Source organism: Nothobranchius furzeri, chromosome 11, assembly GCF_043380555.1.
Source record: "Nothobranchius furzeri strain GRZ-AD chromosome 11, NfurGRZ-RIMD1, whole genome shotgun sequence".
In the NCBI taxonomy this organism is placed as follows: domain Eukaryota; kingdom Metazoa; phylum Chordata; class Actinopteri; order Cyprinodontiformes; family Nothobranchiidae; genus Nothobranchius; species Nothobranchius furzeri.
Window position 1 is genome coordinate 69,284,449 of NC_091751.1, and position 61,785 is coordinate 69,346,233.

The 61,785-nt window shown below is 41.0% G+C and overlaps 4 protein-coding genes across 5 annotated transcripts in view; 3 read left to right on the top strand and 1 right to left on the bottom strand.

The window, feature by feature from the left end:
* The window catches only part of LOC107395247 (complement factor H-related protein 2), an 18,603-nt gene extending 13,200 nt beyond the window's left edge, over positions 1-5,403 (top strand). Inside the window, exons 6-7 of the mRNA XM_054736850.1 lie at positions 5,086-5,111; positions 5,213-5,403. Coding sequence (XP_054592825.1) covers positions 5,086-5,111; positions 5,213-5,239 — 53 coding nt within the window. The 3' untranslated portion in view covers positions 5,240-5,403. The remainder of the gene's footprint in view (positions 1-5,085; positions 5,112-5,212) is intronic.
* Positions 5,404-17,994: 12,591 nt separating this feature from the next.
* On the top strand, positions 17,995-27,346 carry LOC107372578 (complement factor H-related protein 1-like). 2 transcript variants are annotated; one of them, XM_054736846.1, is made up of 9 exons: positions 17,995-18,150; positions 18,231-18,422; positions 18,593-18,772; positions 18,847-19,035; positions 19,377-19,433; positions 21,808-21,966; positions 22,048-22,212; positions 22,356-22,381; positions 27,145-27,346. In XM_054736846.1, exons 1-9 carry the CDS (start codon positions 18,093-18,095, stop codon positions 27,202-27,204), a joined length of 1,086 nt encoding a protein of 361 aa, XP_054592821.1. In that variant the 5' UTR covers positions 17,995-18,092; the 3' UTR covers positions 27,205-27,346. The 2 variants fall into 2 exon arrangements, with proteins under 2 accessions (XP_054592821.1, XP_054592822.1); XM_054736847.2 differs by lacking the exon at positions 21,808-21,966.
* A 370-nt stretch (positions 27,347-27,716) lies between these two features.
* On the bottom strand, positions 27,717-52,793 carry LOC139061941 (uncharacterized). The gene is made up of 4 exons (XM_070541891.1): positions 52,754-52,793; positions 52,604-52,707; positions 51,837-52,134; positions 27,717-28,060 (listed from the first exon to the last, which is right to left on the bottom strand). The coding sequence occupies exons 1-4, from the start codon at positions 52,791-52,793 to the stop codon at positions 27,846-27,848; spliced, it is 657 nt and encodes a 218-aa protein (XP_070397992.1). The 3' UTR covers positions 27,717-27,845.
* Positions 42,181-51,336, top strand: LOC107373951 (complement factor H-related protein 1). The gene is made up of 9 exons (XM_054736845.2): positions 42,181-42,338; positions 42,419-42,610; positions 42,782-42,961; positions 43,036-43,224; positions 47,960-48,016; positions 48,292-48,450; positions 48,532-48,696; positions 48,840-48,865; positions 51,135-51,336. Exons 1-9 carry the CDS (start codon positions 42,281-42,283, stop codon positions 51,192-51,194), a joined length of 1,086 nt encoding a protein of 361 aa, XP_054592820.2. The 5' UTR covers positions 42,181-42,280; the 3' UTR covers positions 51,195-51,336.
* Positions 52,794-61,785: the final 8,992 nt, after the last annotated feature.

The following is a 61,785-nucleotide window of genomic DNA, read 5'->3' on the forward strand; positions in this document are numbered from 1 at the left end:
CGTTGTAGCATGTGAACAGATCCAGAAGAGGTGCTGAACAGTCTCAGGGTGGCTTCCACAAAAACAGCAATTCACATCAATGTCCCTCTTAAACTTTGTCATATAGTGATTAGCTGGGTAACACTTATGAAGTATTTTGAATGAAACTTCTTTGACCTTATTTGTCACAAAATACTTATTAGGAATGGTCCATACTCTTTCCCAACTGATGTCAGTGACAAAGGAATTCCAATAAAAAATCACATAAGGAACAGATAAGGATTCTCTCTGAAATAAAGCACGAATATTCCTATTACTATTTTTATGCTCAATAAGACAAACTTTTCCTACGTATGTGTTCACAGGGTCGGGAGGAGAAATAGGCGGTACAACTGGTAGAACATCTTTAAAAAGCATTCTGACACCCATAGGTATTGCAGCAAACAGTATGGCATATTCTTTGGGAGTTGCCGGAAATTTATATGTGTTTAGGAGTTCTGTGTAAGACATAAGCTGTCCATTAGTATTATACAACTGATTCACAAAAATGATCTGTTTCTCAACCCAATTAGAGAAAAACAATGACTTATTTTTATACACTATGTTCCTGTTATTCCAGATCAAGTATGTATGGGGAGTAAAATTATGTTTATAAATCAGTGACCAGGCTAAAAGAACTTGTTTGTGAAACATTGAAAGTTTTTCTGGAAGCTTTCCTACATTGTAGTCACAACCCAGGATAAAAGTTAGACCACCAAATTTAGAGAAGATATAGTGAGGAATAAAATTCCAAATGGAGACAGGATTTTTAAGAAAATGTTTTGCCCAGTTAATTTTAAATGTGTTGTTTAAGGTAGTGAAGTCCAAGATATTGAGTCCTCCATGTTGATAGTCGTTCATTATTACACTCTTTCTAATGTAATGTGTTTTGTTTTTCCACAAGAAGTTGAAGAGCATTCGGTCAATCTCCCCACAAGTTCTGTTGTCCACATGCAGAGATATGGCAGCATAAGTCAGGCGAGACAAACCTTCTGCTTTGGAGAGCAACACTCGTCCTCTTAAACTTAAATCTCTTTGTAACCACTGATTTAACTTAGATTGGTTTTTTTTAATTATTGGAGAGAAATTAGAGGTAATTCTGGTTTTTTGATCTTTACAGATAATCAAGCCTAAATATGTTACTTCGTGTTGAATAGCTATATTACAAATACTATGATCATTACAATTGTTGATAGGTAATAACTGACATTTGTTTAAATTTAATATGAATCCAGAAGCTTTTGAGAAGTCATCTAAAATTTTCAGGGCAATTGACACCTGATTAGCATTTTTAAGAAAATTTGTGGTATCATCTGCCAGTTGGCTGATGACAACCTCTCTGTTTGCTATGTTTATACCTTTCATAGGACTATTAGCAATATAAGAGGCGAGAATTTGGGTACAAAGTAAAAAAAGATAAGGGCTGATGGGGCACCCTTGGCGTACACCTCGATTCAGGCAAAAACGAGATGTGGTGCCATTTTTCATTCTGATAGAGCTATTTGCGCCAGAGTATAAAGTTTTGATGGCGTTGCAGAAGAAATCACCTAAGCCAAATTTCCTGAGTGAGAGAAATATAAATTCATGCTCAATAGAGTCAAAAGCTTTGTAGAAGTCAAGGAAAAGGATAAATGAATCATCAAGGATTAGGTCAGAGTAGTCCAGGATATCTAAGACGAGTCTAATATTATTGGAGATGTGCCTTTTTGTCATAAATCCCGATTGTGTCTCATCTATAACATCATCCAAAACATCTTTAATTCTCCTGGCCAGCAATAGAGCTAGAATTTTATAATCATTATTTAGGAGGCTTACTGGCCTCCAATTATCTATGGAAAGTAAGTCCTTCTTAGGTTTAGGAATTAGAGTAATGAGTCCTTGTGTGAGGGTGGGTGGAAGAGTGCCCTTTTCAATGCTTTCGTTATAAACCTGTAACAGAAATGGTGCTAACTGGGAAGAGAACATTTTATAAAATTCTGCTACCAAGCCATCTGTGCCTGGAGACTTGTTGTTCTTAAGAAGATTAATGGAGTCCAGTATCTCTTTTTCAGTGAACGAACTGTCACAATAAAGCCTATCTGCAGTTTTAATTACTCTTATATTATTTACAGAGTCGATGAACTGAGTAGCAACATTTGCCTTATATTTTGATTCATACAACTTTGAGTAAAATTTACAGCAAAATTGAGAGAGGGTTTTGGCATCATTAGTGATCGTACCATTAATGTTCAACTGATGGATGGTATTGGATTTAGATCTAGATTTTTCTAAACGGAAAAAATAAGCAGAGTTCTGTTCTCCTTCCTCTATCCATTTTTTTCTTGAACGAACAAAAGCACCTTCAGCTTTCTGGCGATAAAGCTCGTCAAGTTTAGAATGAAGGGTCCTAAGTTGCAATTTATCCTCCTCTGAGACTTCATCTGGTGGCAGTTGATATATTGATGAAATTTGAACAATTAATTTGTCTTCCTCTTCTGATCTTGCCTTAGCCATTTTTGCCCCATACTGTCTCAAAAATTTACCCGTTTCAAATTTAAAAAGTTCCCAGTTTATACTGTAAGACTTCTCAATATTACCCTTGTTGAAAAAGTGTTTTAACAATCGTGGAACTTCAGCTTTTATAAATGTATGGTTCAAAAGTGAACTATTCAACTTCCAATATGAAGATCTATTAATATATTCAGTAGGAAGAAATTGTAAATTGATGTATATTGCTCTATGGTCAGTGAGTGGCGTTGTGAGGATATTGACCGTAATGCTATCTTTGGACAGATTTTTAGAAATTAACCAAAAATCAATACGTGATTTCCTTGAACCAGAGTGGTTACTCCATGTAAATGACATATCATCAGGAAATTTCTCTCTCCAAATATCAGTTACATTAAATTTATCCATAAATGCTTCCATCCTCAAGTTACTTTTAAAACGTTGTGCTGGGGGCCATCTATCTATAGTATCATTGAGCGATACATTAAAATCTCCGCCTATTAACAAAAGTGAGCTAGGATATTTAGAAAGCCAAAAAGTAATTCTCGTATCTAATGAGTCAATTAATTTATCATTTTCGGACTTGATATTATAACCATATACATTAACAATTATGAAAATGTAGTGATTGTATTCGACTACCAAACAAATATAATGACCTAAGGAATCACAGTCTGATTGTAGAACAGTACCACCGAAAGAACCTTTGAGAGTTGTGACCCCAGCTGACCTCTCTGAGCCATGCGAATACCAGATATCGTTACCCCACTGGGATTACCAGAAGTTCACGTCAGTGGAAACAGAATGGCTTTCTTGGAAAAAACAGAAATCACTATGACATTTTTTTAGCAAACAAAAATAGAGCTTTACGTTTACAAGATTGTTTTAACCCCCTGGCATTAAGAGAAACAATAGAAAATTACAGTATAGAAAACAGAAACTGAACAATTAGAAATGTGAATAGAACTAATAGATAGTGTTTAATAGAAAAGTAAGTATCAAAAAGGGACCGAGCACTGCATTTATAAAAAAAATTTGGTAAAAGTGTTATAACATTAACTTCTCAATAACCAAAATATCAAATGCATAAAAATAAACAGCAAACATAAGCAGTTGTACTTCCTGGCAGTTTTAACCTTCTTTCTTATTTATCCATTATTCTCCATTTTCATTCTGAGGACGGAAAAACTTCTGTCCCATTCACAAAACCTCGACATCCGACGTAGTAGGCCTTTTTGTTCTCCTTGCGAGCTTGCTTAATAATGGGCCACAGTTTGCTCTGACGATCTCTATCTTCCTTTGAGAGGTCCTCTGCAAACTTCAGGTCACGGTTCTCCTTCAGGTATGGGGCTGTCTTCGCGGCATTCCACAGATCATCTCTGATCCTGCAGGAGACGAACTGGATAATGATAGCTCTGGGCCTGGTGCTGTTTGGGCGTTTAGGGCTGACGCAGTGCACAGTGTCGATAGCTTCCCGTAGACAATTTTTACTTTCAGGCAGCACTGCCTGACAGATCTTAACAGCACCCTTCCATACATCTTCCCGCTCAGCTTCTTTAACACCAAACAGCCTGAGGTTCTGCCGTCTGGAGTTTCGTTCCAGGTCTGTGATTCTCTGCTGGTTGGTATCCACGCGACCTTCCTCTTTAGCGATTTTCTGCTCCAAAGAGCCAACTCTGCCTTTCACATTTCGTATTTCCTCACATGCAAAGTCAGCAGTCTTTCTAATACCAGCAATCTGTAGTGCAAGGTCATCCATCCTTTTATTTATTAGTTTTGACAATGCTTCAACGACATCCACGTTACCTTCCTTGGAGTGCATCGCTTTCTTTGGCGCTGGAGATTGGCTGGGTGTGATGGGTAGAGGTGGAAACTCATCCATCAATTCGTCCGTTATTGTAAGAGGAAGTGAGGCAGCCGCATAATTATGACAGTTGTCAACCAATGAATTCACCAGCGCAGCTGCCTGGTTATCATCTGCCTTGTTAGCATCAGCCATTAGCATTAGTTTTGTTCTGGAACTGCTCGACGGTCTCTTGTTATCCCGGTTAGACATTTTGCCGCTTACTTCTCAAAAACTTGTTCTTTTTTGGTTGAGAAACAAAAGAGCTCAAAAACTCTTGATTTGACGTGATGTTTTTACCTTATTGTAGAGTTACATTTGCAGAGCTCGGCAGTAAGCGTCTACTTACTCAGCCATCTTGGCACCCCCTCTCCGAACACAAAATTACTACTTGCTTGCAGTGATTTAGGTATGTGCTGCCCCCTATTGCCAGGACAAATACACACCAGCACTTTAAGACGCATTACTGCATTAGAGCCCAAGCTGATACCATCTGTTAAGAGGGAAAAGCTTCCATCACATTGGTATTGGGTCCTATTAGAGTACTTTTATGAGTATGAGTACACGCGTATGGCTCCAAAGCTCTAGTCGACACCACAGTATGTGGTCTTGTCCCAAAACCTGATGCTGGTACTGAAATCAGTACATCTCTAGTCTTTATCTAAACTGGTTGTCCTAAAAACCTTAATGTGCTATTAATGCTATTTATTTATGTTTTTTCTATTTTTTTTTTTTAGGTTGCCACCAAACAGACTATCAACGTGTAAGTGTTGTTCTTGGGTTTAACTTTTCCAAAAATCATTATTATTACATTTTATTTATTAGTAAGTAACACATTCTTTTGATATTGTGTTTTCTCATCAGGGTGTTTGCAGCTTTTTCCCACTTTAATTAACAACTTCTGCCTTTGGTTCCCTCACCATCGACGAGTGATTAAAGACATCTGGTGCTCTAACAGAAACAGAAACCAGAGTTGACTTTGCTTTCTTCACACTATGTCAGATAGTATGGGTTAACATGACCTTAAACAATTAAAGTGAAATGCTCGAACTTTATCAATGTCCTTTGCTTTTAAACTAATGTCCTCCCACTGAAAATGTGTGAAGTTTTCTGTAAACACAAAGAAAAAGACAGATTAGAAACAATCTAAGTGGCTCACGCAGAAGAACTAACCCAAAGGTCACGTTCAGCAGAAACAACACCATACAGACACACAGACTTAACCCAAAAACCAACGGGGGACCACATTAGTGAAATATTATTGTATGGTTATTTTCAAATATTCATTTATTTATAAGGTGTGTTCAACATATTTCTTGAACAGTCAAGCTGTAAGGGGATATTATTCCTCAGATTGAGTTATTTAGCCTCCTAGATATGAAGGTGGATTGATTGTGCTGTCTTAACCCATGACCTGCATGTAGCTACATAACAGGCAACATTAAATATTTACTAGGGATGAGCCGGATACTCGCTTCAGACGAGTATCCGGTACAGATAAAACATTTTTGACGAATACGAGCATGAAACGAGTAAAACTCATAAATATCTGTAATCGTGCTGAAGGAATATCCTCATTGTGTAACTCAATTCAATTCAAGTTTATTTATATAGCGCCAAATCACGACAAGAGTCGTCTCAAGGCACTTCACATAATAAACATTCCAATTCATTAAGCCAATCAGAAATAATGTTTCCTATATAAGGAACCCAGCAAATTGCATCGAGTCACTGACTAGTGTCAGTGACTATACAGCAATCCTCATACTAAGCAAGCATTTAGCGACAGTGGAGAGGAAAACTCCCTTTTAACAGGAAGAAACCTCCAGATAATCCTGGCTCAGTATAAGCAGCCATCCTCCACGACTCACTGGGGATGGAGAAGACAGAGCAGACACACACACACACACACACACACACACACACACACACACACACACACACACACACACACACACACACACACACACACACACACACACACACACCAAGCAATGTGTCCATGAGTACACCATGATTGCTTAGTAAATATTCTATTTGGTGAGCGATAAACTTTATTGTATTTATCCTAGTGAATCTATTGTTAAATGGGTAAACTAGTAGTAGCAAATCCAACGTCAAGGAAAGCAAAATTTTATTATCAGGAGAGGGATAAAGTTTAAGTGGTTAGCAGCAGTGTGCTAGACGATGTTTATGAGTTTTGTTTTAAAGCTCGTAAATGAGAATTAAACCAGGGAGCCAACTACCTGACCCTAATTACCTTCTTTTTTAAAGGGGTAACATCATCTAATGCCACACGTAAAGAGGAATTAACATGATGAACTAAGGCATCAATTTGTGAGGGGCTAGAACTGAAAATATTGCCCTCTGCTACGTTCCTCTGAGATGCTGAGGACAGTAAAGATGGAACAGTTGATTTAAAAGATGCAACTGCGTTGTCAGATAGAGACCGACTATAATGAAATTTACTTTCATGTCTCGAGAACTCCGTTATAAAAAACTCAAAGGTTATCAGAAAGTGGTCCGAGAGGACTGGATTATGTGGAAAGATTGTTATTTCCTCACACTCTATGCCATAAGTCAGCACAAGGTCCAATGGATGATGGCAGGAGTGGGTGGAGCTATGTATTCTTTGAGTAAAACCAATTGAGTCTAAGATATTACTAAAGGCTACATTGAGGCAATCATTTTCAATGTCCACATGAATGTTGAAATCCCCCACTACAATGACCTAATCAGTATTTAGCACCAAATCAGATAAAAAATCAGAGATCTGATCCAAAAACTCAGAGTAAGGGCCTGGTGGACGATATAAAACTATAAACAAGAGTGGTTTTACAGTTTTGCAATCTGGATTAGGAAAACTAAGAATAAGATGTTCAAACGAACTGTAACTATTAATTGGTAAGGGACTGATTAATAAGTCTGAATGAAAAATGGTTGCTACTCCTCCTCGCCCTGTACTTCGAGCAATATGATGATTTAAATAATTTGAAGGAGTCGACTCGTTTAAACTAACATAGTCCTCTTGCTGCAGCCAGGATTCTGAGAGAGAGAGCAAAGAGATCTGATTATCACAAATCAAATCTTCACTTGAGTGGACGTTGTGAAACTTTTATTGCAGAACATGCATTCTTCATTCTCCAACTCATGAGCTGGCTGCAACAGCCAGTCACTACTGCCTCCTGGTGGCGGGTAGTTGAAATACACCACCACCAACAACCTTTACACTACAGCAAATATCTCACAGGCAACATAGTTTGAACTCAGTATATGAACTTTTTTATCACAGATGCACATTTCCGTGATTGATGTGGGTGAGGAGCTAGCTGCATTGGCACACATTTTGATTGTTTGTTGTGTCCCAAAGTAAACATCTCGGAAGAAGATTAGGTTGCACTTTGAAGAGGATATAAACACTGCATTGCATTTAGAAGGTACATTTCTACTCTACTGGTTATGATAATTGTGTTACTGGAGTTAGAGTTTGTACATATACCTCACAAATTTGGGCCTTTATAAAAAAAATTTGCATGTTGTAAAATAGATGTATCGAAAAACCTTTCTGTTTTCATTATCTCCTGTGGTCCAAAATGTGTTTTTTGAAAACCGAGTAACATAAGTGTCTGTTATTGTCAAATAGGTGACTTTTATTGTATTTTACTGTTAGGTTTGCCTTCAGGGAGGAAGCAATACCATCTGCTTGGTTTAGTTTTAATGTAGTCATTATTTAAAATTCATGGATGACAGGTTCAATTCTTAAAGGTATAGCGGAGGATGTTTCTGAATTTCAGGAAAGAACCGCCCTCTCCTCGTTTTGAAAAAAAAATGCTTTGCAACACTATAATAACTTAAATTAAGTGACCCTAAATTGGAGCCTGGTGCTCTCTGTGCCCACCCCAGGAAGGCTACCACTACCACCATTATGGCCTGATTCCACCCCAGAGAGGTGTAATGATTCATTAGTTACATCTTACGTAATAAACCATGAAATGTGAGATTCCATAGGAAATATGAAATCAGATTGATGTATCTTTGAATATTACTTTAAACAGAAGATCGGAACTTTTTATTGCAGGGATTAGGAAACACTTCATATTAACCCAGAGTCAAGAGAGAGAGAGAGACAAGTTTTAAAGTTTAAGAAGATTTATTTCTAAACAATTTAAAACAAGGCTAACTAACTTTAAACACTGTGTGATGAATGGATCTAGGTGTGACTAAGGCAAGATGGATGGTGTAATGTGGAATGTTGTTATCAGAACTCTCGTTTCCGGAGAAGCGTTAGATCTGTGTGGGAGCGAATGTTTGCTCTAAACTACAGTCGGAGTTTCAAAACCACATTCAGACCCTATCTTGCCGCTGTACATACCCTTGGCGGAGACCTCAGTTATAGGTCCAGATGCCAGGTCCTCGGACCCCCCCTTTGGTACCGGAGCCGATGAAACAGCGTACGGTACGACAGACTAGTCTTGGGATTGTCTCCAGGTAAGCGACAGGTGGTGACAGCGTCAGCGGGACCCTGAAGGGTCAGTGAGTTCAGCTTTACTCTGAAGGGGTGTTGCGTTCAGGTGTAGCTTGCAACAGGTTTTATTATCCAGCTTGTCGTTCGGTTCTTGTGGTCAAAAAGTTACGTGTGGCCGGCTCAAAACTCTAGGACGTTTGAACTGAACTAAGGGTGACGTGGGAATTAGTTTTAATTCAGATGTTTTGATTTGTGGTCGAATCAGAATTTGACAACAAAATAAACACCGCACAGACCACGCCACGCGTCAGAAAGGAAAGCTCTGATTGGAGAGACAAAGGAATGTGTCATGTGTTTTAACATTACTTGTGATAGAAGTGTCTAGTGCTTCTGTTTAAGATTAGATTCTTATACCAATACTACTGATTACAGTATTATGATTCAAGTTATAAACATTGTCATTTCACAGATTGATTTACATTGGGCTCACATTATTATTGGGACTAACAGACGTTAGTTAATTATTTATTAAAAAGAAGAGTAGAGTCTTCTGTCTTGGTCTTGAGCTGGAAAGGAAGTGAAACAGTTTAGAATGAGAGGCATGAGACCTTGAGATTAGGTTGTTGAGGGAGACTGTGTCTCCCCAGCTTGAGCAGAGCAGCATGACCAGCATGGTCAGAAAACAGTCATTTCATTCCGCTACAGAGGCCACCACTACTATGACTAAACATTGCTAGCTTTGCCATGTAGTGACTCTACTGAGTTTATGGCTAATAGTGATTGTGCATCATTACCTCCACAACTTCTGTTCACTCCAGAAAAATCATGTGTGACAGCTGCCCTGCTGTCACACTTCAAGTAAATAACTGTTAATGTTTATTTTATTTTGAATAAAGGTGTTTGTTTCCATGGATTGACTGTTTGGGTGACTGTATGAAGTGCACACATTCAGTTACTCATCGGTTTGAGTCTGTAGGGGTTTGTATGATTAATGTTTTCTTTAAGTTGCCAGTGGCCTTGGAGTTGGAGCAGCTGTAGCAGATCACTTGGCCTAATCAGCACCATTGGGTCATACCAACCCTCAAGGGAGAAGATTCCTGTGTTTATGTATTTAGTTATTCTCTTTTGTAAATAGTAGTTGAGTTTTGATAGTAATGTTTTCATTTGAAGTAACTCAAACATAATGGACTGATTTGTATGAATTTGTTAGGGGTAGTTTATTTATGTTCTTTGTTTACTGATGTCTCCCCACCCTAGTGTGTTGGCAGTGGTCTGATCAGCCACTATTTAAGTTGATCCTGTTGTGTCTGTAGAGAGGGTTGTTTTGTACATGTCTGTAGTCAGATCCTGAGTTTGGGTTACTTTGTTACTACGTCCATTGTTATGTAATGTCAAGTGCTGATTGGAACCCTCTCTGGAGAAAAGAAAAAAAGTAATAAATTAAGATGCCAAGAAAATCATCCGTGCTCTCCTGGCTGGTTTATGCAAGTCCCTGACATCATGTCAGCGGAAATCTTGGACATTCCTTGCTTTTGATTGCAATCAAAGCCGCGATCATTACGTTTTTTTGGAAAAGCCGCTCCTAAAGATGTCTGTCACCTTTAGACCCCGTGCAGTCTCTGATGATCTGAGCTCCAGCTCTAAGGAAGAGAAGCTCCTGGAGTGCTGCTTTGCTCCTGTTTGCTGTCTCAGCTGATTTTTTTTTCAAATAGCAAAACTTTTATGGTAGCGGCCATCACAGAATGTGACCGTCTGGATCTCAGTAATTATTTAGATGTCAGAGGCCAAATGCTTTTTTTATAACCTACATGATCAGAGAAGTTACCAGAAACAATCTGTTGGATTACATGTTGTACATGACAAAACATCTTCATACTCAAGGGTTACTTGTGGAGTACCACAGGGTTCAGTGCTTGGACCAATTCTTTTTACTATATATATGCTCCCAATTGGTAAAATCATTAGACAGCGTGGGATAAACTTCCACTGTTATGCTGACGATACTCATTTATATTTATCCATTAACCCTGATGAACCTAATCGGTTGGGTAGACTACAGGCTTGTCTTGACATAAAAAAATTGGATGACTCTAAACTTTTTGCTTTTAAATCAAGACAAGATGGAAGTTCTCATCTTTGGACCAGAAATCCAGAAAAGGAAATTGCTTAGTCAATCACCTGACCTGAATGGCATTACATTAATCTCCTTGAACAAAGTAAGGAACTTTGGTGTTATCTTTGACCAGAACATGTCATTCAAATCCTAGGTTTCACAAGTTTGTAGGATTTCCTTTTTCCACCTTCAGAATATTGCTAAGATTAGATGCATCCTTTCCAGGAATGATGCTGAAGAACTTGTTCATGCATTTATTACATCAAGACTGGATTACTGTAATTCATTACTCTCAGGAAGTCCACAGAATGTAGTTAAAAGTCTTCAGCTTGTCCAAAATGCTGCAGCTAGAGTTCTGATGAGGATTAAAAAGAGAGATCGTATCTCTCCCGTCTTAGCTTCCCTACATTGGCTACCTGTTAAATTCAGAATAGATTTTAAGATCCTTCTTCTCACATATAAAGCTCTAAATAATCAAGCTCCATCATACATCAGTGATCTGATTGTTCCATACTTTCCTAACCGAGCACTTCGCTCTCAGACTGCAGGTCTACTGGTGGTTCCCAGAATATCTAAAATTAGGATGGGAGGCAGATCTTTTAGTTATCAGGCTCCTCTCCTGTGGAACCAGCTCCCAGCTTTAGTCCGTGAGGCAGACACTTTGTCTACTTTTAAGAATAGGCTTAAAGCATTTTTATTTGATAAGGCCTATGGTTAAAATCTGATGTTAGCCTAAATCTGGACAAGTGGGGGAGTACAGGGAGGTGGAGTGTACAGTTGGTAAAGACGGCTCTCCCTTGCCCTGCCTCCAACATGCCTACATCTAAATAGGATAGATTATCCAGAGTTATCTCTGTAGTTATGCTGCTATAGGCTTAGACTGCTGGAGGATACACTGACCACTTTCCACACTCTACTACTTTCTTCTACAATCTGCTCTTTAACTGTATTATTTTCTGCAATTTCAGCTGTTAACTATTTTCTTTTTAAGTGTTTTTCTCCCCAGAAGAAGCTACAACGATGTTCTGCTGAGCTGTGGTGGCCTCATGGAGGGGGCCATCGACTAACACACTGCTGCTAACCACTAATACATTCTCCCTCTCCTGATAATCACTTTTTGCTTTCCTTGACGTTGGATGTGCTACTACTAGTTTACCCGTTTAATTATAGATTCACTAGGATAAATACAATAAAGGTTATCTTTCACCAAATAGAATATTTACTAAGACATCACAATATTACTATAGACACATTACGTGTGTGTGTGTGTGTGTGTGTGTGTGTGTGTGTGTGTGTGTGTGTGTGTGTGTGTGTGTGTGTGTGTGTGTGTGTGCGCGCCTGCTCTGTCTTCTCGATTCCCAGTGAGTCGTGGAGGATGGCTGCTTATACTGAGCCAGGATTCTCTGGAGGTTTCTTCCGGTTAAAAGGGAGTTTTCCTCTCCACTGTCGCTTTATGCTTGCTTAGTATGAGGATTACTGGGTTCCTTATACAGGAAACATTACTTCTGATTGGCTTAATGAACTGACCTGAATGTTTATTATGTGAAGTGCCTTGAGACGACTCTTGTCTTGATTTGGCGCTATGTAAATTGAATTGAATTTAATTGGATGTTAAAGTCATTATAACTAAAGTTACAGTAAGGTCACACACACACACACCCTCCCCCCTCCCCCCCACATGATCATGATACCTCCCTCTGATGTGCCAAGATGCAGGTGAGACAGACAGTTACTGCAATATAGTGCTAGGAAGAATATGTATTCCGCGAGGCGGAACCAAGCCCCCACAATGCGGGTGAAAAATTGAAGCAAACGAGGAAATGAAATAAATTGCAGTTCCACCCTCATCCACTAGGGGCTGGTGTCAGAAGCGAGCAAATCCTCACTGACTCCCATGTTAAACGGGAGACCGATGTTTTCCACCCGTTCTCCCCTCCGCGCAGCTCGGTGCATCTCTGTCTGATCGCGGCTTCTGTCTGCTGCGCGGGCTGCCGGCTTGTGGAGCTCTGGGATGGAAACCTTTCCAGCCAGTTCTCTCCAGAAGAAGAAGAAAATATCATTTCTATAGCCCCTCAAGATAAAAATCATGAGGCACTTCACAAAAACAAAAAATGTAAAAATATAAAAAAGCATTTAGAAAATGTTTAAAAATATATTTAAAATGAGCAAAAAGAGACAATTGTGATTAAAAAAATGTTAAGAAAGAGAGAGAGTGAACAGGAAAGAGGTAAATCAGTGGATCCTGAGGAAGGTGGAATAGGTGGGGAGAGCAGAATAAAGAGAGAGAGGTGAAGAAGGTCATACAAAAGCCAACTTGAACAAGTGAGTCTTCAGCTGCTTTTTAAAGGAGACCACTGAGTCCACTGATCTCCGGCTCAGGGGGAGAGAGTTCCAGAGTCTGGGGGCCACAGCAGCAGATGATCTGTCACCTTTGACCTTTAGCCTGGTGCTGCACAACCAGTAGGCTTTGGTCACTGGACCTCAGGGACCTGCTGGGGGTGTAGGGACTAAGAAGATCACCAATGTAAGATGGTGCTTGTCCATGTAAGGCCCTATAGACCAGAACCAGGATCTTGAAATGAACCCTGAAGTTGACTGGCAGCCAGTGAAGCTGGAGGAGAAGCGGGGTGATGTGGGTGTGTTTGGAAAGCGGCAGCTCTGCACATCTCAGATCGCAGCGGCGCTTGTCTGCTGTGCGGCTGCTGGCTTGTGGAGCTCTTGGGAGACCGATGTTTTCCACCCGTTCTCCCGTCCCCGCAGCTCGGCGCATCTCTGTCTGATCGCGGCTTCTGTGTGCTGTGCGGCTGCCGGCTTTCAGCAGCTTTCGGGAGACCTCTGTGTTCCACCCAGTTTTACCCAGCGGTCAGTCCGGCGTACCTCTGACTCAGAAGCTCTGGTGTTGTGCACAGTTAACTCCGGTTGTAGCTAGGTTGCTACCTCCGTTAGCTTAGCTCCCATCTCCGCGTTAGCTTTGGGTTAGCATCAGGTTAGCTTGTAGCTAGTTCGACCGGGTGTCGTCAGTTGATCCCAGCCTTACAGCCCCACCCTCAGCTCCTCCTGCACAAGCTTATGGACCTGCTGTTCGACTCGGTGGTGGTGGATCCTCTCCCATATCAGGAGTACTCAGACAAAATTCCTGTTCCAGAACCTCTCTGTGCCCAGTTCCAAAGACCAGACAAACGGGATGCTGTGAGCAGGCACAGGTCCAGGTTTTAAAGTGCACGTAAGGTGAGCTACACAACAAGAAATGGTAATTATTAGTTAGTTTTCTACTCTGTGTGGTTTTTCCTTCTCTCCTCGTCAGCCAGGCTGCACTCCTCTAATGTGGCTATAACAGAAGGTGCATCCTCACACCTGTGACCATCATCTCATCTGGCAGGAGAACAAAAACAGCAGGTGGCCAGTCACTCATCCGTATTTTGTTGTTTTTCAATAAAGAATGACAAATTATTTGAGTTTATGTTTTTTTTTAGCACACAAATATCTATCTGTAAAAAATATCTACAAAGCTAATATTTACATAACAAGTATGATTGGGTTTTGCAATACGGCACTCTGTTTATTTTAGTAAGATTTTTAAACCAAGGAAAGTTATTAAAAAACACATTTCTATTGGCTGCTAAGAAACTGTTGGACTTAAAACAGGCCTGCTGTAGAAACAACTTGGCATAAATGATTCTTCCTTTTTTGTCTTAACCAAAGAATTCCAGTAATTGAGCAAAAACTTTTATATTTTTTTACGTCACATTTTATAAAATAACAGGACACTAAGTGTTGGTACATTTAAAAAATACTTAAAATAATAAAAGGGGCCCAGAGAGCTGCAGAGTGAGTGGAACATTGGATTGTGAAGGAAGAACAGTTCTCAACGGTGTGATATGAGGGAGTAGAAGGTGAAGCCGGTGCAGGTCCTCCTTCTTCATGTTCGCCAGATTCACACTGCTGACCACCCCCATGTCATTGCCGCCACAGTGGATGAGAAGAACATCAGGAGCTGCTCTTCCATGAATGGAGTTGAAAAAGAAGGGGAGAAGGTCTTTCCACCTCAGTCCGCCCCAACCGAACCAGGAGACACGGACGTCAGGGAGGCCAAGGTTGTCTCAGAGGGTCTCTGCAGCTCTCTGGGCACCACACCGATGATCCAAATGGCTTTGGAGAAAAAAATAACAGGTTTGGCCTAGCTGTTTAAAGTACAAAACCATTCATGAAGTGGTCAAGACAGGTATTTGGAACTTACACGCTTCGTTGTGTAGCTGATGTTGGAGACACAGGCTGCCATGGTGACCTTTTAACAGATCTCAGAAAAAAAATGTAATAAAAGAATGAAACTTAAAAACTCCCAGACCTCATTTCATGATTGCTAATCAGCTATGGCTGATTTATTGTTTGGATCACAGTGAGTTACACTGATTCTAATATATTTTTATTTCTATTACACATACATACTTTTTAACTGTTATTTTCACATGACTGTTATCAGGCTGTCTTGTTCTGGTTCTCATGATAATAATTCTGTTTCTTCCAGTAAGTTATCTTGTGCTTACTTCATCTATATAATGTCTCTTTACTTTTGGTGAATTGTACTGAGTCCAGAATAAAGGCTAGTTGGTTGTACAAGATACAAACAGGTATTACGTTTAGGAAATATATGAAATGTATTTAGCCTGCTAATTTATCTCAAATACTAATAACTACCGTATTTTCCGGACTATAAATCACACTTTTTTTCATAGTCTGGCTGGTCCTGCTACTCCGGAGAGACTTATATAACAAAACATGTAGGCTACACCGCGCTGCTGCGGGCCAACTCCGACCCAAGAATGAGTTCCCCTGTCCGGCTGGGAGGGTTTGAAACATCGCCTTACTCTGCTGGAGACCGTGGCGCACTGCTGCGCCCACGTTGTTTATTCTGTTATTGTTACCGGTGCTTGTCTTGCAATGTGAAACGCTTGGTCTCAGATTTTGTAAGAAAAATAATAAAATTTCCCCCCAAAATACAACTTAAATATGTTTTTTTCTTCTTCGTTATACATTTAATGGCTGGTGCGACTCAGGAGCGACTTATAGTCCGGAAAATAGCTAGGTATGTAAATGCTGTTAAAATGTTCTGTGTAGATTTAATGATGTAGGTGACTGATTATAATAAGCTACATAATTTCATGAATATATATTTGTGTTGAAATGTTTTTATTTTAAATGTACATGTGTAACGTGTAAGAGCTAGTGTCTCATGAGAATACCCTTAACGAGCGTGCACGAGACCTTTTCATGGACTGTGAGGGAGCATATGTCTCTCATGAAGCAATTTTAAGCTAAAGGTTTACTAAAGGAAAGGGCAACACAAGGACTTAAGGACCTCTTTTCAGGACAAGCAGCCAACGAGGTATTTGTCATTTGAGAAATGTTTTATTCATGTTTGGACTTAATATGTGTACTGTAAAGTTGCTAATCGGTCTGTATTGTTCACTCGTGATCAGTTCTCACGGCGTATTGGTGCAACGGTGAAGCCAAGGAGCCCAAGGAATAAACGCCCGTTTCAAAGAACCGACCTGCGTCTGTGATGTCGTGAAGAGAGCTACAAGGTACGTTAAAAATAGTGAAAACTTGCTCAAAGCAAAATATATTTTCATCACGGAAATAACTTATAAATTTACCGATTTCATAATTTTTTATTCACAGAAAGGTACTTTTCATGAAAAAGCGCCGCAAACCTCCACCTGAACTCCATGCGGTCGATGGGTGTTCCACAGAGTTAGCTCCGGTTGTAGCTAGGTGGCTACATCCGTTAGCTTGGCTCCCACCTCCGCGTTAGCTCTGGGTTAGCCAGGGTTAGCTTCAGGTTAGCTTGTAGCTAATTAGACAGGGTGCGTCAGTTGATCTCAGCCTTACAGCCCCACCCTCAGCTCCACCTCTCTTCTCTTTTTTGGAATTGTCTGGGCTTGACGGAACCTGTGACACGGTCAAAACAGCGGTGGTGGCCACCTCCCATTTTAGTACAAAAACGTGTTATTGGAGCCTATGGAAAGGAGATGTCCAGTATATTTATGTCGATGCGTTTTACCCAGCGGTCAGCCCGGCGTATCTCTGACTCAGAAGGTCTGGTGTTGTGCACAGTTAACTCCAGTTGTAGCTAGGTTGCTACCTCTGTTAGCTTAGCTCCCACCTCCGCGTTAGCTTTGGGTTAGCTTGTAGCTAGTTCGACCGGGTGTCGTCAGTTGATCCCAGCCTTACAGCCCCACCCTCAGCTCCACCTCTCTTCCCTTTTGTGGAATTGTCTAGGCTTGACGGAACCTGTGACACGGTCAAAATGGCGGTGGTGGCCACCTCTCATTTCTCCTGAAAAACGTGTTATTGGAGTCTATGGAAACCCATTGTCCAATATTTATATGTCGATGGGTGGAACAAATGCAGGCGTGGTGTGTTTTTAAGACACACCGCTGCGGTAATGTTAGGCTGATTGGCTAGCATGATGGTGTGTCAATTATGCAAAGTTTACCATAACCCAGAACTAGACATAGGAGCCCCCACATGTTGGCCTCGTTCTTTACGATTAAATGAAATTAATTTCTGTGTGCTACTGTTAAACACAATTTTGGTAACCTACAGAAAGTTTAAAAGAAGCAAACTTCACCTGTATGTTGTTTCATGGGTCTGCTAATACAATGCTGAACACAATGTGATGTTTAGAAGTTTTTTTGTTTGGTTTTTACAGAAAGTCTAGTTATTGGTTTAAAACTTTGTCATTTGAGAAAGTAAAACTTTGATCTTAGTCTTTAAAACGTTTTTTTTTCCTGAGAACTGACCCCAGGTACTGTGGGGTTTTCTGTTGACTTAATAAACAATGAATAGGAAGAGAAAACATATAAACATTTTGCCTGGGAAATGATCCAAAGTCATCAGTGTGAGAAAGACCGAAGTATTCAGAAGAAACTTTTTAAACGCTGAACAACAGATTGTTTTTGTTATTCTGCTTTTCTGATGATTTCCAACATGAATCTTTTTACATTTATGCAACAACTGTTGACACATGAGTAAGAGTTCAGAACACTGTTTGCTGTTTCTTCACTTCTTATCGTTTAGCGGGAAATGCCTGTAATTATTAACTGGTGCAAATCAGACCACAGTTTTTAATGCCGCTTTCTTGCTGTGATTAGAATCCTGACAACATGTTGGCGAAGTGTCTCGTATTTGCTCTTCTGCTCTGGATTCCTGCAGAGCTGCATGGTAAGTTGTTGGATCGGTGTTTAAATGAGGCCTACTGTGTTTCCACCAATGTCTAGTCTTATTTTCTTGATGTACTTCAGCACAGAGCCCCTTGCAGTCTTGCAGCGCTCCCACACTGGGGAACGGTTATTTTCTCCCTGTGAAAGACTCATTTGCTCCTGAAACACACATCTCTTACTCCTGTGATAATGGATATAAACCTGCAGCGGAGGGCTGGTGGGCCACAAGTACATGTAGAAATGCTGAATGGTCTCCTGGTCCACAGTGTATAGGTAAGTCTTTCAATAGTACCTTGTGGCTATAATCTCCATCATGTGTCAGTTCTTGTAGTTTTTCACCCGTTTTTGATATAGGATACGAGCTCCTTTGCTCTTTGATTGGTATTTATGCAAGCCGTATGTTTTATGTTTTTATTAAACAATTCACTGTTTTTTTTCCTCAGAGAAAGCCGCCTGCCTTCCACCAAAAATTCCCAATTCCAAGTCCTTTGAAAAGCCAAAGCGCTGGTATGAGAATGGTGAAAAGATAGAAATAAACTGTAATAGTGGATACGTACACGCAGCCATGGAAGACAATGTAGCTGTGTGTACAAGTGGAGTGTGGTCTGTTCCAGTCTGTCAGAGTGAGTCGGTCCTTCTTCACACAGCTGTACAGCATCATTTTTGCTTAACACTTGCTCTTTCTTATTTTCCACAGGAAGTCCTGATTCATGCGGTGAGCCACCCTACGTCCCCAACATGGTCATCATTAATCAGAAACAGCAGGAGACGTTTGCTGTCCAATCAACAGTGGAGTATCAGTGTAAGGACGGATATTCTACAGAAGCAGGAACGACAGCCAGATCCACCTGTATTGAAGGAGAGTGGACCCAACCCCAAACGTGCAGTAAGTAAATTCACAAACAACTCAACAAGTTTCAAAGTTGATCATGTGACTCAAACTGGTGTCGAGAAGCAGGAACCAATCTGTACGGCTTGTATATTTTAGTGCATTTTTGTGTATTTAAGCATCTAAAACACAGAAGATGAGATGGAGCAGTGCCATTGTAAGAATGAGTGATACATTTTAGGCAGAAAGCATCCAAATAAACAGCAGAGCAATATCCCAATGAGTAAACAAAACAAATACTCACAAACATATTCAGGCTTACAGAATTTACCGCCGGGAAGTTTCCAAACATGAGAGTAGTAGTATACAGAAGTATGTCTTTGTTGTGTTTTTCCCAGGACTTCATGACAACTCCGGCTCACGGGGAGGGAACACTAAACATGTTTCAGTAACAAGTAAGAGTAATTTGGTTCTTTTTCATCTACCATGATGGTCAGTATCAGTGTTGCCAACTTAGCGACTTTGTCACCATTTCTAATGACTTTTCAGACCCCCCTTAACGACTTTTTTTTTTCCAAAAAAGCGCCTAGCGACAAATCTGGCGACATTTCCGACCCCCTTCAGCTACTTTGACTACAACTTTGTAGCCGACTTTACCTGCAGATTGGCGATGCATAGGGATGGGTACCGAATTCGGTACTTTTTAAGTTACCGACCGAATTCCATAGAACCGACCGAGCACCGATTCACGTCATTTCAAACGGTGCCTCGTTTCGGTACCCGTCCTTCATAACGAGAACTTGCCAAGACAGCTGCGCATGCGCAAGAGCGTTATGTCGTCGGTCCCTGCGAGCGAGTTGTAAACAGAGCAGCATGGTAGAAAGAACGCACGCTAAAGCTTGGGTCCACTTCACTAAATGTGATGGGTAACTGGGTGATGATGAAACCAGCGACAACGATCTAAGTGAGACACCCTCATCTTAATCTGCTCCGGTAGGTAAATAAAATGTTTAAGATAACGTTAGCTTGATATGTTAGCTTCCGTTTCGCTAATGATGCGTTCGCTTTCTCCTCGGAACTCCGAATTTCCGACTAGAAGAACATGAACGCGCTCTAAAGTTTGGCTTCACTTTACTAAATGTGACGGGTGATTGGGTGAAGATGAAACCAGCGACAACGATCTAAGTGTGCGGCATCATCGTTTTAATCTGCTCCAGCAGCTAAATAAACTGTTTAAGATAACGTTAGCTTGATATGTTAGCTTCCATTGCCACCATTGTTATCAGCTATGGTGCGTTCGCTTTCTCCTCGGAAATTCTAACTTCCCAGTAGGAAAAATCTAATGAAAAAAGACGGCAAAAGGAATAAAGATACACAGTAAATTTAGTTCGCAGTAAAGATGTTTGCTTCAGTTTGATTATCAGCTTATAAAACTACAAGGACGATGTTAAAATACAAACAGTTGAATGTTATTTATCGTGATATTTATCAAATATATATTTATCAAATAAATATTGAGAAAAATATATATTTAATTATAAAAGAGAATTAAAATAATAAACAATCAAAAGTATAGAAAATTGGTACCGTTAAGCACCGGTATCGATTCGTAGGTACCGGGAATTAGTACCGGATCGATTCAAATGTCAAAGGTACCCATCCCTAGCGATGCATCTGAAGCGACAGGACCGTCCTTCCTTCCAGAGGATCAGAAAGAAAATGATCTGCGCATCAGTATGCAGCATGATCACGCTACCCCCATTGACCAATCAAACCTTTTGTGGGTTTTCACAAGTCCATTATTTGAGATAGCCACCGGTGCTACATAAAGGGCGACCGCTCCTTCCGCCATCCTGCCGCATTTCGGCAGCTGAGCTCGGCTGGCGCTGGCAGCTCACACATAGCTTCTCACACCACTTCTGGTGCATTCAAGGAACACTGGAACTCCATGATGAGTTCAATAACGTAGCGCATTTAAAACTTTTATAAAAAAACAGAATAATACTGTAAGACAAACACCTCAGGTCATTGGCGGTTTGCATGTAACGTTTCTGAATACTAAATACGGCCTGCTTCTTTTTACACAAAAGTACTAAAAACAACAAAACCAAACAAAAAAATATATATATACATATAATCTTTTAGGTCAATGTATAGCACTGAATCACAACAGAAGAATACATCTCAAGGCACTTGAAAACTACAGGAGAAAATTAATTTTAATTCAATCATACATACATTCCTATCAATTTAATATTTTTGTGTTTACGAGTTCCATTCTCTTCAGACAAAATAAAAATATTCCTTCCATAGTTTTGTGCCATCTTTCCTTGAAGTTTTAAAGGCTGCTGTTTTGCATTCTAAGGGTTTTTTATTTTTAATAAAATATTAAAAAATAAATTAAATAATTTTTTTAATAAAATCACGCAGGTTTCATTTGATTTACTCTACAAGACAGGTGACGTCATGACGCAAACCAGATGTTGTCATTGCGTCGTATGCAAATTAGCATGTGACGTCATCTGGCGACATCCAGCGACTTCTGGGGGGAACTTCAGCTACTTTCAGTCAAAAACATTTGGCAACGCTGGTCAGTATCCCAGATAGAGCATTATGTTTTTTATTTATGTTCATAATTGCCAGCCTGAGTACTTTAATACATCAAAAGATAAAGAGATTGTCACTTAGGTCTACTTTTTCTTTTTTTTTTATCAAATTTACTTACCTCTACTGTATGTGAGAGGATAAGATATTGGGTATATTTTGAAAATCATCACATCCAGTTGAATTATTTGTCTACCTTTAAAAAAATCTTTATTTTCTTCTTAGTTGACAATTGTGGAACCCCTCCTGAAGTTCCAAACAGTGTTAGAGAAAATAGATTGAAGACTGTGACGTACACGTGTGTGAGCTATTATAAGTTAGTGGGACGAGAGACTGTGGAGTGTTACAGTGATGGCTCTTGGTCTAAAGCCCCCACCTGCAAAGGTTAAACCAAAACAACAGATTTTATTCAAGATATTTAAGGAAACCTATGACTCAGATGATTAACAGATTTTCTTTTGACAGAGGACTTCTGTGAAATAAACACTGCGGAGCATCCTGACTTAAAAAATGTTGGGAATACATTTGTAGAAAATGGAGAGACACTGGAGCTGGAGTGTACAGATGTGTGGAAATTTAAAAATTATGTACAGGTCCAGTGTATTGATGGAGAACTGCGCAGGACCAAATGCAAGTATCAGTTTGAACTCATTATATTCATATTTATCAGTAAAACAAACAAAGACACAAAATCACCAATAACATACATTTGGTAAATTACTGAAATAATTTTTATTAAATTAATTCTGCTTTGCACTTATGTCTCTTCTCAGGTTGTAACAGAGCCCAAATCATGTCGGTGAGTATTTCTGATTTTACGTAATTACGTTTTTGTTTTAAATGATAAATGACCAGGGGCCTCGTTTATTAAGATTGCTTACGCAAAAAGAAAAAAAAACAGTGAAAGCATTTCATTTTATTTATTAAAAAACCTTGAAAAAAAGTGACGTCTTTAAATCAACTTTGGACCTTGGCTCTCATTTATCAACCATATTACAAACATCTGTGCGTATTTCATGCTGAGGAATGATTTTACGCATTGTGTGGTAATTGCCAATTTCTACTTGAGCGTAGAAACGTTCTTAAATATAAGAACAGCTCTGACTATGCGTAGGAACAGCGTCTAGTGGTAGAACGGGGGAACCGCAGTGCTGAAAGTCTCAGTGATCCACACATGTTCCTCATTCATTAAGTATATTAGCCAATTAATAATTATGTCGGTGGAAAAACAGCTTTCTCGCATAGTCGGTGCTAAAACCAACGAAAGACACGTGACCGACGATAATCTGACATCATATCATGACAGATCTGTGTTGGAGGATTTGGCAGCGCTCCCTCGAGGGAATGCGCCTTCCATGAGTGCAATCTCCTCAAAGGTCCTTCTGGAGCTATTCTGTGATCTGGGACCCATTGTGGAGTGATAGATAAACCACACGAATCCGATTCCTGTTCATATTTTATTTTACAACTACCTAGAACCTCCTCGCTGAATGACAGCTCAAAAGAGCCTGCACTCTAAGACAACATTTTCAAATAAAACCAACTCCAAACAAAACGACTCCTTAAATGTCAAATGTAACTAACAACCCTGTTACTCTACGATTTATCAGATTCAGTTTGCTATTTATTCCTGAAGGGAACCTCTCCTCTGTCCTGACCGCGTTTATAACTTCTGCAACGTGTTTGGTTATTTTGCACTTCAGCAGCCAGCTTCTCGATCTCTCCGTCAATAAAGTTTAATTTTTTCAGGAAAAACCCAGGGGATTCCCTCACGTGCTGAGGACGTGGTTTGATCAAATATTAATTCAATTCCACTCAGTTGATTTATACAGCGCCAAATCATGACAAGAGTCGTCTCAAGGCAAATAGGTAACGTTCCAATACAGTTCAGGGGTCTCATTTATCAAACATGGCGTAGAATCCTTACTAAAACCGTACTTAAGCCCAGCAAAAAAATGTACTTACGCCAGGGGTGTCAAACTCAAACTCACACGGGGCCGAAATGAAACTCTGGGACGGAGTCGAGGGCCAAACTTAATATTTTTGAAAAAGTGACGGCAAATTTGCACATTTTCTTTATCAACATGTATGCAATTTAGAACCTTTAAATTTGGAAACAAACTTATTTCTGCATCAACACTGAATGTGGAATAACCAAATGACACACGAGCAAGTCAGTTTTAAATAAAAGGCATCAGTGGTATTCATTACTTGTGGTATAATCAGCATTTTTAAAATCTATTAAGGATTTATGTTTTCTTGTTTATTCATTTTTCTTATTTTTTATTCTCCTTTTTTTCTCCTGTAATACGTGTCATCGCTGCTGTGACGTCTAGCTTTCCCCACTGAGGAACAATAAAGGCATTTTCTATTCTATTCATCTATCTGCAGCCTTTCCACTTCCTGTTTACTGTAGGTTAAATCTTTTCTCACGGGCCAACAACAAAATAAAAATATCATTTTATCTTAAATGAAAATGCAACATCTCACCTGTTAACTTTCATGTTTTGGAGCAGAAAAAGAGCATCAAACCAACATATTTAAAGCTCAGTTTGCTCCACTGGTTTACTGTGATGCTCACCTGTTCCAGCCAGATACCTGCATCATGGGGTTGATCTGAGCTGAGGAGGAGACTCCTGTTGTTTTGTTCATCTTCATCATAATAATGACAACATTAGATGACAACAGGTGCTCACATAGGTTTGTGCTGATGAACATGTCTGAGCAGCTTGACCACGTTGTTGTGTGTCGGGGAGGAAACACGACAGCAGCCACAGAGTCGTGCTGGTTTGAGCGTGTCGCTGCTCGCTGGAGTTATACCAGCTCTGTCTGGACGTTAGTTGGAAAACTTTCTCTTTCAGTCGTGAACACGTTACTGAGCGGCTAGAATCTCCGTTTCTGGGCTTCAACGTCAGAAAATAGCTGAGTGAACTCGGCGCTGAGTGAGAGGAGTGTTTAGTTTGTCCGAGACAGCGGAGCTGCAGACACCGGCAGCAGGCGCTGAAAAAACACAAAGGAGGGGGCTTCGTCGGCTCCGTGCTGACGCCGCAAAGCATCATGGGAGTTGAAGTCTTTGCGGTAAAATCGGCCAGCGGGCCAGTTTTAACATATTTTTGATATTTATCTTGCGGGCCACATAAAAATGCTCCGCGGGCCGCATCTGGCCCGTGGGCCTTGACTCTGACATATGTGACTTACGCCAAGCAGGTCTGTGATCTATCAAACATGGAGTACGCACAGCTACACGCAGTCTCCGCTTCATAAATCGGAGACTAACAAGAATGGTTCTCAGCTGCATTTTAGTCACAACCCGCCCTCACCACGCCCACTTACTGCCATAAATAGTCAATGCAAAGTGCCCTGTGGATCTCATGCATATACATAAGCCGGCTTGTTGCAGCGCACCGCCAATGACATGACGACCGTAGATCAAGGCAGATAAAGGAAGTACGATTTCACAGAAGCAGAAGTTGAGGTACTTGTGGGTGAGGTGGAGAAATGAAAGGAAGTGCTTTTGCAAAACAAATAAGACAAAATCCACAGAGTGGCACAGCGTTGCCGAAGCCGTCAATGTTGTGAATTCTTCAGAGAGATCTGTGGCGGATATAAAAAAATGGTCCGATCGGGATTCAATCCCCAGACTCCCAGGTGAAAGTCACGCACGCTAACCAGTCATCCAAACGGAGATCTCCCCTGTACAAGTAGCCAGGGCGCATGATCAATCAGGTTCCATTGACAGGACACACACTGTAACAGACGCATGATGTTCTGTCTCAATCTGCCCCCTGCTGATATTCTGCACTTCAGGCTGTGTGTGTGTGTGTGTGTGTGTGTGTGTGTGTGTGTGTGTGTGTGTGTGTGTGTGTGTGTGTGTGTGTGCATGTGTGTGTGCGCGCATGTGTGTGTGCGTGTGGGGGGGGGGTCTTGTTCTGTGTGTAAAAGAAGCGGTACAAGTGATAATGCTGCAGGATTTCATAATGTTATCCTTCTCAGCAGCAGCACTGCAGGTGCTCTCCATGTCCAACATGTGTGTAAGCCAGGTCCTTAGTCAAGTTGCGCACATTTTTCCACTAAGTTTTCTTTCATAAATCCCAAAGTTTGCGTGGAAAGTTGCTTACGCAGTTTTCCGACCCAGTTTTGTGCGTAAGCAAGCTTGATAAATGAGACCCCAGGTCATTAAGCCATTCAGTAAAAAGTTTCTTATATAAGGAACCCAGCAGGTTGCATCGAGTCACTGACTAGTGTCAGAGTCTTTACAGCAATCCTCATACTAAGCAAGCATGTAGCGACAGTGGAGAGGAAAACTCCTGTTTAACAGGAAGAAATCTCCAGAGGATCCTGGCTCAATGTAAGCAGCCATCCCGTATAGATGACTGACTGACTGTGGTTTGTGCTTATGCACCATACTGCAGGTCAGACTACCCACCCTTTATGATGTCCTTGGAGGGGGTGCTCGAAAGCTGTCTTTCCTGTTCTGCTGGGAGACTTTAATGCTCATGTAGGCAATGCTAGTAAGACCTGGAAGGGTGTGGCCATCAGAAGAGGAAGGATCAGCGAGAGTGGGACAGTCAACAGTGCTGTCATTTCTCACCACTGTTAGGGTTCTGATTTGGTGGTGGTGGTGGTGGGAAGGGGGTTCTTTCCATTGCCTGCTGGCAAGCTGCACCTCTGCTGGGATACTCCCCCTGTAGCCATTTGTATAGCTTCACATCTGGAAATATTTTAATAAAGAGTCCTAAAATCTCTTTTATTCGCTAAAGTGAATAGGAGTTAAGTGCTCGCCCCGTAATCGGAAGGTTGCAGGTTCGAGCTCTGCTCACTCTGTTGCTGTCGTATCCTTGGGCAAGACACTTAACCCACCTCACCTGCTGGTGGTGGTCGAAGGAGCCAGTGGCGCTTGTGTATGGCAAACTCACCTCTGTCAGTGTGCCTTCAATGTAGCATATCACCACCAGGGTGTGAAGCTGTGTGTGAATGGGTGAATGACTGTTTTTCAAAGCCCCTTGGGGGTTCCAGGACTCTAGAAGGTGATCTATCAAATTGCTAGGTAAATTTCCTTACTAACATTGACCAAAGAACTCAGACTGGAAATTCTGTTGAGTATCTCAGATTACACTTTCTGCAGAAAGGGGAGCCAGACGGAACACACAGCAGCACTTGTGTAATCTCCAGATGTCTCCCTATCTTTCTGCTTCGGTGCATATTTTTATTCACACATGGGCGTAGTCGCACAAACATTTGTCCCCCTCCCCCCCCCAACTCATGGCCCGAGTGAGCACTTTAAATCGTCAAGGAGAGGTTTTCGGCGGCCGGAGCGTCCTGTTCCGGGATACCAAATTCTGAGATAACAAAGAAGCGTTTAGATACAGAAATAAGAAAAACATGCCATCTACTCGCCCACGGCAACTTGACCTCTCTTTTTCTCACGGTCTGATGCACAATTTAAAGCATCCCTGGATTTAATGAAAAGATCTAAGTTATTATAGATTTTACTTCGTATGTTTATGTATTTAGCATATGGTAAACTGTGACTTCTGCTAATAACTCCTGTTTTATTACCAGGGTAATTGCAAGATTATAGAAAATGCTGCTGCCTCCATGGACACCAGTGAAAACCGATGACAGGGGCTTGTGATCTACATCAACCATCTGTAATACAGTTATCTATAGTTGAATCCAGCAACAAAGAAAGAACATTTGTGTGGTCATTTTTCACTGTTGTTGTTACAGTGTATATTGATAATAAATCTATTATGACTGTAAAGCCCGATTGTTTCCTCTTACGTAATGCCACAGCGCTCTTGTGAGACACTCCATAAACATTTAGCAGCTTCTGATCACCATGGAAGGAGAATCAAGAGAGAAATGGATTTGTCAAATACCCACTTTATTTTGGGGAAAATAAAACTTGTAATATTTGGTAACAACCAAAAAATAAAAATGTGTTAATCTACTGATAAAAATGATTCAAATAGAAAGTGTATGAAATTAGGGTTGTGAGAGTGACACTTGATTACAGATTGCATTGGAAGGCTCATTCACCGTAGACAATGTAAATGCTTAAAAGTAAAATATGTTGGAGTTTAATTTTCTAACCCACATGCAGAATTGGAGCCGGGAGACCAGGTAAGAGAACAATAATGATTAAAGAGATGAGGAGTAGAGTGCTCTTGAGGAAGCTCTGACGTGCAGGGTCTGAATCTAGCGGGAGAACGCAGGAGGGAATGTAAGTAAGTAGTGCGGTGCAGGCTGGAAAAGTCTTGCTAGACAACGGGGAAGTGTAGGCGCTGAGGAGGGAGTTGGTCTGGCCTGAGGTAGAGAGGTGCTCGAAAGGGGATGAGAGATGATGGTGATGATGAATCCAAACCGTGAAGCGAGGCAGGCGGGGGGAGAGAGCGGGCCGGCTGGTAGAGCAGGTGGAGACGATGTGGAGAAGAAATCCGTGAGTTATGACTGGAGAGATGATGTGGAGTAATATCTGCAGGACAAGAATAGTAGTCACAAGAGGTGCGGGACAAAACAAACACAAGAATTCATTTACTAAAGCTCGAGACCTGGTCAACTACCCAAACAGAGTAAATCATCCGACGCTGTGTAGGTCCCAGGCTGCTCCTCTTATAGCCAGCCGGCGATTGCAGCAGAGTGGCTATCATGGCGAGCCAGCCAGGAGAGAGGTTAAAAAGGATTACCGGAGCGTGAGTGAAGGAGTACTGTTAGCGCCGTTAGCAGCTAATGTTAGCACGATCACTCCGCTGGAGAAACGTTTCTCCAAGAACCGGACCTGATATCTAACGAACTAAAAACAATCTTGTGAGTACCCACAATGGAACTAGAAACCTCACGAGATAAAATAACCGCCATTCTTTGCATCCTAAGCTGTGACCAGCTAATTGAAGTGGGTTATAATGTGAAAGGCTTTTCTACAGAGCAAGATGAGCCCACTAGAGACACTACCAGACACCACCTGATGAAAGTTATCAAACATCCCTTACCAAAAAGAAGTACACTGAAGTATACTTGAAGTATACTAAAAATGAATACAGTATACTTCCAAGTTTACTTTCAATGTACTTATCAGAAGTATAGTTATCCGAGTACATTTTTTAAATACTACTAAGTATACTTTAATACATACTTACATTAAAGTTTACTTACATTCAGACTATACTTGTACTTGACTCTATCAGAAGTATATTTCACCAAGTAATGTATAAGTATACTTAATATATATATATATATATATATATATATATATATATATATATATATATATACTTATATAATATAATATATATATATAAGTATATATACTTATATATATATTATATAAGTATATATATATATATATATATATATATATATATATATATATATATATATATATATATATATATATATATTGGAACTTTTTACTTTTGAATTAGAACAACAACATTTACATGGAGATGCATTTGAGTTTCTTCTTCCCTTCTCCAGGGCAGTGTTTCCCTGAACAAAGTTCGAATTTCCTTGTGGCCATAAGATCTATCCAACTTAACCAAATCACCAATCAGTACATATAGTTCTGACAAGCTTTCTCTGTATTCATCGTATCTGCTCTCTTCTACATTCTACATTTTACTTTGATCTAGCTAAATAACTCACCCAAACGACAAAAATACATAAATAAAAAAAAAAAATTAATAATAATAATTTTCACATGAGAGTACTATCTTTCTAACATTTGTTTTATAGGTTCCCAAATTCTTTCAAATTTCCCTAGTCCCAGTCATAGTCTTGCATTAAATTGTTCCATTTTGTAGACCTGTCTAACTCTGTCTCTCCACTGTGCCACCCTTGGGGGTTCTGTGTCCAGCCATAAAACCTTAATACACTTCTTGGCAGTCATAAGCAGAATTTTGATTACGTATGTCTCCATTATGTGTGTAAGATAGCATTCCCAGTACAAACCATTTTAACTTAAATTGTAATTTCACCTTCAAGGTTCTTTCAATTTTTCCCAACACCTTCCCAGAATGGTATGAATTTAGGGCAGAACAAAAGTACATGTGAAAAGTCTCCCACTAGCCCGCATTTTCTCCAACATAAATTTGAAACATTACTATTTAGACATGATAAGTGGAGTTTTAAAGTATGCGTCTTCACCTTCCATTCAAATTCCCTCCAAGACGGACTATTAGTTAGTTTATGGCCTGCTTCAAGTGTTTCCTCCCATTCCTTATCTGTTATCATTATGTTCACTTCCAGTTCCCATTTTTCTTTAATATCTGTATTCTTAACAGTCAAATCCTGTTGCAAAGCTTTATATATTTTGAAATCAGTCCTTTTTTTTTGACATGTCCTTTCTGTTTAACATAATCACTTCCTCCATATTGAGTTTATCCTTGCTTGAATCTTTGCCTTATTTTGAAATAACTAGTCAATTAAGTGTGAGTATTGAGTGGTACTGGACTTCTGTAAAAATAATTTTCATAGGGATGAAAAAAGTACTCTGTCTGTCTATCCTAAATAACAAATTAAGCATGAAATTACAAATTATTGTGAAATTACACGCACAGGAAGTGCTTTTATTTTGTAGCATTTGCTCAGTCAGCTCTCGAAGCTTCTCAGCAGACCGAGAAGAGCGAGGGTTGGAGGTGCATTAACTGTTGGAGGTCGCGCTTCTGTTCTGCATCTGCACCTGACAGTCACTGGTTCTGCACCACTGAGCTAAATGTAAGTAGCTGCCATAAAAGTTGCTTAAATGTTTTTAAGACGGACATGGTGAGTAATGTTGGCCACGTAGCAAGCTAATATGCTAAGTCATTGCATGAGTTAGCTGTGTTATTAACTTTGTGTGCGACTAAAGTCCGTTTATTAAATGAAATGAGCAGCGCTATCTCATTATTAAAGGTTAGCATTACTTTAGATACTTTTTTATTAGACTTCTAGAGACTTATTCCCTCCATTTTTGTCCCCTCCATCGTAATTTTTTAAACATGACGTTCTGAGAAAAAAATAAAAGCGGGAGCTCAGCGCCACCAAGTCAAACTTAAACGTCCACGTATTAAAAGTAAATGAGCAGTGGTCTCTTGTACAGCGATGAAAAAATCAGTCTGTATTGTAAACTATTTTCCCCGTAGCACCCGTGCGATAGCTTTGCAAGCAGCCTGCTTTTTTTAACCGTAGATGAGGATTGTGACCGCAAGAGACGAAGCGGTGCTGTATCTCGATGCTATGTTCCCTCCTTCCCTCCATTTTTGTCCCCTCCATAGTTTTTTTAAAACGTGATGTTCTGAGGACAAAAAAAAACAACAGTAAGTTCAGTTAGCTCGCGGGAGTTTGTCAGTTTTTGTGAAGTTTTATTTAATACACACATAGACGTCGAAATTTTGTTAATGTTTTTATCATCAAATTAAATAGTGCTCAGTTGCACATATCTTGAACCGCAGAACGCTGTTTCTATTCATTTCACAGTATTTTAGTGTTGTAATTTTGTCCTTACTGTACGCTGTTACTCCAGATTCTTTTCTTTAAATGTTGTTTTTAGCTTTGTGTGGATAAGTCAAATTACACTTGAATCTCCTCACACACACGCACGCACGCACGCACACACACACACACACACACAGATTCAATAAGCGCACACGCTGCTTTAACTCCGGCGCGCCGTCAGACTGAAGGCAGAAATGAGTGCTGTCTCCACCGTGATAAAAACTTTTAAGAGGTTATTTTTCATTCAAGGTCAAATTAAGATATTAGCTTCTGGGATGAGTCGGGTCCGCTCCAGCCAGTGACTCCTCATGAACCTGACCACATCTCATGTTACTGCAGCATTTGTTATTCCAGTCCGCGTGGCAGCGGATCGCAGATTCAGCCACACCATAAAACAGCAATAAGTCGGTCTGAGGTAAAAGTGAACATCATGGCTATATCTTTTCCCCTATAGACATTTGATTACGCACAAGTAGGTGATCAGCTCAGGTTTACGCAGAGCAGAAGGAAGGAGAGCGCTCTGGCCGCACAGGTTAAACGTTCCTACTTTAAGAAAACCGTTAAATTGCATTGTTTATGTGCTACCTGGGCACTCTAAATATTTATTTGAAATTAAATCAAAGGAAATTGTAATGGTATCGATTGTTTATTAATTACTATTTAAAAAATGAAAGTGATGGGGAATTTTTTTTAACCCTGTCTGTTTAGCTTGACATCTGATATATATATATAGATAGATAGATAGATAGATATAGAGAGAGAGAGAGAGAGAGAGAGAGAGAGAGAGAGAGAGAGAGAGAGAGAGAGAGAGAGAGAGAGAGAGAGAGAGAGAGAGAGCCATGCCCCGATGTGTGGGGGGGGGGGGGGGGGGGGGCGTCGACATGGTCGGGACATAGAAGGGGGTGCGCGGCTAAATAAGTTTGGGAACCACTGATGTAGAGCATCTGCGTTCCTATGAGCTGTCAGCCACACCGGGAAGCCTGTCTATGAATCTGCAGTCAGACTTCAATGATCCAACCCCACTCTCTGCACTCAAGATTGATGGCATGCTGCTGTTGACCCCCAAGAGGTTCATACAAGTGAGACCACTGGTGAGTAATTCTCACAGTCTGCATTTTTGATGGCACATCCTAAATAACATGACTATATATGTATGTATGTATGTATGTATGTATACAGATTTGTCTTTTAAAACTGGTGAATATACAATTTACAGGTAATGCCTTAATGCTATGAGTATTAGAGCCACTGATGGAAAAAAATATAGAATTCTGAGAAAATAAGTCATAAATCTGAGTTTAATCTCAGAGTTCTGACTGGTACCTAAAACAAAAAAAGGGAAATTGGGGAAGATTATGAGGGGGGATCAGAATTCTGACTTAAGTCTTAAAATTCAGGCCTTTTTTTTTTGTTTGTTTGTTTTGATTTTTTTTAACAAAAAAAATTCCTAAATAGTTTTTTGTTTGTTTGGTTTTAGGTTTATGAAAAAAGTCAGAATTCTGACTTTAATCCCAGAATTTTGAAATTATCTGACTTTTTTTCTCAATTCTTTTCTTTTTCTTCAGTGACTCTAATACTCTTAGGCAATACGGCAGTGTTAGGGCCACTGAAGGAAACAATTGAATACTGAGATAAATGTCAGAATTCTGACTTTATTTATTTTCAGAATTTTTTCTTCTTCAGTGGCCCTAATACCCCTCCGTATTATGTAATGTTAAACACTTCAAATTAACTTTTGAATTCAGCAGTTTATCATTAGATTTAGATGCAGATATCATTGTCTTGGAAAATTGGTCAGAGCAGTTTGGCATTGAGTTTGATTAGTAAACTTGACAGTATTTACACTCTTAATAATCTTAGGAATTACATGATGTCCACACAAGGCGTACCACTGTTCTCCATGCCCTTCCTGTCTGTCTACGTGAGGAAACCTCTGGATTTTTGAGGACATGTGTGGTAAGTCCCAGTATTGTAAATTTGAACAAATCATTCTATTTATTTATGCATAAAGACAACACAAGGACAACGCACATGAACATTTTGGAAAATGTGCCATTGTTTCAACTGCAAACCTTTGGCAAGATGTTTAAGCCTGCCACACACGAGAGCAATCAGCTGAGCAAACGGCCTCGAATGACTGTTTGCTCAGCAGATTGCTCGCCATGTGCGCCTGATTTTCACTGAGTTTTCTGCCTCACGAGACGCTGAGGTGAATATCTGACCAGTTAGATATTTTCCACCTCACAGGGGTAAAAACTCGCTGTGTGCGCACTACTGAGCTGCTGGCTGAGCTGAAATATTCTAGTGGCCAATCAAAGCACTTTCTCCGCTCACATGTGGTGACATGTGCTATATAAACCATGTGGTCTCAAATCAGTTGTCATATGATGATGTTATAGGTGACTTTGCTGCAAAGAAAACCAGGAGAGTAAATCTGTAGCAGGTCATGTTAGGTTCAGGACATGTGGTGTAGAGTCATTGGTAACGCAGTACCCAAAAACACCACTAGAGGACATTGTAAATAATCTTTTGGGTGAATTTTTATTGAAATCCTAACTGGTTCTGTTTGGTATTCTTTGTGGATACTGGTTTTGTTAATGCTTTATTGTTTGAATGCTGAAAAGCATTCAAACTATTGTTTTCCTGTTTCTCTTTATTCTTCCATATTCTGCTTCCGTACACTTTTTGAACCTCTTCTTCTCCTTCAAATTTTGAGCTATTTCAACCATTTTATATCAAAACGTTCAGCTCATTAAGCTCTTTCCAGCTATTACTTTTGGCATTGATATCTTTCAAATTGTTTGAGTTATTAAGCTTTTACTGCGAAAAATTTCCCATTGAAATGAATGGGATTGGTCAATTTTCAGCAAATTCCTATCACTTTTTTGACCTCGAACTCTCTAGGGTTCCTTTTAACTTAGAGACTTCATTCAAAGTTTAACAAACTCACAAGACTTTCCTGTTTAACATATTAAAGAGGCTTTTTGATATCTTTTACGGTTTTTCTAAAATCGCAGGTAGAAGTTGAGGTACGACTTGAATTTTTCAGAAAAATTCACAAAAGTTATAATGGAGAAAGATAGGAGCAGTGACCCTCCCTTGCTCCATTTCCAGCATTGTCCCCAGAGAACCGTAGGTCCGATTGAAATGAGACACACACTAGCTTGCAGCTAACGAATATACCTTCGTTTTGAGCTATAATTCATGACTGTATTCTAAACATTGTGGCCGTACGGTTCATTTGTTTGAGAAAATTCAAATTTAAAAAAAGGTCTCTGATCACTCTCACTTGAAAATTCCCCACTCTAAGTTTTGAACTTCACATCTTCTGTGAACAACTCTTTTGGACTACCGTAACAAATTATACCTCAAAAAGTAGGAATTTTTGTCAGCTTTTCAGAATGGGTTTCATTTTATCTGTAAGTGTTACCGTTCTTTCGCTACAAACCTCAGAAAGAGGAGAGACCCCGCTTTTCTCATTGAAACCCATGTTAAAGGAAGAGAGATTTTCTCCTCAAAACGGCTTCAGACAGCTAAACGTTTCTCATCATAGCTTCTAGACAATTCATGTTAGGCACATACAAATTGGCACAGAGGATCATCCAAGTCCTCTACCACTCACGCTTTTTGAATTTTTCAAATCGGTGCTGTACTTTTCGAATGGTGATGAGAAGTTTGACAGGTCCAATTTCACTTCTGAAGGACAGATTTCAAGGGTTCTCTCGTTAACAGGAGCATAGGCGGAGATCCCAGGGGGGACGGGGGGGAAGCGTCCCCCCCTCACACAAAGTTGTCCCCCCCAAAAAAAGTTATTGTAAATGTATAAATGCTATCAGTAAACCTGTATTGTCTTCTAAAACCACAACGTAAAAGTTAGTCTGCAAATACAAAACAATGTGTTTTAATTGTTGAGAAATTATAGTCCACCCCCCCCAATTCCTCAAGTTGGTACGGTCGGTCCACACGCGCTGTTTCCAACGGGCGGGGCTGCCGGCTTTGCCTCGCTCACAGCTTCACAGCAGCCCGCAGGCTCACAGGAAGCGGGAATCAAAAAGCCAGCGGTTTCCAGCAGTAAGTCAATTATCTCACGCTTGTTCTACAAACTTAAATATGTATGTCAAATGTGGTCAAAAATGATGCAGGAAGATGAGAGACACAGAACAGGAAAATAGTTCAATAAAAACAAGAAAACAAAACAAAGTGTTGAAAAGTAAAATGTAGGTAGATTTATCTCCACTACACACATGTAATATTTATACATTTGATACAATTCAGATCACCTTCAAAACTCAGTCATACACCTAGGGCCGTTTCAAGACATTTTGGGGGCCAAGGCAAAATGACCCCCCCCCCCCACACACACACCCACACCCACACACACACACACACACACACACACACACACACACACACACACACACACACACACAAAATAACATACAAGAGAATTAAAAATAATTTAAGGTGAAGTGCTTGCACATACTGTGTTATTGTGTGGTATGTTGTGTGTAGAAACACGTTCAATTTGATTGACCGTCAGAAGGTGGGAAAGTGCCCCGCTCCCACCCAGCCCCCTGACTGGTTGAGAGAGGTCAATCATCTTCTGGCTAAATGGAATTACACACCCACACATGTGAGACATCAAATCGATCGGCTAGGCCTAAGGAATCCATCCATCCATCCATCCATCCAACACTCAAAACAACCATCCATCCATCCATCCATCCATCCAACCAACCAACCAACCAACACACCAACCAACCAACCAACCAGCTCTATACACTTAAAACTCTATACACTTACAACTAGCAGCATTGCTGACATTTTAACACTAGTCAGAAGGCAGGAACCGCCCCCTCCTCCTTCATTGCTCTTTCACTGGCTGAGAGTTTTCAATCGTCTTCTGCCTAAAAGGAAATGTGCACCCACACGTATGGTGCATCAATTCAACCTGCTTGGTCCCAGGAGTCTTGTTTTAACTTGATATTGTGCTCTGCGTTTCATGGCAACGTGCTTAGCAACAACATTTAACAACATTTTAGACACAACTGTATCAACATACTTTAATATAGAAATGTTATTCAAAGTTTAAATGACTCATGTGTTATTGTACATAGCTTTATTAATGCAGACTTCTGTCATCTGTTACCATGGCAACACAAGGAACTACACATCACTTTAACCAAGTCTCATAGGAATGAATATAAAAAGAAGAATACTGAGCCATTAACAGACTCCTGTTTTTGAATTGTTTGTACTTAAAACTAGAAATAGGTTCAATTTCATTGACCGTCAGAAGGTGGGAAAGTGCCCCGCTCCCTCCCAGCTCCCTTATTGGTTGAGAGAGGTCAATCTTCTTCTGGCTAGATGGAATTACACACCCACGCAAGTGAGACATCAAACTGATCGGCTTGGCCTAAGGAATCCATCCATCTACATATAAATCCATACATGCTTCTATCTATCCATCCATCCATCCATCCATCCATCCAATAAACCATCTAACATCCATCCAAAAATCCATCCGTTATTTCATTTGTCCTACTCTTCATCCATCCCATATCAAATCTGAACATAAGTTCATCTATCAGTTTCAGATATCAGCAAATATTTCTAAATTCACTGTCCAGCCAATTGTAAAAATGTACCCGTTAAACTATTCTCATTCAAATGCCAGCTGTTTAACGTTTCAAATTTCCAGTTTTTGATAAATGTTCAAAGATTACATTTGTCTGCTGTTTAGCATTTTGATCCATTCTTCGCCTATATTCTGAACTACATTACGCTTGTTGGTGATTTTTTCTTCTACATATTTAAATACATACTGCTAATTTTGACAGTTCTGCTTTGTTTCAGCTTCAGCTCAGCTGTTCGGCGGCTTCAGCTTACAGTTTCAGCTGTCCAGCATTCAAACAGCATTTGTGCAACAAATGCAATTTTTCTAGTTTTGTGTTGTTTCTTATTTTTATGGTTTTTATCATTTTTCACTTTTAATTTTGTAATATTTAAATCTAATGCTTTTAGTTTAGTTCATATTATTTTATATATTCAGTTCAAAATGTTTATATTTCTACGTATTCTGAATGTGCAAAGGGCTTTTTTAAATAAAAAGAACGTCTGAGACAAAGCTATGTGGTTTCTTGTGAGTATGTACAGTCGCAGTGGAATTTACTGCAGTGTAAAGCTTGGTTTATGCTTGACGCATTCACTTTCCGCGCGGTGATGCGGCTCGCGGCTGGAACCCGCTTCACAACTCGCAGCGTTTATGGTTTGTGCGGCTCGTCTGCGGTGAGCCAATATTCTCCCAAACTGAACGGGGCAGCATGGAGCTCTACGGCATGCATCCAACACTACACCATAGTAGAAGTAGAAATCACTGTTTACAACACGGCATTTCAGCATTTTTAACAGCATCCTCGTCTTTTCCGACAGTGTGAGCTATTTCTCTCCAAGAATTATTAACAACATGTTGATCACGGTGATCTCTGAGAGCTGAATCATACAAATGTCTGTATTTACGAACCTCTGCCGTGCCGGTCCGCCATGTTTTTCCACGCCCGACCGTCCGCGTGGTTAGAAATTTTCCGAGGTGCGCGTTGCGGAAATCTTGGGCCGTGCGGAGACGTGGTGTAGGGGCGTGGTTGTTAAAATGACGCAACTTTTCCGCCCGTAGTCGTGCGGACCTCGCGGACGCGTCAAGCATAAACCAACCTTAAGGGGGCGCCACCTATAATCTTGCCTAGGGCTCCAATTTTGTTTGGGCCGGGCCTGAGTGAAGCAAGCACAGAGAGATCCGTTACTGTCTGTTAGATCCTGAGAATGACCAAGCAAATTAGCATATGAAGCTTATATCATGTATAAATATCCAGGATACTTATATAATCGATAGAAGTTGATACACCAACCTGCTTGGTCTATATTTAATCCAAAGAATAATGTTTAATTTAAGATTATTAAATTTAATAGCAAAAGTTTATTTTTGAATCAGAAGTTAGGAATCTTTGCTTTTTCAATAACCAGAAATACACACCATTCTGTGTTTATTTTCAAGAAGAGTCAAGTTTTAAAGTTAAGAATTTATTACTAACAATTTTAAACTTGACAATTTGAAACGACAATTCAGAAATGACAATTTAAATGACAATTAAAAATGACAATTCATGGATGACAATTTGCCAGCTTTGATATTAAACTTGGTATCAAAAGCTTTACCTGTGACTGGATGGAAAGCTAAAATGAAATGAGAGTTTGGATGCGTGAATGGATTCTCAGAAGGTTTCTTTCAGAGAGAGGAATGCGCTCTGGGTTGGAAATGATGGTTTTGCAGCTAACTGAGTCGTTTTTTAGAAGAACAGCATGAAACACAATCTGTGTGCTACCTCACCCATTCAGACGACCCTTCGAGCGGATCCGGAGGTCAAGGGAGGATGTTGTCAGCCTCCGGGTACTCGGTCCGGTAGAGGAGACTCAAGTGGAATCGACTCTCTGGTTCGAAGATGTCGCAGGGTACACAGTCGAGCGTTTGACTTAACTTTGAAGGAGTTTTGCATCTTACTTAACTCAAAATCAATAACTCTGAAGGAGTTTTGCGTCAGCTGGTTATCGTGCATTTATTCGAAGCTCTTATCCTCAGGATGTTGGTTGGTTCACGAGCTGAAGTTTTGCTGCTGGAAATTTAGTTTTAACAAACCCCCTCAGAACACGCCCACTCTCAGAGCAAGAAAGCTTTGGTCATGAGTCAAAGACATGTGATGATGTTACTTTTACCCTGGATATTCTCTGTGTGAGGCTGGTTACGTGCAAATGACCTTCTGGTTTACTGAACACACATTACTGATTATCATGAATAATAATTATTATTATACCCAAAGCATAATAATTCATTTCAGTAATTAAAATACATTTATACTGAACCAAGAGATTATTTATGATGATTATAATAAACAGTAATAAAGTCAAAGAGTTTATTAAAATTATTATTTAAATTATTATTGTGATCTTGAAGTGTCCTTCATTCTGGGACGGAACAGCAGCAGATAAAGATGATATTCAGCAGACATCATGGCTCCTCGCTTGTTTAATCTGTGGGGCAAAGTTACAGTCGACCCAGCTGGGAAAATGTGACCTTTGTCACAAATTAGAGGACCTTCGTGACGGTACACATCCAACATAAGATGATGTATCTAAAATGACATAATGACAGCCGAATTAGCTATCAAAAATACATTTCTCCTAGTAAGAATTCAGTTTCTACTACCCACAATGTTCATTCTTGACAGGAAGAAAGTAATTGTGGATAGGAGGCGCTAAAACCCAATACACATGAATGGGAAATGTGACATCGTTTGTCTGGGTTAGCCAGGGTTAGCTTCAGGTTAGCTTGTAGCTAATTAGATAGGGTGTCGTCAGTTGATCCCAGCCTTACAGCCCCACCCTCAGCTCCACCTCTCTTCCCTTTTTTGGAATTGTCTGGGCTTGACGGAACCTGTGACACGGTCAAAATGGCGGTGGTGGCCACCTCCCATTTCTCCTCAAAAACATTTTATTGGAGTCTATGGAAACCCATTGGCCAATATTTATATGTCGATGGGCGGAACGAATGCAGGCGTGGTGTGTTTTTGAGACACACTGCTGCAGTAATGTTAGGCTGATTGGCTGGCATGATGGTGTGTCTTTTAAAAAGGGATTTCCTGTAGGCCCTGTGATGTGTATTGTAACATCTAATTATGCAAAGTTTACCATAACCCAGAACTAGACATAGGAGCCCCCACATGTTGGCCTCGTTCTTTACGATTACCGTTGTAGCAGAATATAGTTGGTATATTCTTACACTTTTATTAAGGTCCAGAGATATCACTGATCCAAACCTGATTTAGATCATTTATCTGTGGACCGGGCCCTTAGAATCAGAAGAGGTTGTTTTTACCACAGGGAATTTTATTCAAACACTTTGTATTGACTTAGAGACAAGAAAAGAGAGAGATGGGACGTTTAAGAATGTTTATTTTATAATTATTCGAAACAATCACCAGGACTAACTCTCTAATGATGGATGCAGATGAATGTAATGCTGAAGTGTTGGTGTGTGTGTGTGTCAGTTCAGAATCTCCATCTGGTGGAGGCGAGTCTGAGTGCAAGATGTGGTTTTGTCTAACTAACCGATGGACTTCAGGATGAAGACATGAGACGCCATCTATGCCGATCTACGTACTGTGTGAGACTCCCGGGTTAGATCAGGATGCCAGGTCCTCGGACCCTCCTTGGTGCTGGAACTGGTGAAACAGCGTCGGCAGCACGACAAACCAGTCTGAGGATAGTTTCCCGGTACAATGGCAGGTTTCAGCGTCACGTAGAGAGTTCAGCTTTTATTCTGAAGGAACCGTCGTCTTGTTGGTAAAACGACAGAATTTTCCAGCTTGACAGTTCTCAGCTTAAAGTAGAAAATACAGCTGGCCAGTCTGTACTTCACTTAGCGATGATGGATTTGAGAGCTGGTCGAGTACTTGGTTGGAACAAGTTGAACCAAGTTGAACTACGTTGAATAACTCCGTTGGAACTCTGTTGGAACTAACTTAAAATGGCGTTGTTCTCTTTTATTAAGCTTAGTTGTTTATGATTCTTAGCGAATCGGAGTGGACAGATTAACTAAACACCACAGAACTCTGCCCCGCATCAGAAAGGAAGTTCTGATTGGATGAGTGAACAATGTGTCATGTGTTTACCTTATGTGAATCAGGATGTCTAGTTCAGTTAGCCCAAAGTCCTGTTATTCATTAAACACATAAATCATAACATTGTGATTTCACAGATCAGTCACCTGATTATTATTGACCAACAGTTGTTTTGATTAGCTTTATTAAAAATAAAGTTCTTTGATTAACTAATGAAAAGCGTTCTTTGTCCTTCTTCTGTCTTCTTTGCTGGAATGTAAACAGCAGAAGCAAGCGCACGACCTTGGCAATTTATGCACACTGTCACTGTGTCAAAGGGCAGCTGTTAAGGGCAGAAATGGCATATTCATAACGCTACACCGTAAATCCTCTAATACAGGCCCGGTCCTGTATTTGACTCAAGCTCATCAAGCTCCAGGCCTTTATTGGAAGGAGGACCAGTATTAGAGGCAGGCCTCAATTTCTATTTGAGCAAAATGAACTAATGGTTCGCTGGAGTTTTTGACAATTAAAATTGCGCCCACATTTTCAAAGTTAAACACATCTCTTTTAACAACGGTAGTTTCTGCTTCAGCCCTCTCCCCCCTCCCCCTGCGCAGCGGCCGCAAACTCACTGATGCGCCTGCAGCCTCTCGGAGTTCCTGCTGCTCTAAACATTAAAATAATTATTTCATTTTCTGTTCCTCACTTCTGATTACCTTCAATGGTGTCTGTTTGTTGCAACCAGCAGGTACAAAAACTAACTTGTTTTTATTTGACTATTTTTCTGTCCTGCCTGTTTATTATCTTCCTGCATCTCCTCTCAATCCTAAAGAGAAACTGCTGACTCCGACACCGGCCAAAATATGAGACCCGGCCGTTAATTGAATACAGGCCTGTATTAGAGGATTTACGGTAAATGAAATTAATTTCTGTTTGCTACTGTTAAACAGAATCTTGGTAACCTACAGAAAGTTTAAAAGAAGCAAACTTCCCCTGTATGTTGTTTCATGGGTCTGCTAATAACTGTCAAGCAGGTCGTTTTATAGTCCACACAGGACTGACAGTGACTGCTGAACACAATGTGATGTTTAGAAGTTTTTTTTTGTTTGGTTTTTACAGAAAGTCTAGTTATTGGTTTAAAACTTTGTCATTTGAGAAAGTAAAACTTTGATCTTAGTCTTTAAAAAAGTTTTTTTCTGAGAACTGACCCCAGGTACTGTGGGGTTTTCTGTTGACTTAATAAACAATGAATAGGAAGAGAAAACATATAAACATTTTGCCTGGGAAATGATCCAAAGTCATCAGTGTGAGAAAGACCGAAGTATTCAGAAGAAACTTTTTAAATGCTGAACAAAAGATTGTTTTTGTTATTCTGCCTTTCTGATGATTTCCAACATGAATCTTTTTGCATTTATGCAACAACTGTTGACACATGAGTAAGAGTTCAGAACACTGTTTGCTGTTTCTTCACTTCTTATCGTTTAGCGGGAAATGCCTGTAATTATTAACTGGTGCAAATCAGACCACAGTTTTTAACGCCGCTTTCTTGCTGTGATTAGAATCCTGACAACATGTTGGCGAAGTGTCTCGTATTTGCTCTTCTGCTCTGGATTCCTGCAGAGCTGCATGGTAAGTTGTTGGATCGGTGTTTAAATGAGGCCTACTGTGTTTCCACCAATGTCTAGTCTTATTTTCTTCATGTACTTCAGCACAGAGCCCCTTGCAGTCTTGCAGCGCTCCCACACTGGGGAACGGGTTTTTCCTCCCTGTGGAAGACTCATTTGCTCCTGAAACACACATCACTTACGCCTGTGATAATGGATATAAACCTGCAGCGAAGGGCTGGTGGGCCACAAGTACATGTAGAAATGCTGAATGGTCTCCTGGTCCACAGTGTATAGGTAAGTCTTTCAATAGTACCTTGTGGCTATAATCTCCATTATGTGTCAGTTTTCATAGTTTTTCACCCGTTTTTGATATCGGATACGAGCTCCTTTGCTCTTTGATTGGTGTTTATGCAAACCTTTTGTTTTATGTTTTTATTAAACAATTCACTGTTTTTTTTTCCTCAGAGAAAGCCGCCTGCCTTCCACCAAAAATTCCCAATTCCAAGTCCTTTGAAAAGCCAAAGCGCTGGTATGAGAATGGTGAAAAGATAGAGATAAACTGTAATAGTGGATACGTACACGCAGTCATGGAAGACAATGTAGCTGTGTGTACAAGTGGAGTGTGGTCTGTTCCAGTCTGTCAGAGTGAGTCGGTCCTTCTTCACACAGCTGTACAGCATCATTTTTGCTTAACACTTGCTCTTTCTTATTTTCCACAGGAAGTCCTGATTCATGCGGTGAACCACCCTACGTCCCCAACACGGTCATCATTAATGAGAAAGAGCAGGAGACGTTTGCTGTCCAATCAACAGTGGAGTATCAGTGTAAGGACGGATATTCTACAGAAGCAGGAACGACAGCCAGATCCACCTGTATTGAAGGAGAGTGGACCCAACCCCAAACGTGCAGTAAGTAAATTCACAAACAACTCAACAAGTTTCAAAGTTGATCATGTGACACAAACTGGTGTCGAGAAGCAGGAACCAATCTGTACGGCTTGTATATTTTAGTGCATTTTTGTGTATTTAAGCATCTAAAACACAGAAGATGAGATGGAGCAGTGCCATTGTAAGAATGAGTGATACATTTTAGGCAGAAAGCATCCGAGATGAACCAAGATGGCGCAGAGGATGGTCGCCCTGGTGCTAACGTGCGTCGTGTTTTGTTTGTTTTTGTCTGTAAATTGTGTGTCAGCGTGCTCTTACACCCGTGAAGAGCTTCTAAATGTCAGAACATCAACGCCGACGGACCTACTTCCAGTTTTTTTAGTGAGTGTGGCGGATTTGGTCCACTTTTTTATTAAGAAAGGGAGACGCCGTAGGAGAGGAAAACGTGCGAGAGTGCTCGTGCGTCTACGAAGACGCGGCTCACGTACGCCTTTACCTGGGATCTTCCTCTCCAATGTCCGCTCACTTAGCAACAAGACGGACGAACTGGCGTTGCTGATGAGACGGAACAGAGACGTTTCTTCCTCCTCTGTCATATGCTTCACGGAGACATGGCTCAACGAGCAGATCCCGGATTGCGCGCTCCATTTGGAGGGATTCCAGCTCCTCCGTGCAGACAGACAGCGGGTCTTATCTGGAGGAAAGATAAAAGGTGGAGGTGTCTGCTTCTACATCAACAATGCCTGGTGTTTGGATGTGACTGTGCTCTCCCAGTACTGTTCTCCTGCTCTGGAATTCCTCTTCATGAACTGTAAGCCATTCTACTCCCCACGTGAGTTCGCTTCATTCATTCTGGCCGCTGTTTACATCCCGCCGAGCGCGGACGTGCACGAGGTTCAACGTGCGCTCGCGGAGCAGATCCTAAGTGTGGAACAGACCTTTCCGGACTCTCTAGTTACTATTCTCGGGGACTTTAACAAGGGAAATCTGAGCCAGGAATTGCCTAAGTACAGACAGTTTGTTAAATGCCCAAAAGAGAGCAGAACACGCTGGATCACTGCTACACCACAGTCAGTGGAGCTTATCGAGCCGTGCAGCGAGCTGCTCTCGGCTTCTCAGACCACGCCATGATTCACCTCATCCCCTCATATAGGCAGAGGCTGAAGCTCTCCAAGCCTGCAGTGAGGACTACTAAGAAGTGGACCTGCGAGGCTGTGGAGGAGCTTTGCGTGTGTCTGGACACAACAGACTGGAACGTGTTTGGATCTGCCACAGACAACTTGGATGAATATACAGACACTGTGACGTCATACATAAAATTCTGTGAGGACAGCATTATTCCAACAAAAACCAGGGTCACTTTTAACAACGATAAGCCCTGGTTCACACCCAAACTGAGACAGCTGAGGAGGGAGAAAGAAGCAGCTCACAGAGCCAAGGACAGATAAAGCTACAAGGGCGCTAAGTACCTGTTCTCAAAAGAGTCGAAGAAGGCGAGATCCCGGTACAACATGCGTCTAAAGGAGCAGTTCTCTGACAATGACACCGCCTCTGTCTGGAGAGGGCTCAAGCAAATCACTAACTACTTGGGGTTGTACGAACTAGTCGACTAGTCGACTTCACGGCTCTGTAGTGACTTTTTATGCCTGTCATCGACTAGTCGCTGTCACGTGATAATGACTGACAAGATGCAGTCATCGGAAAAGATAACAGGCGATGAGCCCCTGCGCGTCTGGATCGAGGTGGAGGCGACGCGCTGTGCGGTACTGACACCGGCGGTAAAACGGACATTTAACCAAACTGTGACCTTTTCCCTCTTGCAATTTAACCTTCCCCTCACCCCCATCCTAATCTTAACCAGTTTGCGCATGCAAAGCTCTGATCGTTGACGTGCGCTCCAGACATTGCGTCCTGAGCACCGCCAAATCAGGTTTCACCACCTCAAAAACAAATTTAACACGCGATCGTTCATGTCGGCTCATTTCCTTTCATGTTTTCTGTCTGTTATTTGTGCCTGATGCGCTTTGCTGCTGCGGAGCGAGGTGCATCACCTGTTGTCCTCCGGTGACGCACCCCCAAGATTCCACTATCTCCACTCCGCTCCGCTCTGCTCCGGCACGAACTCCGCAGCAAAAACGGTCCAGTTGTAGTCGGCCGGCGAGCAGCGGTACCCCGCTGTTTTTGCGGTCGGTAGATCTTTTAGAACTGCAGTTCAAAGGTAACTCATGAGGTGAATATATATGAACCCAGGTTGCAGTTTCTCTTTAGGATTGAGAGGAGATGCAGGAAGATAATAAACAGGCAGGACAGAAAAATAGTCAAATAAAAACAAGTTAGTTTTTGTACCTGCTGGTTGCAACAAACAGACACCATTGAAGGTAATCAGAAGTGAGGAACAGAAAATGAAATAATTATTTTAATGTTTAGAGCAGCAGGAACTCCGAGAGGCTGCAGGCGCATCAGTGAGTTTGCGGCTGCTGCGCAGGGGGAGGGGGGAGAGGGCTGGAGCAGGGGGAGGGGGGAGAGGGCTGAAGCAGGGGGAGGGGGGAGAGGGCTGAAGTAGGATGCAGAAACTACTGTTGTTAAAGAGATGTGTTAACTTAGCAAATGTGGGCGCAATTTTAATTGTCAAAAACTCCAGCGAACCTACCGACCGACCCCCGCCCCGCCGCCGCTTCCGGCGTATGACGTCATCAACGACTAGTCGAAGTCGACTCGACTTTCATTACTTGACTGTCGACTTTTAAAAAAATAAAGTCGTGCAGGCCCTACTAACTACAAGCCTAGAGCCCAACATGCTGCTGACGACCTACAACTGGCTGAACAACTCAACTCCTTCTATGCAAGGTTTGAAGTGCAACACCCATCCCCACACCCCCTACTGCACAGGCTTCTTCAGCCACTCTGGTGTCACATGCCTCCCCCACCACCTTCACCACTGTGAATAGTACAGTCCCCACTGACCACCCCTCCCCCTCCACTGCCTTCTCAGTGACAAAAGAGGATGTGCTCAGGGTTTTCCGTAAGCAAAACACAAGGAAATCCCCGGGCCCGGACGGTGTCTCCCCCGCAACCCTGAGACACTGCACAGAGGTACTGTCTCCAATCTTCACGGACATCTTTACCATCTCCTTGGAGTCCTGCCATGTTCCAGCCTGCTTTAAGCTGTCCACCATTGTCCCTGTCCCTAAGAAACCCCGTGTCACTGGACTGAATGATTACAGGCCTGTGGCGCTGACGTCTGTAGTCATGAAGTCTTTTGAGCGCCTGGTCCTCCCTCATCTCAAGTCCTTCTTCTCCCCCCTCCTGGACCCTCTGCAGTTCGCATACAGAGCCAATAGGTCTGTAGACGACGCCATCAACCTGGCCCTCCACTTCATCCTGCTGCACCTGGACTCCCCGGGCACCTACGCTAGGATCCTGTTTGTGGACTTCAGCTCTGCGTTCAACACCATCCTCCCTGCTCTGCTCCAGGATAAGCTCTCCATGCTCGACGTACCCAACTCCACCTGCAGGTGGATCACGGACTTCCTGACGGACCGAAGGCAGTGCGTACGGCTGGGGAAGAATGTTTCCACCATTCAGACAATTAGCACAGGATCTCCACAGGGCTGTGTACTTTCTCCTCTGCTCTTCTCCCTGTACACAAACTGCTGCAGCTCGAGCCATGACTCTGTTAAACTGATCAAGTTTGCGGACGACACCACCCTCATCGGGCTCATCTCTGACGGTGATGAGTCCGCCTACAGGAGGGAGGTGGATCGGCTGGTGTACTGGTGCAGCAGCAACAACCTGGAGCTCAATGCTCAGAAGACAGTGGAGATGATTGTGGACTTCAGGAAAGTCACAGCCCCATCTCTCCCCCTCGTCCTGACGGACACCCCCGTCACCACTGTGGACTCCTTCCGCTTTCTCGGAACCACCATCACACATGACCTTAGGTGGGAGCCATCCATCAGCTCCCTGATCAAAAAGGCTCAGCAGAGGATGTACTTTCTGCGGCAGTTGAAAAAGGCCAAGCTGCCGGCCCAGATGATGGTGCAGTTTTACACGGCCATCATTGAGTCCATCCTCACCTCCTCCATCGCTGTGTGGTACGCTGGAGCCACGGTGAGGGACAAACAGACTGCAGCGCATTGTGCGCTCCGCTGAGAAGGTGATTGGCTGCAGCCTTCCATCTCTCCAGGACCTGTACGTCTCCAGAACTCGGGGGCGTGCAGGTCGGATAGCAGCTGACCCTTCTCACCCGGGTCACAGACTTTACGAGCCGCTTCCCTCAGGCAGGAGGTTACGGTCCATCCGGACCAGAACCTCCCGCCATAAGAACAGCTTCTTTCCATCTGCCGTTAGACTTGTGAACAGCTTATAAACACACAACCATGTTCGTCTGCTGTACTCGACATAACGTCACGTTATCGGCCATATTACCATTATTACCATTACCTGCCTTTTTTTATAGCTGAAAGTTTTATGCTAGTTTTATTATATTTTATTCTACTTTATTCTATTTTTAATTTTATTATTCATGTTATATGTAGCACATTAGTACCGAAGCAAGTTCCTAGTTTGTGAACTGTTTGTTCACTGACAATGGCAATAAACCTTTTCTGATTCTGATATAAACAGCAGAGCAAAATCCCAATGAGTATACAAAACAAATACAAACATATTCAGACTTACAGAATGTACTGCCTGGAAGTTTCCAAACATGAGAGTAGTAGTATACAGAAGTATGTCTTTGTTGTGTTTTTCCCAGGACTTCATGACAACTCCGGCTCACGGGGAGGGAACACTAAACATGTTTCAGTAACAAGTAAGAGTAATTTGGTTCTTTTTTTATCTACCATGATGGTCAGTAAGTATCCCAGATAGAGCATTATCTTTTTTATTTATGTTCATAATTGTCAGCCTGAGTACTTTAATACATCAAAAGATAAAGAGATTGTCACTTAGGTCTACTTTTTCTTTTTTTTTATCAAATTTACTTACCTCTTTGTGAGAGGATAAGATATTGGGTATATTTTGAAAATCATCACATCCAGTTGAATTATTTGTCTACCTTTAAAAAAATCTTTATTTTCTTCTTAGTTGACAATTGTGGAACCCCTCCTGAAGTTCCAAACAGTGTTAGAGAAAATGGACTGAAGACTGTGACGTACACGTGTGTGAGCTTTTATAAGTTAGTGGGTCGAGCGACTGTGGAGTGTTACAGTGATGGCTCTTGGTCTAAAGCCCCCACCTGCAAAGGTTAAACCAAAACAACAGATTTTATTCAAGATATTTAAGGAAAACTATGACTCAGATGATTAACAGATTTTCTTTTGACAGAGGACTTCTGTAAAATAAACACTGCGGAGCATCCTGACTTAAAAAATGTTGGGAATACATTTGTAGAAAATGGAGAGACACTGGAGCTGGAGTGTACAAATGTGTGGCGATTTAAAAATTATATACAGGTCCAGTGTATTGAAGGAGAACTGCGCAGGACCAGATGCAAGTATCAGTTTGAACTCATTATATTCAGATTTATCAGTAAAACAAACAAAGACACAAAATCACCAATAACATACATTTGGTAAATTACTGAAATAATTTTTATTAAATTATTTCTGCTTTGCACTTATGTCTCTTCTCAGGTTGTAACAGAGCCCAAATCATGTCGGTGAGTATTTCTGATTTTACGTAATTACGTTTTTGTTTTAAATGATAAATGACCAGGGGCCTCATTTATTAAGATTGCTTATGCAAAAAGAAAAAAAAAAACAGTGAAAGCATTTCATTTTATTTATTAAAAAACCTTGAAAAAAAAAGTGACGTCTTTAAATCAACTTTGGACCTTGGCTCTCATTTATCAACCATATTACAAACATCTGTGCGTATTTCATGCTGAGGAATGATTTTACGCATCCTGTGGTAATTGCCTATTTCTACTTGTGCGTAGAAACGTTCTTAAATATAAGAACAGCTCTGACTATGTGTAGGAACAGCGTCTAGTGGTAGAACGGGGGAACTGCAGTGCTGAAAGTCTCAGTGATCCACACATGTTCCTCATTCATAAAGTATATTAGTCAATAAATAATTATGTCGGTGGAAAAACAGCTTTCTCGCATAGTCGGTGCTAAAACCAACGAAAGACACGTGACCGACGATAATCTGACATCATATCATGACAGATCTGTGTTGGAGGATTTGGCAGCGCTCACACGAGGGAATGCGTCTTCCATGAGCGCAATCTCCTCAAAGGTCCTTCTGGAGCTATTCTGTGATCTGGGACCCATTGTGGAGTGACAGATAAACCACACGAATCTGATTCCTGTTCATATTTTATTTTACAACTACCTAGAACCTCCTCGCTGAATGACAGCTCAAAAGAGCCTGCACTCTAAGACAACATTTTCAAATAAAACCAACTCCAAACAAAACGACTCCTTAAATGTCAAATGTAACTAACAACCCTGTTACTCTACGATTTATCAGATTCAGTTTGTTATTTATTCCTGAAGGGAACCTCTCCTCTGTCCTGACCGCGTTTATAACTTCTGCAACGTGTTTGGTTATTTTGCACTTCAGCAGCCAGCTTCTCGATCTCTCCGTCAATAAAGTTTAATTTTTTCAGGAAAAACCCAGGGGATTCCCTCACGTGCTGAGGACGTGGTTTGATCAAATATTAATTCAACTCCACTCAGTTGATTTATACAGCGCCATATCACGACAAGAGTCGTCTCAAGGCAAATAGGTAACGTTCCAATACAGTTCAGGGGTCTCATTTATCAAACATGGCGTAGAATCCTTACTAAAACCGTACTCAAGCTCAGCAAAAAAAAAAAATGTACTTGCGCCAAGCAGGTCTGTGATCTATCAAACATGGAGTACGCACAGCTGCACGCAATCTCCGCTTCATAAATCGGAGACTAACGAGAATGGTTCTCAGCTGCATTTTAGTCACATCCCGCCCTCACCACGCCCACTTACTGCCATAAATAGTCAATGCAAAGTGCCCTGTGGACCTCATGTATATACATAAGCCGGCTTGTTGCAGCGCTCCGCCAATGACATGGCGACCATAGATCAAGGCAGATAAAGGAAGTACGATTTCACAGAAGCAGAAATTGAGGTACCTGGGGGTGAGGTGGAGAAATGAAAGGAAGTGCTTTTGCAAAACAAATAAGAGGAAATCCACAGAGTGGCACAGCGTTGCTGTCGTATCCTTGGGCAAGACACTCAACCCACCTCACCTGCTGGTGGTGGTCGGAGGAACCAGTGGCGCTTGTGTATGGCAAACTCACCTCTGTCAGTGTGCCTTCAATGTAGCATATCACCACCAGGGTGTGAAGCTGTGTGTGAATGGGTGAATGACTGTTTTGTAAAGCCCCTTGGGGGTTCCAGGACTCTAGAAGGTGATCTATCAAATTGTTAGGTACATTTTCTTACTAACATTGACCAAAGAACTCAGACTGGAAATTCTGTTGAGTATCTCAGATTACACTTTCTGCAGAAAGGGGAGCCAGACGGAACACACAGCAGCACTTGTGTAATATCCAGCTATCTCCCAATCTTTCTGCTTCGGTGCATATTTTTATTCACACATGGGCGTAGTCGCACAAACATTTGTCGCCCCCCCCCCCAAACTCATGGCCCGAGTGAGCACTTTAAATCGTCAAGGAGAGGTTTTCGGCGGCCGGAGCGTCCTGTTCCGGGATACTAAATTCTGAGATAACAAAGAAGCGTTTAGATACAGAAATAAGAAAAACATGCCATCTACTCGCCCACGGCAACTTGACCTCTCTTTTTCTCACGGTCTGATGCACAATTTAAAGCATCCCTGGATTTAATGAAAAGATCTAAGTTATTATAGATTTTACTTCGTATGTTTATGTATTTAGCATATGGTAAACTGTGACTTCTGCTAATAACTCCTGTTTTATTACCAGGGTAATTGCAAGATTATAGAAAATGCTGCTGCCTCCATGGACACCAGTGAAAACCGATGACAGGGGCTTGTGATCTACATCAACCATCTGTAATACAGTTATCTATAGTTGAATCCAGCAACAAAGAAAGAACATTTGTGTGGTCATTTTTCACTGTTGTTGTTACAGTGTATATTGATAATAAATCTATTATGACTGTCAAGCACGATTGTTTCGTCTTACGTGGTGCCACAGCGCTCTTGTGAGACACTCCATAAATGTTTAGCAGCTTCTGATCACCATGGAAGGAGAATCAAGAGAGAAATGGATTTGTCAAATACCCACTTTATTTTGGGGAAAATAAAACTTGTAATATTTGGTAACAACCAAAAAATAAAAATGTGTTAATCTACTGATAAAAATGATTCAAATAGAAAGTGTATGAAATTAGGGTTGTGAGAGTGACACTTGATTACAGATTGCATTGGAAGGCTCATTCACCGTAGACAATGTAAATGCTTAAAAGTAAAATATGTTGGAGTTTAATTTTCTAACCCACATGCAGAATTGGAGCCGGGAGACCAGGTAAGAGAACAATAATGATTAAAGAGATGAGGAGTAGAGTGCTCTTGAGGAAGCTCTGACGTGCAGGGTCTGAATCTAGCGGGAGAACGCAGGAGGGAATGTAAGTAAGTAGTGCGGTGCAGGCTGGAAAAGTCTTACTAGACAACGGGGAAGTGTAGGCGCTGAGGAGGGAGTTGGTCTGGCCTGAGGTAGAGAGGTGCTCGAAAGGGGATGAGAGATGATGGTGATGACGAATCCAAACCGTGAAGCGAGGCAGGCGGGGGGAGAGAGCGGGCCGGCGGGTAGAGCAGGTGGAGACGATGTGGAGAAGAAATCCGTGAGTTATGACTGGAGAGATGATGTGGAGTAATATCTGCAGGACGAGAATAGTAGTCACAAGAGGTGCGGGACAAAACAAACACAAGAATTCATTTACTAAAGCTCGAGACCTGGTCAACTACCCAAACAGAGTAAATCATCTGACGCTGTGTAGGTCCCAGACTGCTCCTCTTATAGCCAGCCGGCGATTGCAGCAGAGTGGCTATCATGGCGAGCCAGCCAGGAGAGAGGTTAAAAAGGATTACCGGAGCGTGAGTGAAGGAGTACTGTTAGCACCGTTAGCAGCTAATGTTAGCACGATCACTCCGCTGGAGAAACCTTTCTTCAAGAACCGGACCTGATATCTAACGAACTAAAAACAATCTTGTGAGTACCCACAATGGAACTAGAAACCTCACGAGATAAAATAACCGCCACACTTTGCATCCTAAGTTGCGACCAGCTAATTGAAGTGGGTTATAATGTGAAAGGCTTTGCTACAGAGCAAGATGAGCCCACTAGAGACACTACCAGACACCACCTGATGAAAGTTATCAAACATAAATTGGATGAAGTAGAAAAGAGCTATGCACAAGATGAGGTGGTACAGTTAATGAGAGCTTTTGACGTTCTTGGGCAGGAATAAAGCTAAAGGCAACGAGGCCGAGGCGCCAGTTCCTGCCCGTCAGATCCAAGAGACAAGTATGAAGAGCTGCAGCAAGAAATCAAGGCAATAGAGCTCCGGGAGTTGACGTCACTTCTCCCGGCATGCAACAGTTCAAATCGAAACGGCGCCATATTGGCAGGTAGAAGCCAGCAGCTGGATTATTTGTTATTGTCAGAAAACTCAATCAAACAGGAAATATGGTAGATTCCTGTTGTGCCCCAGGATGCAGAACAGACACGGACGACATAAGGGATGAGCCATCTACAGGATTCCCCAAGATCCGGAGCGCCGCAAACGTTGGATCATTGTAATAAAACGCATTAGTGACCGGGCTGAAATGAAGCTGTGGGATCCCGAGCAGGGGCGTCGGACTGGGGGTGGGGGTGGGGGCTACCGTTTACCCAGGGCCCACTGCAGGGAGGGGCCCTGAGACAGCTTTGAATAAAAATGTTTTATTGTTGTTGTTTTTCCCCCCAACTTACTTAATGTCTTAATAAACTTCCCTTTACCTGGATAAAGAGGATAAGAAACTGAATTTCGCCTTAAAAATAATAACTGAATAATCTCTGAGGCATCTATCACCCCTTAAGAATGTGTAAAGTGGTTTAGTCCACACCAGCGGCCAGGGGCTGCACGCCGCATGTACAGCTAATGAGACATCGCAGATGCTGACAGCCAGAGCTGGATGGAGGCAGGAGAGTCAGTCATGTCTTTTCCCAAGAAAGGGAAATCTGGCTTCCAGAAAAGAAAAGAAGGAGAAAAAGTTAATTGAACAGAAGCAAGTATTGACTAGGTTTTTCAAGAAGGACGGTGAGCAGCAGCAGAACACAGTTTTAGCTGATATTAGCTAGCTCTCAGAAGCTGCATTCATGTTAGGTGTTCAGTGTTAAACGCCTTTAGCTTCACCATCAAGATCAAATATAAATTAATTAGTGTTATCAGTAAAACACTAATTAATATATATATATATATATATATTAATTGGTGTTATCAGTGAAAACACTAATTAATATTTATATTTATATATATATATATATATATATATTAATCATAATTATTATCGCGGGCGGCCGCTGCCAATTAATTCGCGGGCCTCGCAGTAAAAACAGGTTCACTCTGTGTGGATATTTCAGCTCCTTCCCAGTCATGGACCAGGACAAACTTGGTATCGATGTGTAGCCCTCATTTACTCAATACCATTAAATGAATGGGCTTTGGGTTCTTTTTTTAGTGTACTCTCGTACGACATTCTTAAATTAACTTCTCTTTTGTTTCTGGGATCAATGAAGCTTATTCCTTAACAATGGCACTACACGCGAAAATGAACACTAGTGTCTACAGTGCAGTATCATACACCATGTAAAGTAGAGCAATGTAACCCTCCTTTAATTTACCAAACAATGAAAACAATAAAATAATAAAATGGCAGGTTTCAGTATTCAGGCAAAGCAAAACACCCACAGCAATTTACCCAGTGTACACAGAATCCCCACATACACAGTATAAACCACCAGTAATAAAACAATTATAGTCCCAAACTAAACTTAAAGCCGGCAGAGATAAACCCTACGTTGCAGGCCTGTATTGCACCAGTATAAATCTAAAACGATCTCCAAACCGGAAGTTCTTCACTAATAAATAAATAAACTCAGTACCTTGTGAAACGTGCAATTCCCACCAGATTAATCCAGGCAACAGGTTGTCTTCAGCTCCTTCAAAAGCACTCCGCTCTGAACACAGTAGCCAAAGATGAGGAAGGTCCGTGATCTCCACATGCTCCACAAGCTACTTGTTTTTAGCTTCCCACGTTGCCAGAGGTACTCAGAGTGACTATCTGGGGTCTGTCTGTCGCTATCCAGTTCGGTAACGATCCTCTGCAGCTTGTTTTAAGTTCCACAACTTTAGCGAAACGGCAGTCTACAGTAGTCCTTGTTAGCTAATGGCTGTGTTAGCCTCACTTTAACTCAATGCGTGCACAGCCGCAGTAAACAAAACACACAGTCCAGCAGACTCACGCTGAAACTTTACATGTTATGTCACTAGCTTACCGACACTGTGACTTATCTTTCCGAAAAGTCAAAACACACTTATTACTAGTACATAAAAACAAGGCTAACTGCTCGGGATACTCCGTGTAACTCACGTATCACCACCATCTCTCCTCGCGCTCTCTCTTTTCCCTCTCTTTTTCTTCATCTCCACGCTGTGTTACCTTCACAGACCATATCCCCGTAGGAAATTACAGTACTCACAAGCAGTTCACAATAAAAGAAAGATAACTTATTTTAAACAATGTTTTTACTCATTTGACATGAACTTTGATCTTTTTAATATACAAGAAAATTGAACAAAGGAATTTTACTCTTTGATATTTATATTCTTAGACTTTACTATCTTTTACTATTTATGCATATTTTAACCCCGGGTTACAGATGGATTTGTGGTAATCTCAGGAATGTGAAGCTGCCACTGTTGTTCGTATAGCATGATGACACTGGTGTTAGAGGATTGTTATTGACTTGGTTAGATATTTTAAGCCTATTTTAAATTTCTTTATATTTGATCTTGAAAACGGACAATCTTATAATTTGGCTGATAATGCAGGGATTATAAAATTTAGAGTACATTACATTCACAGAGAGAACCTGGTTTATTTCATGTCATATGTATTTAATATATCAATACATATCAGTATTAGCAAAGCTTAACATCATGAACCATGACAGACATGACTGAAGAGCAGATGAAGATATCATGCCAGGCACTGATGAGAAAATATTACAAGGATCTCACAGCTGAATTTGAGAATGAGATGCTACACCTGAGAACAATATATGGTGCCACATTTCCACACATTCGGTCTCCTCTTGAGCTGCTTAATGCCATCTACAGGATGCAATTACAGAGCATTTTTGGAGAAGTTTGTATTGGACTGAGGCAGAGGCGGTTTTACCATTAGGCATAGGTAGGCGGCCGCCTGGGGCCCCCTAGTGGTGGGGGGCCTCCTAGCCCTGACCGCCGGCGCCCCTCTGTTAATGCCACAATATTCTTATTACCAACCTGTGGCCGCAAACGGGATTGGACATGCGCACTTCTCATTACCATAATTCCTGAACCTTTCAAGATATCATTAAAATTCCAAAAGTGCTGAAAAGATTAAAAGTGGGGCTTTTCGTGCATATACAATACATTACGGTAGCCACTGGGATTCCCTGTCTTGAGCGCAACAAATCACAACACAGATTCAGAGACGTGCTGAGTTTGTCATCCAAAATGCTCCGTTTTATAACTTTTGAACGGCTGATCAGATTGAAATAATTCCAACGGTTCCTAAAAGTACATAAAAGCAGCTTTCCAACGATCTATAGCATGAAGCAATCAGAATTATGGAAAATATCGCTACGAGGGGAAATCCTGCTGTACAACCTGATTGAAACGGAGCACAGTGCTGCGGTGGAAGCGGATATCGGAACGGGGAAGCTAATCAGCATAAAAACCAGCATGAAATTATGGAAATGCCTCAAAGAAAATCAACACGATCTGTTAGGTGTCCCAGATGGCTTATATCTGAAGACAGTGACCGGACAGATCTCCAGTGAACCAGGATATGAACGTTTGTTCAGTCTTTATTATTTATTTTTTTATTTTAACAACCCTCAACTATTTGCTAATTGTAAGATTCAGCATCATTCCAGCATTATTTATCTTTTTACAATAAATAATTATTTTTGCTAAAACAAAAGTTTCTGGTATAGCAGTGTCACGTGCCCGTCCCATTTACCGGTTCCTTTAAAACCCAGTTCCGTTAGAACTTATGAGACGGTGCATCCATCAGGGTTCGATGGGGATGTCGGTGAGTATTATGGTATTAGATCCTGGTTTGGGCGTCCTAAGTTAGAATCGTATTTTTTATTTTAAAGGTGAAATAATATGTAAGACCTTTCCTTCTGTAGTAGCTCACTTCTTTTTAAGCAATCCCGTTATCTTAAGGTTTCTTTATATTAATCTGTCACAAACCGTAAAGTAAGTCCTGATAATTCCAGAACCCATAATTAATGTGCTTACCTCTGTGCAATTAATGATCAGAGCCCCCACTCGTGAAGCTTTAGAGAAAACCTGAAATAATCAGGATTATGTTTCTTTTTCAAAAAAGTTTTATTATAAAATCAAAATACAAAAAATGGGTAGATGAAAAAACAACTGCTATCCCCCACGGAGGAATTAGTTCAAAATGATTAAATAAGAGTTCGTTTACACCAGCTCTCGTCTTCTCAGAATCTCCCCAAGAACTCACTTGTCTAGCTCTGCTTCTCTCCAAAAAACTGCCTGTCATCCCCCATCCAGCAGGACGGGGGATGACCCCTCCAAATCTGCTCTGTCTCTTCTTGTCCTCTGCCCCAGCTGCTGTCGAATCTCTCAATCCCCCTCTGCTGTTCAGAGCTGTTCTTATATACCCTTCCTGGACCAGCTTAAGGTCATGGGGTCATTTACCAGATACACACTTTGTAGCTCAACACAAAACATTTGGTGTCATTTTCCTTCTTAACACAGGTCATTGCATCATTCTTCAGTTTCTCTCCAATGTTCCCGAGAGGGCTTCTGGATCTGATGGGCTTGTCTTCATTCTGTTCTCCTCCAATCCCATCTTTCCAAGCCAGGGGTGGGGCAAAGAGGTGGGGTCAGTCTCCTGACCCTTCGCCCAGTTCTGTCCTCTTGTCCCTGTGACCCTTGTGTGACCCTTGTTTCTGACCACAGTTTTTTTGACCTGCAGCCCAGCTCCTGTCGACTGGCTGATTTTGCTCGCACAAGCCAGTCCAGTGTGGCTCACCTTCTGACCCCGTACTTGCCACTGTCTTTGGCATGTGGGACTCGCAACAGCAGTGCACGGTGTGCCAGAGAAGCACCCCATGGCAGTGTGAGGTGTGCAGGACTCTGCCTGCAGCTGGAGAGAAACTGCTTCAAGGTCTACCACATGAAATAAAAACGTCTGAAAGTTAACAATACTAAATGGTCTTAAAAACAGCTAAAAAAGATACCAAGGTTCAAACTTTTTAAAGAATAGATGCATTTCAGTTCAAAGTTTAATTGTTTGCCCAGTAATTTTGAAGTTCCTGTTCAGTAAGAAATGTAAAAAATTCAAATCCGTTTTTTGCTTTTTTCACTTTGAAGCTGATTTTTTAAAGGCTTTAATAGAAATAAATTCTAAATACAAACCATACACTAAAAGCTGAGGTTGTTCTAAAAAAGGAGAGAGTTACACACACTTTGTACTTTTTATTACAGTTTTACAGCCATAAGATTAAAAACATACCAGGCGGTCCTGTTATAATTATGGTCATAAGAGGGTTATTAAGACGGCGATGCACAAAAAGGAAGTGATTGGTAGTCATTCCACTCAATCCAGTTGGTGGCGTAATGCACCAAATTGTTGTTTTCCAAGTGCCATGAGACCACAAATAAGAAGAATAAGAGAGGTGGGAGCGTTCATAACAAACTCAAAGCAATAGTAAAACATGAAGCATGACATGGAGTTATCCTAGTGGCTCCAATAAGAGAAAGAAGCAGCATGCTTTATAAAAGTTTTTATTTTCACTTCTGAAAGTGACGTCGTTTCTTGATGTAAACATCAAAAGGAGGCAGAAAGGAAAGACAATGGAAAATGTTTAAAGGGAGGAAAACAGACCAAAATGGAAAATAGAAATAAAATAACAAAGGCAAAAGCAGGAGCACTGACAGGAAGAAGAAAGCCCTCAAAGGGAGAGAAAAACAGGAAAAAAGAGGAGGACTAAAAAAGTGAAAATAAATCGTGTCAGAAGAGGGTAGATTTTCACAAATCCAGTTAAAGGTAAGATTGTCGAAAATTTAGTGTAAGAGGCCCCATGTCTGTGTTCGCCTTGGGCCCCCAAATTGCTAAATCCGCCCCTGGACTGAGGAAATTTTGCACACTACCTGTGACTGTTGCTGGGGGTGAACGGGCTTTTAGCAAACTGAAACTGGTGAAAATTTTTTTGAGATCAACAATGTCCCCGGATAGACTGAACAGCCTAGCTCTTCTTTCTATTGAAAGCCAATTAGCCAAAGGATTGGACTTTAAAGATCTCATAAGTGATCTTGCTAACATGAAGACCCGTCAGTGGGCATTTACTGGAAAATAAATTCCAGGATTTTTGTTTGAACACATTGTTGGCAAATAAAAATAATTATATGTGAAGTCTGGGCATTTCACTTTTATTATGCTGGCATTTGTATTTGCTCAACATAGAGGTTAAACTAAGATCATATTTATTGTCTTGTCTTATAGCATGACAAAAAATGTGTAAGAGAGATATTAAGTAATTGAGCATGGGGGCCCACCTAGAAGACTTGTACCTAGGGCCCAGAATTTAGTGCTACGCCCCTGATCCCGAGAGTAAAGGTTTTCGCTTATGCAGCGACCGCTTCATATCAGGTACTTAAACCAACGTTTCCTCAACTGTGTATGGTATTTATTTTAAATGCTTTCATTACGATTCTTAGTGGGCTTCCTAAACTTATTTTGGCGTGGCTTTTTCTGTCTTATTACTCATAGCAACAAGTAAACATCACGTAAAACGTTGCCTCGTGAGTTCTGCGTGCTACCGTTTACGTGTTTTATGATCTCAGCAATTAACCGGCTAAGCTGTATTTAATTTTTAAGCAATGGTTGATCAATTGTCAGATCATACATAAAAAGCACTTTGGATTGCTATTATCTGTCTCACCGAGACAGATCTCAGACAGATCCTGAGACGCTCCTGCCTGACATATTTATTTTATTCACGGAAAACAATCAGACTAGTGATTTCTCTTGGCGTTCAGTTTATACATTCAAACAGCACAGCACTCTATTTAAACTACTTATTTAAACTAATTGCTGGGTCTGGTGCATTGCATCTTCTTCTTCACAATACTCCATAGATTTTCTATGGAGTTGAGGTCAGGTGAGTTTGCAGGCCAGTCTAGACACAGGGATGGCATGGTCTTAAACTCAGCTACTGGACTGGATTATAATCTAGTCGTGTAAAATGCTATACAAGAGCGGGTCATTTCCAGTTTGTAAATGATCACATTTCCATATTTATATGCATGCTGGGGCTGGGGATCCATGCTTGTCTTGTACACAGCCAAGGGGGTCCTAAAGGAAAAATGTTTAGGAACTCCTGCTCTAAGCAGCGGAGAGAATTGGTTATCCATGTTTTGTGACCTCATATCATTTTTGGAGGCTGCAACACATGAATAATCTTGACTGAATGTGTTTAAGGGAGGAACAGGATTAAAAGTGTTTAAATTATTGAAAAGTCTAGGTTGTTTTTGTTGGACTTGGGTTTGGAATGTTTAATGAGAAGACTTTTTGAGTGTCTGCAAGCACCAATGATATAGCATTTACTCCAAAATATAAAGAACATTTAAAAGGGTCTCTCATTTAGGAGTCTGTAAATAGAAACAGACTAAACAATACGGACACGTCTTCAGATTGGGACCATGTGACTATAACAGTAAGTGAATCTGGTCGCAGGATCACACTAAATGATCAGCAAGCACACATGTCCTTTGAGGTGGTGGGCTCCTCTGTGAGAACACCACCAGCTAAGGAGAATTATTTGCCCCTTTTTTGAAACACAAAAACCTTTAAAAAGAAAAAAAATAACTGTTTCATCACAGATTATCCCACTGATTGTTCCCATGGATGTAATGGGGGGGTGGGGGGGGCATACCGCCCCCCCCCCCTTTTTTTTCCAAAGTCAAGTTTTGACCCCTGCACTTTTTACCATCCAAAAACCACATTACGTTATATTAAATTGACACTGGTTGAGCTCTAGGACCAAGCGGAAAACAACAGTTTGTGTTGAAGCCTGTTTCCCATTAGAGCATACTGTAAAGATACCCCCCCCCCCCTCCGCTCCCCATTTCTAAAGTGAAAATTACGCCCATGATTGTTCCTATAAGGTAATGATAATATATTTAAATTAAAGAAAAACTACAGGAACCTTGGCTGAGTTGTAAATTGCAAAAATGATGAATGAAATGAGCATCATGGTGATGCTCCATGTGTCTTAAAGCATCACGAGGGAACCTTTTACAGAATGGCTTACAAAAGTAATTTTGTGGTCGGATGGTCTTCAATTTGAGAAGTTATTCTGCTCATGAAACAATGTCAAATGTGTAAAGAAAAGGTTAATTTCCTTAGTTCAATTATTGGTTTATTTTTAATTCGACATATAATGAGAAAAATAACATCTGAAAGTCAATTTCTATTAGTGACTAATAAAGTGGAGATTACAAAACCCAGTTTGAAAAAGGCAGTCCTCTTGATTAAAGCCTACACGTGGGTGCCCCCTTGAGGCGAGTACATACTACTGATGCGGCTGTGATTCCAAACGTCTTATCAGTCCGTGTGATTGGCATTGCATATATTTAGTAAGGACAAATGGCAATGTCGACATCTTATTAAAATCAATGCTAGTAGCAGTACACAGTAAAATTATTACCCACAAGCGCCACCATTCTGATCGTTTGAGGTTTCAGAAAGCTCACTGTGTCTTGGTTGAATTTTAGCCTTGTTTATTTATTCTTTATAAAACCAGTAAGTTCCCATTGAGATTAAAAAACTAATGTTGAAGAGAGTCCTGGCCAAGAGGCAGCAAAAGTTACAGTTACAAATTTTTCAGCTACACAGGCTTTTAAAAATGACAGAAGGCAGTTACAACACAGGGAATCCGTCTCAAGGGCTCTCAGTCTGGTTTTAAATGTTACTTATATTTTACTACATTTTTATGTGAGCGGTCTTTAGTGAGCACAAAGACAATGTTGTTGTACACCTGTGCAATGGCAATTAAACACTCTTGAATCTTGAATTTCTGATCATGAAAAAATATCAGATATGTAAAGAACAGGTTTATTACATCGGGTATTTTATTAGTTTTTATTTTATTTGACATATAATCAGAAAATTGACATATGATGAAAGTCATTTTACATTCCTAACAAATAAAACCCCACTTAGAAAAATCCCCCTGTGGTTTTTGGTTTACGTGTGGGTGCCCCCTAGTGGTGAATACATGCAACTAATACAAGTCTGATTCAAAATATCCCATCAGTCAGTGT

Bases quoted from the DNA above. Each gene is read 5' to 3' on its own strand.
- LOC139061941 (XM_070541891.1), bottom strand. From the start codon at position 52,793: ATGGCGCCGTTTCGATTTGAACTGTTGCATGCCGGGAGAA. The intron at 52,135-52,603 runs GTACCACCTCAT...CTGTTTGGGTAG, and splicing joins GTCAAAAGCTCTCATTAACT to TTGACCAGGTCTCGAGCTTT. The intron at 28,061-51,836 runs GTAAGACTTTTC...CTTGTCCTGCAG, and splicing joins CTACACTTCCCCGTTGTCTA to ATATTACTCCACATCATCTC.
- LOC107372578 (XM_054736846.1), top strand. From the start codon at position 18,093: ATGTTGGCGAAGTGTCTCGTATTTGCTCTTCTGCTCTGGATTCCTGCA. The intron at 18,773-18,846 runs GTGAGTCGGTCC...TATTTTCCACAG, and splicing joins GTCTGTTCCAGTCTGTCAGA to GAAGTCCTGATTCATGCGGT. The intron at 21,967-22,047 runs GTTAAACCAAAA...TTCTTTTGACAG, and splicing joins TAAAGCCCCCACCTGCAAAG to AGGACTTCTGTGAAATAAAC.
- LOC107373951 (XM_054736845.2), top strand. From the start codon at position 42,281: ATGTTGGCGAAGTGTCTCGTATTTGCTCTTCTGCTCTGGATTCCTGCA. The intron at 48,017-48,291 runs GTAAGAGTAATT...TTTTCTTCTTAG, and splicing joins TAAACATGTTTCAGTAACAA to TTGACAATTGTGGAACCCCT. The intron at 48,697-48,839 runs GCAAGTATCAGT...GTCTCTTCTCAG, and splicing joins AGAACTGCGCAGGACCAGAT to GTTGTAACAGAGCCCAAATC.